At 38.6% G+C, this 72,089-nt stretch overlaps 1 long non-coding RNA gene across 1 annotated transcript; it reads left to right on the top strand.

Annotated features, from left to right (window-relative positions):
• Positions 1–28,379: 28,379 nt before the first annotated feature.
• LOC135971658 (uncharacterized) lies at positions 28,380–61,027 on the top strand. The gene is made up of 5 exons (XR_010587907.1): positions 28,380–28,455; positions 28,812–28,872; positions 39,336–39,476; positions 58,543–58,907; positions 60,823–61,027. It is a non-coding gene; the product is annotated as an uncharacterized lncRNA (long non-coding RNA).
• Positions 61,028–72,089: the final 11,062 nt, after the last annotated feature.

Raw genomic sequence — 72,089 nt, 5'->3', positions numbered from 1 at the left:
CTCTTCACTCTTTACCCCAGGCATATGGGTCTTTGGGTAATTTTAGGAGGAGCTTAACCCTTTTCCTTCATCAGAACCTTGATGTCTCCAATTATTCACTTTTGTTGAACCTTATTTGCATATGCCACATTGTAATGGGTTGGTATTTGTGTGATTATGTTGTTAAAGTCTCTCTTCACTATGGAATATAAGCTTCACAAGGCAAGGAACTGCATATTTCTGGCTCGTTGTTGTATTTCTAACATAGCACAGTGCAATGTAAGCATTGAGATATGAGAATGAATAAAGAAAAAATGGGATGATTAAACAGATTAATAAAAAACGAGTATGTAGGGTCTAGCTAATTCTTTTCTCTAGACATAAATACACAATAGACAGATAGATCATAATTTTATATATTATGATAATATGTAAAGCCATGTGATGGCAGACATACTCCACAGTTTTCTTGTGTTTCTGCCTGTCTTCTAAGAAAAAGGTATTGAAACCTTTGTTCTGGACTATCTTTGCACAGATGTTTATACAGCCTTAGAAGACAGAAGTAGTGTCTCCCTCTAGGGTAGAGGGCATATTTGTTTTCTCACCAGGATAATAAATGTAGTATCTTCCTCTGAGAAAAGGTTGGGGAAGTTTGCCAGCAGCACTCTTACACAATTGAGGGTTTTCCAAATTCAGGGGTTCTCAGCTGTGACAAAAATCTACTGTCTGCACAGCATCTACCTGGGCTACTTTTCATTGCATTTATGGGATATAGTGGACAAGAAGAACCAATCTGAACATGAAACTCATGATACTTGCTGTGCCAGGAGAAATAAAGTCCTTTGTCTCTGACACAAGAGTTTTGTATCTCCTGCCAGCATCTACGAAACTATGGTAGGCTAACTTGTCAGCTTTCAATTAGGGTAAAATCACAGATCATTAACAATTTTTGACATTAGGTGCTTTAACAATTGGCAGGGTTGGGAGAATAGTGGAGGCTGTTATCTTCCTATGAAAAAATGGGAAATCTAGAAAAGACAATATCCCAATTTGTTGTGAATTGGAAATCCTCCTTGAAAGGTAATTTTGGGGTGACCCAAAAAATAAATGAGACATCTTGGTTCCAGAGATGTATATCATAAAATAGAGTTAATAAACCTGTGATTCTTGAAGCACTTGCAAAAGAAATGCCTGCATTTAGCAAAAGAAACTAACATCAGAGTGAACAGGCTACCTACAGAATGGGAGAAAATTTTTGCAATCTATCCATCTGACAAAGGGCTAATATCTAGAATCTACAAAGAACTCAAACAAATGTACAAGAAAAAAACAACCCCATCAAAAAGTGGGCAAAGGATAAGAACAGACACTTCTCAAAAGAAGACATTCATGCAGCCAACAGACACATGAAAAAATGCTCATCATCACTGGCCATCAGAGAAATGCAAATCAAAACCACAGCGAGATGCCATCTCACACCAGTTAGAATGGTGATCATTAAAAAGTCAGGAAACAACAGGTGCTGGAGAGGATGTGGAGAAATAGGAACGCTTTTACACTGTTGGTGGGACTGTAAACTGGTTCAACCATTGTGGAAGACAGTGTGGCAATCCTCAAGGATCTAGAACTAGAAATACCATTCGACCCAGCCATCCCATTACTTGGCATATACCCAAAGGATTATAAATCATGCTGCTATAAAGATACATGCTCACGTATGTTTATTGCAGCACTATTAAAAATGGCAAAGACTTAGAATGTCCATCAATGATAGACTGGATTAAGACCAAAATGTCCATCAATGATAGACTGGATTAAGAAAATGTGGCACATATACACCATGGGATACTACACAGCCATAAAAAAGGATGAGTTCATGTCCTTTGTAGGGACATGGATGAAGCTGGAAACCATCATTCTCAGCAAACTATCGCAGGGATAAAAAAAACAAACACCGCATGTTCTCACTTATAGGTGCCAATTGAACAATGAGAACACTGGGACACAGGAAGGGGAACATCACACACCAGGGCCTGTCGAGGTGTGGGGGGAGAGGGGAGGGATAGCATTAGGAGATATACCTAATGTAAATGACGAGTTAATGGGTGCAGCACACCAACATGGCACATGTATACATATGTAACAAACCCGCACATTGTGCCCATGTACCCTAGAACTTAAAGTATAATTAAAAAATAAATAAATAAATGCCTGTGTTTAAAATGAAGACCCCTATGCCAAATACCAAATCTATTAAATCCAAACTATACTCATAGGATGGTATTTCTAGTTGACAAATCAAGTTTGCACTGATTTTTTTAAATTTTTCCCTGACATTCTTAAAACCATGACCATGCATCTTCCCTGAGACCAAAAAAAAAAAAAATTTGTAATGTATCTATTGTACAAATGTCACTATGTTAGAGTTGGGCCAAAATAGGAAGCATATAGAACCTGTTCAACACCAAGATCAGAAACCGTGAGCTCCTAAATACATTCTAGCCATGCCCCCATCTTATTCTCATTTCATTCTCAATATTTGCAATTATCCCATTCATTGTCTCCAATTCTGTATATTACTATTATATAAACATTATAGATAGATGATGGGTGGGTCAACAGATGAAAGCTAGCTAGCTAACTAGATAGATAGATAGATAGATAGATAGATAGATAGATAGATAGATAAACGTAGATCCAAAAGCAAGATAAACGAGATATACTAAAAATCTCCATTTTGAACAGGACAAGTATTTAAGAATTTTAAAGTTTTACAGTAGCAGAAAATGAATTGTTGGAGTAGTCTTCTGCTTAAATTCATTGGTGGAAAATTAAATGAGATTCCCAGCAAATAAAAAGCTCAGTATCTAATAGTCTTTCTTCGTTCACAGTATGGTCTGCATTTTCTGCTTCCTTTACTTCACAAATAAGCTCCAAACCTTGTGGTGTCCTAGTATGACAAGCACTGCTTGTTCAATGCCAGGAATGAAATATCTAATTACTGATGGAAACTCACCTGTGAGCACAACCCAGCAAGAGCCGCTAGTGGAGCTCATTTAGAGACTCCTAATGGTTTTGATTCAAAGAACTCCCTGAAAACTGAACTGATTACATCGGAATTTCTGGCTGCAACGGTCAAAGTAATATCTACAGGATATGACAGGAATTATGATAAATATCGAAAGCTCTGTAAGTCAAAGAGTAAAATCACTTTTCTACCTGAGAGTTCTGTTCCATATAAAATGCAGAATATATCAACAGTGAAAAGGTAATCTTTTCACAGTGGATGTAATGAAGATATACAACACACAACTTGGCTAAAGAAAAGAAAAAGAATCCCTTCTGCATGAAGATTTTCTCTTCAATTTAGTTGGAAATGTGAATATGATACTAAATAATTCACTGAATTATTAAATGTCTACCAGATTACCTTGGAAAAAAATTGACTAGCCTTCACTATATATGTAAATCTTTTGTTGAAAACTTTCTCCTTTCAAATCAATGTCTTCCAGATACCAGGTAGGTCTTTGAAAATGACCTGAGGTTTGGTGTTATGACAAAAATAAGAAAAGTCTGAGAAACTGTCATAGCCAAGAAGAGCCCAATGAGACACAATAACTAAATGTAATGTGATCTCCCAGATGGGATCCTGGAACAGAAAAAGAACATTAGGTAAAAACTAAGAAAATATGAATAAAGCATGGACTTTAGTTAATACAAATAGATTAATATTGGTTCATTAATAGTAACAAATGTACCATACTATAAGATGTTAATAGAAACTGGAAGTAGAGTATATAGGAACTACCTGTACCATTTTTGCAATTTTCATGTAAATATAAATCGATGATAAAATATAAAGTTTATTTTTGAAGTTTTTTTTAAATGAGCCCATAAACTATTTTCTGAGAAACAAATTAAAGCTACAAATATCTGAAGCAGACTTGACAGTAAGCCAGTAGTGATTATCTGATTATATCCGTGTAGGTTAATTATAAAACAGCTATATTTCAACAGAACTAAACATAATCTAAAGCAAGACATAATGTTATATATAACAAACCCACCAAAGAACAACGGCACAAGATTAGAAAATCTTCCATGCCTAAATGACTAGCATCTTCCTAAATGTCCACTTTTCTAGGACATGTTTTCAAAATGAAAACCATTATTGTACTGTTCCTGGGAAATATAAGCAGGAAACTAACCTTAAAGGGCAGTAAGAATAAAGTATGCAGAGATAATAAGGCATGAATTCAGGATAAAAAGTTACCTTCTCTTTTAAAATTTTCTTCTATAAATGGAACCTGCAAATTATTTTCCAGGGTATAAAGTATCTCACTATTACAGAGACTTAATTGCAAATTCTTCTGACCCAGGACAAATTAAATTTCAACTTAAATCTAAATGACTGGTAAGGAGTATTTTGCTTCCACAGCTGGGCGATGACCTTTCATGAAAACATGGATTGAAATGAGAAAGTGAGAGAAATAGGACGAGATGGTCATATTCATACCATAATTCAGCAGTTCAGCTGTATTTGAGCTAAATATAGGCTCAAGAGCTATACTGGGAACCAAAATACCAATTATAACATAATTTTAGCATAAAATATGTTTTGATTTTCAAACACTAAACTATAAACAACTGACTTTGGAACTCAGACCTTGTATAAAATGTCTGCTGATATATATTCATACTGTTAGAGAATAGGCAGATAGCCAGAAATGAGCAGGCAAGGGAGCCCCCTAGGAAAAGAGGTCCTGAAGATGCTGCCCACTGATAGTCAGGGCTGCCACTGACACTCAGCAAAAAGGACGATGGCTACATTGGCTACATCTGGCCTCGTGGTTGGGATCCTCTAGCCCTGAAGGGGACTTAGACCATGCCTTAGCCAGAGACAGGTATGCTAGGGATTTTCCCCACTGACAAACATGCCCATTCCTCTAAAAACTCACCCTAAAGTAGCCTTTTGCTCATTATAATAGTAAAAAAACACATCTCTGGGAGATTTAAAATGCTAATAACACATGCAATGTGTGTACTAACATGTACAACCATGGAGCCTGTGTATCCAAAAAGACCTCCCAAAACATGCTTGCAATTAACATCCACTCACGCCCCTTCATAAATAATCATGTAAGATTCTCCTAAAGAGTGTCCCTCAGCATTAGCTCCTGGTTCATTCTTTTGTGCATTGCACTCTGTTTTGACTTTCAGAGTGTTCTGTCTTTTTAAATAATGGTGATACTGCTGCTACTACTATTTTTCCAGCTGGACCAGCCAAGAGCTGTTTTCCATTCCTCTCTAGAAATGTACCTGTAGTCCTTCAGTAAATTCTGCTACAATGTGTCTCTTGACTGAATTCTTTCTTCCAAGTTAGACAAGAACCAAGGATGCTCCCACCTCCTGGTAACAATACCAGGAATTTTACATGTTGCTGTGGTTGACTAGAGCTATGCCTATCCTCATCTCCACAGAAGGCCTATTAAAGTACTGATGCTATTTGTCCTAAGGAAAAAGTTAAGAAGATGAACTAAACTCTGGTTGCAGGGTTGTTCTATATTCAAACTAGGGAAGAGCTAATTTCCAGCCAAAAAGGAGACTGCAGAATTGGATATGAACATCTTTATATTGGTCTATTATGCACTTATTAAGATGGCTATAGAAAAATGTGTAATATCAGAGAAATTTTTTATGATATGCTATGGAGGTCAAAAAATTGTTCTCAGTTCATTCCCCATCATTCTCTGCTCTGTTCCATCTCAGAGGGAGCCATATTTCCTTGTCCTGTGGCTTCCAATAGTTGCAATGACAGGCACAAGCAGAAAGCTGAGCACAGGTACAGCCAACAATGTCAATACTGAATCCAGACTGCCTGGGATCCCTTTTTTATGGATTTTGTGTGTATCTCAGCTGCTTTCATGTGATTTCATTTCAAGGGAATGCCTCCAGTTATTTTCCAGAAAACTGTTTGCAAGTTCCCAGAGCCCACTTTTCCTAGCAAAGAACTGGAAATGCCCAGGAATTTAATTCCAAGAGTGGGGCAGTCACTCTTAACCAATGAATAAGATAACTGGAAGTAAGAAAACATTTGCTTCAGGGTCAAAGAATTGAGATACAGCTTACACTTCGGATGGTCCCTGCAGGATTCAGTGACAGCCATCCTCTAAGGTACTTTGCCTGGATTTTGTCTTTTGCCCCTCTCTTATCCTACTCCTTACACTCCACTATGGGTTCCCCCAGAAACACTTCTGTGATAATTCTTTCCATACAAATTCTTGCCCAAATAAAACTCATTATAAACCAGTAGAAGAAAGGGAGACACTAACGGATGTTTTCCCTGTCCCTCTGCCTCAGTGCTGTCCCCAGCAAAGGCTGCATCTTCTCCTTGGCTCCAATTTCCATCAGGTAGCCTTCAATGGGATTATTCAATGCAAGTACACTCAAGTCTTTTACATTACAGTTAAGATGTTAGGCCGGGCGCGGTGGCTCAAGCCTGTAATCCCAGCACTTTGGGAGGCCGAGGCGGGCGGATCACGAGGTCAGGAGATCGAGACCATCCTGGCTAACACGGTGAAACCCCGTCTCTACTAAAAATACAAAAAACTAGCCGGGCGCGGTGGCGGGCGCCTGTAGTCCCAGCTACTCGGGAGGCTGAGGCAGGAGAATGGCGTAAACCCGGGAGGCGGAGCTTGCAGTGAGCTCAGATCTGGCCACTGCACTCCAGCCTGGGCGACAGAGCAAGACTCCGTCTCAAAAAAAAAAAAAAAAAAAAAGATGTTGTGTGGAAGAATGGGACTGCAGGATTTGGGATGGGTGTCTCAGATAAAGCTGAAAAATCTTAAACCACCAAAAACCTCTTGCTATTTTAGGGCAAAAATGGAGATTTGCACGTACATTATTCCCTCATCTTATTATATAGCCCAAGAAGCAGCCAGTCTAACAGAATAGGAGATGGTCTATCGAAAATTTACTGGGGTTGGTGTGCTATTTTCCAAAACGTGGTATGTTTTAAAACAGAGGCAAATATAAGGTGTTATTTTCTCCCATTGCCAATACACACAGACCTGAAATCAATGGATAGAAATAGAAGTGGCTCTTTCACTATTACACATAATATTCCATCATTGGAATCTTGCAGCCCTGTGTTCTGATGCTTTATAGATCTTAGTTCCCAACTGGCAACTGGTCATTTGGGGCTCCTCATACCAATGATTCAACTGGCAGAAGAGGAGTTACTACACCAGTTTTGATGGTTTACCCAATTTATCAAAGGAAAATTGCATTGTTGCTACACAATAGGGACTGGGAAGACTATGTCAGAATCCACTAGGAAACATCGTAGTATTTCCATATCCAGCAGTAAAAGTTAATGGAAGATTATAGCAACCAAATCAAGGCAGGACCACTAAAGACCCAATATTTCAGGAAGAGTTAGAGCTCTCCACCAAAAGAGAACCCAGTTAAGGTATACCTGAGTGTAAGAGAACAGGGAGCAGATGGTGGAAGAAGAAATTGAAAAATACCAACTATGGCCTCATGACCATTACATAAATGAAGACTGTATCAGCTATGCATATTTTTATTATTACTATGCCTCCATTTCTTAACAAAATACCCATTTTCCCCTTTTATCTATGCTCTACTATTTTGTTGGAGGAGTACTAGTGGGTTCTAATTTTATAAACTTAGTTTTCAGAGATGAGCCTGAGAAGTGACGTGCTAGCAGCCCTCGCTCTCTCTCGGCGCCTCCTCAGCCTCGGCCTCTGCTCTGGCCACTCTGGAGGAGCCTTTCAGCATGCCGCTGAGCTGTGGGGGCCCCTCTCTGGGGCTGGCCAAGGCCTGAGCGGCTCTCTCTGCTGGCGGGGAGGTGTTGGGGGAGAGGCACAGACCGGAGCCGGGGCTGCCAGTGGCACTGGTTCCAGGTGGGCACAGGCTCAGCGGGCCGGCACTGGGCGCGACCTGCAGGGGAACTGCTGGGCTTGATTGGGGGATGAGCTCCCTCTGGGCTGCCAAAACGCCCGGGCTAGGTGCTGCAAAGTGCTGCGGCTAGTGCCATTGAGAGGTGAAACCGGCTGGGCCTCTGGGTAGGGTGGGGACCTGAAGAACTTTTCTGTCTAGCTAAAGGTTTGTAAACACACCAATCAGCACTCTGTCTACCTAATTTGGCGGAGGCTTGGGGAACTTTTGTGTCTATCTAAAGGATTATGAATGCACCAGTCAGCATTCTGTGTCTAGCTAAAGCTTTGTAAACGCACCAATCAGCACTCTGTCAAAATGGACCAATCAGCGCTCTGTAAAATGGACCAATCAGCTCTCTGTAAAATGGACCAATCAGTAGGATGTGGGTGGGGCCAGATAAGGGAATAAAAACATGCCACCAGCACCAGCAGCAGCTACCCTAGGCAGCCCCAGCAATGTGCTTGGGTCCTCTTCAACTCTGTAGAAGCTTTGTTCTTTAGCTGCTAGCAATAAATGTTGCTGCTGCTCACTCTTTGGGTCCGAACCACTTTTAAGAGTTGTAATACTCACTGCGAAGGTCTGCAGCTTTACTCCTGAGGCCAGTGAGACCGCGAACCCACCAGAAGGAATGAACAACTCCAGACATGCTGCCTTTATGAGCTGTAACACTCAACTGGGAAGGTCTGCAGCTTCACTCCTGAAGCCAATGAGACCACGAACCCACCGGAAGGAATGAACAACTCCAGACACACTGCTTTTAAGAGCTGTAATGCTCACCGCTAGCATCCGTGGCTTCACTCCTGAAGTCAGGGAGACCACGAACCCACCAGAAGGAAGAAACTCTGGACACATCTGAACATCTGAAGGAACAAACTCCAGACACACCATCTTTCAGAACTGTAACACTCACTGCAAGGGTCCACAGCTTCATTCTTGAAGTCAGCAAGACCAAGATCCCAGCAATTTGGGATACAACCCCACCATAAGTAGGTATCCACAGTTAATGAAAGAGGCTATATATCACCTGGATAAACTGTCCTTGGATAATAGTTAGTTTTTGCCTCTGCTTTGAAGGAAAGGAAGAAATTTTTTTTTCTATGTAAGTGACTGCTGTCTTCTCTTAGAAATATTAAGTTGCTTGGGCATTAAACATGGGTAGAAGGATGAAAATGGGGGCCAAGTAACAAAAGGATAGGCTATAAACAACCATTCTACTGTTGACTTTTAAATCTATTTCTTCTCTTCTCCACCCTGGTATGTATTACAGCCAAATACATTTCCATGGTCCAAACTACATAACAAGCAGAAGGCCAAAGGATAGGAAAAGTGAGGAAACTTGGGTTTGTTCCTTATTTTATTTATTTATTTATTTATTTATTTATTATGTATTTAATTTATTTACTTATTTATTTAATTTATTTATTTATTTATTTTTGGAGATGGAGTCTCACTCTGTTGCCAGGCTGGAATGCAATGGCGCGATCTCAGCTCACTGCAACCTTTCTCTCCCGAGTTCAAGTTATTCTCCTGCCTCAGCCTCTTGAGTAGCTGGGACTACAGGCGCCCGCCACCATGCCCAGCTAATTTTTGTATTTTAGTAGAGATGGGGTTTCACCATGTTGGCCAGGATGCCCTTGATCTCTTGACCTTGTGATCCGCCCACCTCTGTCTCCCAAAGTGCTGGGATTACAGGTGTGAGCCACAGCGCCCAGCCTATGTTTTTTTTTCTTTTCCTGCTGCAGGTGCACCCCCAGAAGCAAATGTATCTTCTCTGTGGCTCCAGCTTCCACTGAATGTCACCATTATCCCAGCTCTACTTTGCAGCCCCTCTGTGGATCTAATTCTCACTGGATGACCCTGGCGTCTATGTTATGTTAACTCCGCTTCTTTGTATTTCTTAAGGTCTATGACAGTAGCAAGAAGCATTTTCCTACTGTTGATAATTTCTGGGTTCCCTCATCATTCTGTTTAGCTTCTCAACTCTTGAATCAGCAGTGTAATACATTTCCTTTATTTTACACTTCTATTTAAAATATTGCTGTGGCTTGATTGTCCCCACCAAAACTCATGTTGAAATTTAGTTGTCATTGTAACTGTGTTGAGAGGTGGAACCTTTAAAAGGAGATGAGATCACAAGAGCTCAGAACTCATGAATGAATTAATGGCATTATCAAGAGAGTGTGTTAGTATCAGGAGAGCAGTCTCCTGATAAAACGATGAGCTCAGTCTGGTTTTTTTCCTCTCTATGCCTTGTGTACACATTTCCTTGCCATGTGATACCTTCACCAATGATGCAGCAAGAAAACTCTCACCAGATGCTAGTTCCATGTTCTTGGACTTCCCAGCCTCCAGAACCATGAGCCAAATAAACTTCTGCTCTTTATAAATTACCTAGTCTGTTGTATTCTGGGTAATTTCTATAGCAGCAGAAAGTGGACCAAGATAAACAAGTACACTGGTTTCTATTTGCTCCTAATACCATTCTTAAGTGTACAATATAGAATACCACATAGTATATACAATATGATCTCACTTTATTAAAGAAAATACACAAAAATTGTTTTGGAAAGATATACTTGTATATTATTAACAATGGTCAGGGAAGTCAGGTATATATACATATACATATATATACACACACGTATATATATATACGCACACATATATGTGTGTGTGTGTGTATTTGAGACAGGGTTTCACTCTTGCCCAGGCTGGAGTGCAGTGGCACGACCACGGCTCACGAGAGCCTCAACCTCCCTGGGCTCAGGTGATACTCCCACCTCTGCTTCTACAAGTTTGACTGTTTTAGATACTTTATATAAGTGGAATCATATAGTATTTGTCTCCTGTAACTGGTTTACTTCACTTAGCAAAACATCCTCCTGATTCATCCATATTATCACAAATGGCAGGATTTCCTTCTTTTAAAAGGCCAATAATATTCTATTGTATGAGTATGCCACAATTTTTTCTCAACTCATCTATCTGTGAACACTGAGGGGTGGTGGTTTAGTTGGACTTACTAATGCCAGTTGTTCTGACAACCCCTAAATCTCAGTGGTTTAACACAATGAAATTTCATTGCTGGATCACCTCACAGTCCAATCAGATGTTTGGCAGATCAGTAGTGGTTTAGGGCTTCTTACTTCTTCTGTCTGTGGTTCTAGCATCTATCCGTTGGTATTTCTTTGGAGTTATCTGTTGGATCCCCTTCATTCAACCAGCTAACAAGTGAATTGGGAAGGTATAAACAATGGCATAAAATAATTAGGGGCCAGGTCTCCCAAGTGCTTGAATCATCCACAAGTGTTCTAAGTATGTCCAGTATATTTTTCAGGTTTGTTTTGTCTACACATAACAGAAATCCAAGTACACTAGCATTAACAAATCGAGGTTAATTTTTCCCACATACAACAACAAAAATAAGCAAAAATGAGACATCTAACACTAACACAACTATACCAAGTTGCCAACAGGAACCCAGGATTCTATATCTTTTCACTTTACCATCCTTACCATGTATCTTTCTTCTTTATACTTGCAAAATGGTGCTATACTACTAAAGATTAGCATATTAGATCAAGTTCCAGGAAGGAAGGGAGAGGAGAAAGGGTTAATAGCATGTGCCACCTGTCCATCTTTTTTTATTCAAGAAAAAAATAGCTTTCCCAGAAACCATACCTAGAATGTTTTCTCTTATTTTTCATTGGCAAGACTGCATGTGCAGGGAAATTAATGCAATGAGTATTTAACTAGCTGCATTGCCATGGTGAACAAAGATGAGCTCCTGTAGCTAAAGCAGAAGAGAGGAAGGACGTTGGGCAGCCACTATGAGCTTGTGCCTCGTGTAGATGTGCCAGTCCTCCAGAGCTTTAGTTGAGATCTCTAGTACACTGATTTTTTTTCTCTGCCTCCTTTAAGACCTGTAACTGTGCAGCCCAACCAATCAAAATAAACATCCTCATTTTCTTTAGTATCCATAAGTCGAAGGAGTTGAATATTTCAGATTTGCTCCCTCACACAAGCTATAACTCTAATTTCCTGTTTGAGTCAGACAAGAGTTTGACTCAAGATACAATAATATAGGATGGGATCCCTTTATAGCATAGGCTTGGCGCCTTTTCAACTGAGGCATTTTCTGCCATACTCTAAGTTTATTCATATTTCTTGACCTGGGAATGTGATTCAAATGACTGTTTGTATAACTCTGGTTTGCAAAAACAGAAATCACACATGTAATTGGAGAGGCCTCTGGACACACAGTTAGTGCTTACTATCAACTTTGCCCAGGATCAGGGAGAGGCTTAGAACACTATTTTGCATTCGATAATGTGGTTTTAGTTCACGTACCGAAGACACATCTTTAAAATAGTTTCTGCTATGTGTAAGATTGATACTAGGTAATTGGGAAGACATGAAGATATATTAGACACAAAGCCATCTTCAAACATTTGACAAATTAATAGAGGGTAGATAACATGTATTACAATACCCATAATACAAATTAGATTATGATGAGCATAATGTATATAAAAAAATTATTTCCTTTGTGGGTATGTAGAAAGATGACTATGACATCTACCTGGGTAAAATTTTGATAGGTAAATATAGGGAAGAGGAAGTTCAAATGGAGAGAAAATATAAGCATGTAAACGTTGCAAAAAAAAAAAAGGGTGAAGTCTATGTTCATAAAATCTAGAAAATGCTTGAAAAATGAAGTTAACAACATGGGTTGAGACCAAGTTATGGGACCAGGAATTAAATAAGTCCACCTGTCCTGAGTTGTAAAACTGACAAGAAGCTTTTTGTTTAAAAAAAGTTACATCTTAAAGGGTCAAGGGAAGAATTTGCAATAACAAGATTTCCGAAGGTCCAATTAAAGGAGGTGAGAGGCTTAGAGTCAGGAATAAGCTTGTCTAGAGTCTATTCAAGCTGAAGGAAATGTTAAGTCTGTCTTGGTGGTGTCTAAAAATATAACCCGGGGTCTACACGGGTCATAGTTGTTTCAGGCAGTATGGAGGGGAAACATAATATTGAAGTAAAACACAGTTAACAAATCTTGTGCCGGGCGCGGTGGCTCACGCCTGTAATCCCAGCACTTTGGGAGGCCGAGGCGGGCGGATCACAAGGTCAGGAGATCGAGACCACAGTGAAACCCCGTCTCTACTAAAAATACAAAAAATTAGCCGGGCGCGGTTGTGGGCGCCTGTAGTCCCAGCTACTCGGGAGGCTGAGGCAGGAGAATGGCGTGAACCCGGGAGGCGGAGCTTGCAGTGAGCCGAGATCGCGCCACTGCACTCCAGCCTGGGCGACAGAGCGAGACTCCGTCTCAAAAAAAAAAAAAAAAAAAAAAAACAAATCTTGTATCTTCTTAATATTAGTATTTAGGGAGGTGAATATTTTAAATTAAATATATAACAGGTTTTATAACAATGGATTTATTTTAAAATTCAAAAGCATCTCTGTTCTCAAAATTTATTAAATCAGTGCACATTTCTAACTGCATGCCAAACAGCCTACAGTGCTAGGAGTACAGCAACAGCACCAAGACCAGAATCTTGCCTCGTTTCTCCTAAAGCAGATAATGTTATGCTTGCTTGGCATTGTTGCCAGCACGGCTGTAGCTTGCTGTCACTCATCTCTAAAAAATTAATGGCATTACTATAGAAAGTGTTGCCCTCCTACTAGTGTAATCCTGACTTACTTGTGTCACTAATGCGAAGGTGGGAAGTTGAAGATTATTTTCATAATTGCTGCCTACTCTGATGGAAACATACAGTGAACTGCTTTTTTTCAGGTGTCAATGAAAATACCATCTTGCACATATCATTTGAATGATTCATAAATCACAATGAAAGTTTGCCCTTGCTCAAAAGCAAAGAAAAAAATTTATGGGGGACTTAGGTAGAAATGGGTTTAAAAACAGCTTCTCAAACAAAAATGTTGGATAACAAAAAGCGATGGTTAGAGACGCTAACTTCAAAATAACTCAGCTTTTCTTCAAAATTACTTGATTCTTTCAGAGTACATCTGAAATTTTCTGTTAATTTTTTTGCTTCTCTCAACTCTATGGATGGGAGGCATAATAAAATTTGGTGTAGATGGTATTTCCAAAATATATTTATGTAAATGTCACTTGGATAAAAATCCTGTATTCCAAGGGCAAGAAAATCAATCCCCAACCTCACTGAATATTTGATCTATAATTACCTTCCAAAATTAGGTACTGGAAGGACATAATAGGTCTAATTCCACTGAAGTATTTTTAATAGCATATTTAAATCATCCTTGATTCCTCCTACACTTATTAACAATTTTCTCAGATAATTTTATGAATGATAATGACAATCTTCAGGGATTACTTAAAAGGAGCTTTCAAAACCATGCATCAGGAAGACAAAAAAAACACTCCACTGCTTTTTACAGTGAGTTTCTCTCTAGTGAGTGGAAAATAAGAATCAAACGTTTGAATTTCAGTGTTTCATGAAAATAAAATATCCTATTATGCCAAATTATTTAGGAATTCAAAATAAAGTCCAAAATATCTTCAGGTTATGGTTTAGTGCCATCTAAAAAATATATGGGGCCAATTTTCAGATAGAAGCCATACATTTTCTTATTTTTCTTTCAAAACTAAATAACAGCAAGAAAAAGGTAATAGGAACAACACAAAAATAGGTGAAAGTAAGCAAGCAGAGAGGTCAGTGAGTACTAAGCTGGCTTTGCAAGAATGTTTCTGCTGAACTTGGAGCCCTTCGACTTCTGCTTTGAAGTCTGCATAAGTCAAGGACAGAAGCACAGCCTAGAGCAAGTGCTAAGTAAGGAATCTCATAAGAAATTATACTTCATAAAACTGAAATCTCACTGGGTTTCACCCTCAGTGTAAGGATTTTAAAAAGAAATAAATACTCAGTCACAAGAATATAATAGTCTCAACCTTGGCACTGGAAACTGGAAAGAAAAGAGTTCCCTTGAGAACTCATAACCGCAATCCAGACCTCATACTAGTGTGCAAGCCAAACCATGCAGTCTGTGCAATCCATACAAGTTTAATTGAGAATTCAAAGTGTTTCTGCGTTGGTAGTGACCTAAGGGAACTGGCAGAAGCAAGCACAAATTATCTCTGGAGACCTCAAAAATATTCCCATAGGTGAAATTCAAAGAAATACCAACACGTCAAGTCAAAAGTCACAAAACATACAAAGAAACAACACTATAGGTGAGGGCAATCAAAAATAATAAATGTTAGGATCTGACATGCAAAGAATTTGAGATTTTTGAAATTATCAAAATACTAATATTTCTCACAGAATATTAAAGAACTATTAAAACATGTATACAGAAATAAAAGGGATCACTGAAAACCTGAGTAAGAAAACTCTAAAGAATTGCAAGACATATATGAAAATAGAATTTCTAAAAATGAAAATATATAATTAAAATGTAAAACTCAATGGATACATCTAACAGCACACTATACACAGAGAAAAAATTATTATCTAAAAGATGAAGCCTAAATATTATTCACAGCCTAGCAGGAAAGACAAAGAAATTAACATATTAGTATTTGTTTAAAGAGAAATTAAGGAAATAAAAAAGATTGAGAAGATCTAGCAATAATCTAATGGAAGTTCCAGAAAAATAAAATAATACGGGAAATTTAGAAGAATATTGAAACAGATGTCTGAGAATATTCTAGAAGTTTTGAAAGTCTCCAAATATCAGAAGCCCAGCAATATTAAGCATGATATAGGGGAAAAAAATACAGATACAGATATAATCTCTACAGTTAGATACATTATTCATTTTGGAAAACGACAGGACACCATATTTCAAGAAACCTTAAAATCAGTCAAGGAGATAAGATCAATCATCTTGACTATTTTACAGTAATGAAAGCTAGAAGCAAGATATGTTCCATGTGCTAGAAAACGAAAACAAAGAAACTGCCAGTCTAAAATTTTATAACCAGTGACAAAACACTTCAATACTGAAGGTGAAATAAGTACATTTTGAGAAAATAAAAACTGAAAAGAGTTTGCCTTTGTAAACCTGAGTGTGTTAGTTAGGGTTCTCCAGAGAATAGAACCAGTAGGATGTCTGTACACACACAGAAACAGAGTGAGAGAGACAAGAGAAAGAGAGAGAGAAAGAGAGAGAAAGAGATTAATTGATTATGGATATTGGCTCATGCACTTAATGAAGGATAAGAAGTCTCACAATCTGCTGTCTGCAAGCTGGAGAACCAGAAAAGCCAGGGGTGTAATTCAGTCTGAGTCCAAAGGCCTGAGAACAAGGGAGAGGGAAGGAGGCTGTGGGGAAGAGATGAGTCTTCAAGTCCAAAGGCCCAAGAACCAGGAGCTTCAATGTCTGAGAGGTGGAGAAGATGGATGTCCCAGCTCAAACAGAGAGAGCTAATTGACCCTTTCCTCATTTATGTTCTGTTCAGACCCTCAATAGATTGAAGGATGCTCCTCTACATTGATGAGTGCAGATTTTTACTCGGTCTACTGATACAAATGCTAATCTCTTCTGGAAATACCCTCACAGACACACCCAGAAATAATGTTTTACCAGTTATCTGGGCATCCCTTAGCACAATCGAGTTAACATAAAAAATTCACCACCACACTGTAATAAAAGAAATTCTAAAGAATGCATACTACAGAAATAAGCCTTCTACAGTTTTTATATAGAATTTAAGTATACCAAAAAAGAATATAATTGAGATGGAGATACTTTAACTTATAATGTTTTATGGACTTTGTGTTTTCCTGAAGGAAGTTGAAGGTTTTGATTAATAATAGGATTTTATAAGTTAGAAATTTATGTTTTAATTTATACAGAAATAATAAAATAATAGAAACAGGCCAGGCATGGTGACTGATGCCTGTAATTCAGCACTTTGGGAGGCTGAGGTACATGGATCACCTAGGGTGAAGAGTTCGAGACTAGCCTGGTCAACATGGTGAAACCCTGTCTCTACTAAAAAAAATACCAAAAATTAGCCTGGCGTGGTGGTAGGCGCCTGTAATCCCAGCTACTCAGGAGACTGAGGCAGGAGAATAGCTTGGACCAGGGAGTTGGAGGTTGCAGTGAGCCAAGATCGTACCATTGCACTCCAGCCTGGGCAAGAAGAGTAAAATTCTGTCTCAATAATAATAATAATAGAAACAAATTATATAAATTCTAAACTAGTAGCAAGAGAAACTGAGTTGGCTAAAAGAAAATAATCTACGAAAGGGAATAAAAGAATACAAAGCCCAGGAAACATATTTTGGAGAAAAGTGTATAAAGTTATAAATGCATATATAAGCTAAATATGAATAATACACTAAAATTTGAACATATACAAATTTAGAATAAAGTGAATGATAGTACAAATAAGATGGTAGACTTAAATCCAAATATATTATTATATTAAACATCAACAGACTAAATGCAGCAAAGACAAAAAGTATAAAAATGGGTATAAAAGAATTATATGTGCATTGTGTGTGTATGCACAAACATACATATTAATATATATTTATATACACACATATGTAATTAAACTATGAGGAAACAGAACATTTCAAAGTTAAAAGATAGAAAAAGATAAGTACTAACAAAAATCCTTAGTGAGATAAAGATAGTGACAAAAGTTTTAAATCACCAGGATTTACAACAATCTTATGTTTATATGTATGGAATAAAATGATCTCAAAACATATAAAGCAAAATTGAAAGAACTACAAGAAAAATAGAAAATTCCAGCACCATAATAATGAAAAAATGTGTCATGATCTTTCTCACTGATTGCTCACTACAAAAAAGAAAAGATGCTCAAAGTCATTAGTAATCAATGAAAAACAAGATATAGCTATAGCAAGATATAACTACATGTCTGCCAGCTTGGCAGAAATTTGTAAACTGAACAATAGGCCATGAAGCAATAGGAACGCTCATCCACTTGCAACTGCTCAGAAAAAAAGTTTGGTATGTGCATTCCTTTGAACTAACAATTACACTCCTGGAAACAGACTTTAGAGAAACTTCTTGCACATGTGTATCAGAAGAAAGTTGTGTTCATGAATGTTTATTTTTGCATTTTCAAAACCCAAAAGTGCAAACAACAGAAAGTATAAACTATGGTATATTTCTACAAAGGAAAATTGTAAAGTAACAAAAACAAATGAAAATAAACACAGCAATCACCAGAAAATGAGGAAATCTCAGAAATATAATGTTGAATAAAAGATTCAAATCACAGAAGAGCATAAGAACTGTGATTCTATTTAAATAAAATTAAAAACAGGCAAAATCAAAGAATATATTTGAGAGAAAGAGAGAGAGTGAGTGTGTGTGTGTGTGTGTGTGTGTGTGTGTGTGTGTTGCAATACAGTACAGTGGCTTGCATTGGGCCAACTAAGTTGACTAAGATAATTCAGAAAAATCAGGACATCTGGATGTGACAGCCCACACATTCAGGACTACTAGAACCCAACTTGCAGAACATTTTCCAGTATTCCAAAATTTTCCCAAGTCAATATAGGCAATGAGGAATCAGAAAGAAATTTGAAGTTAAAAGGAATCAAAGCTCAAAGCTCTGAAAGATAAATAGTAAGGCTATAGCCTGAGAAACAAAAGCTGTACAAAGCCCACAGTATTCATCATATTCTCTCCCTCAAGTCCTCCAATTACTCCTCATAATTAAATACTAATTCCTTAGCATTCTGAATTCAACCCACTTTAGCTAAACAAAACAGGCCACTTTACTCTCCAGCTTCACATTTTCTTCATTCTTCATTTTTGTTACTATTATTCCCTCTCTCTAAAATCCTTTTTGCGTATCTCATCATGTCAAATCCCTGCTCAATAGGGAAAAACTGAAGGCCTTTCCTCTAAGATACTGAAACATGACAAGAATGTCCATTGTTACCACTGTTATTGAACATAGTACTGAATGTCTGGCTAAGGCAATTAGACAAGGAAAAAAAAAAAAAAAGAAGAGCATCCAAACTAGAAAGGAAGAACTCAAATAAGCCTTGTTTGCAGATGGTATGATCTTATATTTGCAAAAACCTAAAGCCTTCACAAAAAAAACTATTAGAACTGATAAATACACTCAGTAAAGTTGCAGGATATGAAATCCACATATGAAAATCAGTAGCATTTCTATATGCTAACAGTGAATAATATGAAAAAGAAAGAAAAAAGTAAGCCCATTTACAATAGCCACAAATAAAATTAAATACTTAACCAAAGAAGCAAAAGGTCTCTATAATGAAAACCATAAAACACTGCTGAAAGAAATTGAAGAGGACACCAAAAAAATGGGAAGATATTTCATGTTCATTAACTATAAGGATCAATATTGTTAAAATGCTCACACTGCCCAAAGCAATCTACAGATTCAATGCAATCTCTATCAAAATAGCAATGACCTTCTTCACAGAGATAGAAAAAACTATCCTAAAATGTATATGGAACCACAAAAGAACTCAGAATAGCTAAAGCAATCCTAAGCAAAAAGGACAAAATGAGAGGAATCACATTACCTGGCTTTAAATTAAACTATAGAGCTATAGTAACCAAAACAGCATGGTTCTGGCATAAAAACAAGTGTATGAACCAATGGAACAGAATAGAAAACCCACAAATGAATCTACTTACCTACAGTAAACTCATTTTTGACAACAGTACCATGAGATACACTACACAAAAGATAGTCTTTTCAATACACAGTGTTGGGAAAACTGAATATCCATATGCAGAAGAATGAAACTAGACCCCTATCTCTCATCATGTACAAAAATAAAATTAAAACAGATTAAAGATTTAAATCTGAGACCTCAAACTATTTAACTACTACAAAAAAGTTTCGAGGAAACTCTCCAGGACATTGGTCTGGGCAAAATTTTCTTGAGTTATACCCCGCAAGCATAGGCAACCAAAGCAAAAATGGACAAATGGAATCATATCAAGTTAAAAATCTTCTGCCCAGCAAGAGAAACAATCAACAGTGAAGAGACAACCCACAGAATAAGAGAAAATATTTGAAAACTACTCATCTGACAAGGGATTAATAACCAGAATGTATAAGGAGCTCAAACAACTCTACAGGAGAAAAATCTATAAATCCAATCTAAAATGGGCAAAAGATTTGAATAAACATTTCTCAAAAGAAGACATACAGGACTGGGTGTCGTGGCTCATGCCTGTAATCCCAGCACTTTGGGAGCCAAGGCTAGTGGATCACTTGAGTCCAGGGGTTTGAGACCAGCCTGGGCAACGTGGTGAAACTCCATCTCTACAAATAAACACAAAACAAATTAGCTGGGTGTGGTGGCATGTGCCTGTAGTCCAAGATACTTGGGGGGCTGAGGTGGGAGGATTGCTTGAGGCCAGGAGATCAAAGCTGCAGCAAGTCAAGATCATGCCACTGCACTCCAGCCTGGGCAACAGAGCAAGAGGCTGACTCAAAAAGAAAAAGACATACAAATGGCAAACAGGCATATGAAAGGAGCTCAACATCATTGATCATCAGAGAAATGCAAATCAAAACTATAATGAGATATCATCTCACCCCAGTCAAAATGATTTATATCCAAAAGATAAGCAATAACAAATGCTGGCGAGGATATGGAAAGGGAACCCTTGTACACTGTTGGTGGGAATGTAAATTAGTACAACCACTATGGAGAACAGTGTGCAACTCAGGCAAAAAAACTAGAAATATAGCTATCATATGACCCAGGAATCCCACTGCTAATACCCAAAGTAATGGAGATCAGTATATCAAAGAGATATCTGCATTCCCGTACTTGTTACAGCACTGTTCACAACAGCTAAGATTTGGAAGCAACTTAAGTGTCCATCAACAGAGGAATGGAAAAAGAAAATGTGTTATATATACAGAATGGAATACTGTTCAGTCATAATAAAGAATGAGATCCTGTCATTTGCAACAACATGGATTTTATCATGTTGGAACTGGAAATTATCATGTTAAGTGAAATATGTCAGGCACAGAAAGCCAAACATTGAGTGTTTCTCACTTATTTGTGGGATCTAAAAATTAAAGCAATTGAACTCCTGGAGACAGAGAGTAGAAGGACGGATACCAGAGACTGGGAGGGGTAGTGGGGAAGTTAGGGGGAGGTGGAGGGGAAGTGAGATGCTTAATGGCTACAAAAAAAATAGTACGGGGAATAAATAAGACGTAGTATTTGGTAGCACAACAGAGTGACTATAGTCAATCATAATTTAATCGTACACTTTAAAATAACTAAGAGTATAATTGAATTGTTTGTAATACAAAGGATAGATACTTGAGGGGATGGTTACTCCATTTCCCATGCTGTGATTGTTATGCATTGCATTCCTGTATCAAAACCTCTCATGTACCCCATAGTAGATGTGTATACCCCTATTACGTACCCACAAAAATTAAAATTAAAAAATGTGGATTGAGGTCACCAAGGGACAGAGTGATGGCATTTTTCTCAGGAAAAGTGCCTAGCCTTCAATACCTGTTTCTATTAATAGTTATCAGATATTTAGGCAAATGACGCTATTAAATGTACAAAAGCCAGCTTCTTTCACAACTCTGAATACACTGCTTAGACGTGAAAGCTGCAAAAGAATGCAGACTGAAAATAAGTGGCCATCTTTTAATGTTTCTCCACTGCTTTACGTACAGGAGTCAACAGTTTTATTATTAGGATAATTGCACTGGCTGAACTATCAAGAATGAAATGGAATTGCTGAACCTTAACCCAAGGACTACCATATTGCTTTGAAACCCCAATTTTACTTCATCAGAAATCCCATTGATGAGGGAGTATGAGTGTAGCACAGTTGTGCTATCTGTAAACTTTAGTCTCCCACCTTCTGTTTCTGAGGTGACCAAGGAGTTGCCTATAAACTCTACAGTCTACCTCTCCCATGTTTGGCCTGCTCAGTGAATGGAACAAATCTCATGGGGGCAGGAGAAGTTAGAGGACAAATACCAACCTGTGGAGTATCCGGGGAGTAAAAGGTATAAACTTAGTGTTCTGCAGTATATTATCTGGCAACAGCTGTCAGCTATCTCCAAACAATAAAAGTTAATTATATTCTATTCATCTCTTCCCCTGGTCATAGTCATCATTCTAGCCCACATCAGCATACAGAGTTATTTAACATATTAAATAACATTACAGCATTACAGGACTAGTTATTTTCATGTCCCAGTTGATCCAAGCACTGTTTGGATATTGGCTGCAAGTCTGTTGGTTGCAACAAAATTCTCTTTGGAAAATCTCATGCAGCAGGGGTATGTAGAAGATTCATTATATCACTACACTTAATGAAACTTGTTTTTGGATATAAAATTTCCCCAAGAATTATATTCAAATATATTACTTTCATTTATGTCATTCACTTTCTCCAAAAGCAGCTCAAAAATAAATTATTTAACTCAAATTATTTTACCCAGCCTTGATTAAACTCAGAGATCATATGTTTCAGTAGCAACTAGTGGAAATTTTAAGTAAAGAGCTGTTGAAGTAGGGTTTTTGAGAAAGTAAAGCAGATGATTACAAATTATCTTTGTTGAAATGAAAAATAAGGGCAATGTTAGTGGTATTTGCATATTAGTTGCCTCAAAATTTCAGTGAAAGTTGTTTTTTTAAGATCTTATAATCATAGTTGATTTTTTCCTAAATCTGTTTACCCAAGTGAAAAAAATGAAATGTTTCTTTTAACAACTACAGGAGTCATTAATTTATAAACTTGAGACTAAATGTTTATTATCAGAAACAATATTTGTTAAAAGAACTTACTGTTTCTTTAAACAATGTTTGTCTTGGGAAGTTGGCTTTTCTCACTAACCTTAAGATAATTAACCTACTATCTATGATCTCACTGATCTGGCTCTAATTTATTTAATCAGTGTAAAAGAACAGAAAGATACTCCTATGATTAAAAATATACATAAGAGAAATCAACTCCCAGAGTGATGATGTGAGAAGTGTAGACCCTCTTGCCACTCAGTCAACCATTCAACTGCTGAAAATGATATAAAAAAAACTCTAGAAATTGTCTTAAGGCAAATAGCAAATGGAAAACATTTAGTCCAGAAAATCTACTAAATCTCACTAAGGACATCAACAGCCTGGGGCAACTGAGCCATGAATTTGCTCACATACCATCACTTCCCCCAGGCCCCAGATCAATATGATGGAAGCTCTACTGCAGAAATGTGCAGCTGAGACCAAAATTCTTCTCTACCTAGCTGCCAGCCAGAGACACATAGAACTAACAGACATCTATAGAACACTCACTCAATAAAAGCAGAATACATATTCTTCTCTAGTGCACATGGAACATTTTCCAGGAGAGCCCACATGCCAGGCCATAAGCAACATGGGTATTAACCACAGGAAAAGGTCAAGAGAATTGAAAAGAAAGCAAATTCTGACTTTACTAAACCCCTGAACCAACCAACCCCAGCAGCCACCCACTTACAGACTTATTGTTATGAGATGAAAATAAATGTATTTTTATTAATCTGCTGTTAGTAAGAATTTCTATTTCTTGTTGAAAGCTGAAAGTATTCATAACAAATTCTATCGCTATGCCAGAAAGAGGAGAAGATGGTGCTTAGAATTTTGACAGGAGACTCTGGGGCTTTTTACAAAAGAATATGTTTTTTTCTTCCCCACATACACCATTCTATTAGGACCATGTTAGAAGTCACTTGCACTATGACTAGCTACAATCTCACTTAATACTATGCACAGCCTGACAATAGAGCAGCCCAGTCATTCACCCTTATTGCTCAGGCTCTCAGTGTGCATGTATAATGATGTCTAATCCTTCCTGTTTTTTTCAAGGCTCTCAACTTGCAGTTTAAAGCCTTTAATAATGATCTGAAAATCACTTTTCATTTAATTTGGTCAACAAACTGAAAAAAAATTACAGTCAATACCAGAAAGTGGTAAACGTCTTTCCTAGTCTCTTCCCATAAACTCTTGTAGTGGATCTCAAAGTGTAGTCCCCAAGCCAGCTGCATCAACATCATCTGAGAACTTTTTAGAAATGCAAATTCTCAGGCCCCCACAGACCTTCTGAACCACTTGCTCAGAGTTTGAGAGCCTCTGCCCTACAGCGCACAGCCATATCAGGTGATGCACTCTCTCCTCCTACTCTTAGGCTTTTCTTTCTTACCACCTTCTTCTAGTATCTAGTATCTTCTAGTATCTATTTTTAACACCTCTCTTCTGTCAGTGTTAAAAGCCTGCAGATAATATCCAAATCCATCATCTGATCTCATTAATTATCAGGATGACTGCTGACCCCACAATAAGGCTCATGGGAGATTCTCTACTTACATATCATAATACATAACCCAAAAGCCCATGCTCCAAATATTTAACCACAGCCTGTCAAAATGAGGAGGAAAGTAGAGTAAAAGGTCCTATATGTCTGTCCCCATCCCAAGTAAAGACATTGAACCTCTTTCTTCATTTAATACACCCTTAATCATGGGCCCTTCCTCTCATTTTTCCTTCCTTCTCCCTCTATCTCTTCACCTAGTACTCAGTCAACTCACTTCATGTTCAAAATAGCTCTCACTGTCAACTCTACCTCATTTCAAACTCCAATTATTATCTTTACTCTGTCTAAACTTCACACTGTCTATTTTCATTTCTTTTAACTAGGAGAGTGAAAGCTGAGCATCGATGATCTGTGTTTATATATCCTAGAGATTCATCCTAATTATCTTGTGTTAAAGACAATGTATTATTGTTTCATTCATTTTTAATCAGCCCTCTCTGCAGTGAAAGAATGTCCTTTTTGAAGAAGTGATCTCAGTGTGAACCACCCCCAACCCTGGTTACCCTTTACTAACATCTAATTTATGTACATATTCACAAGGTTGTTTTTATATGCTTCTCACTGTGTATCCCCTAGCAGATTTTTTAACAGATATTTCTCATGTATTTTCCTGAGTACTTGAAGACTTTTGAAAATCTGACTTTGGTTATATGTTCATTAAAATGTCATGCAGCACTATCCTTCCAACTAGAGACACAAAAAGTAATGAAAGACAAACCAAAGCCCAGAGACTCCTCAGCCTGGGTGTACAGTAGAGTTCACCCCAATTACAATAAAGTATCCCTCATTTAAGCATCTAAAAAACAATTTTAAAAAGTACTATAGAACAGACATCTCTCCTCAGGAGTGTCAGCTGTTTGAAAAAAAAAATTGAAGGGTATAATGGAAGTAATGCCTACATGTGTCTCTATTCTATGAACAAAACTATTCTGCTGACCTGTGTATTCTTCTTTTTCCCTTGCCACTGATATTTCTCTAGTTTTATTTTATTTTGCTCTTTGAAGCCATCACAAATCCTTCTTGGAAAAACATCATAAAATCAATGATTTATTTTAAAAAGAGTTTCAGTAGCATATTTGTTACTTTTAGTAATATTAAAGTGACAATAATAAAATATACAGTGCTTTTAACTTTTCTATGCATTTCATTAACATTTTTCTATGGATTCTTACACTAAATCTAAGAGCAGGAATTTTTAAATTTTAACAATAAGAAATGAAAATTTAGAGATGTAAGTCTCTCACAGTCATTCATTTAGATATTATTAACAATAACAAAAACAGCAGCAGCAGCTCATTACATTTGCAGATTGCTAACTAGGACTTAAACTAAGGACCACCAATTCCAATTCCTATACTATTTCTCTAGTCATAACATACCTCTCCAGTACCTATGAGAAAAAGTAACTAAATTACTTAGAATTATCAGAAAGGAGAAACGATTAAAGCCCAAGCCAGTGTTACACATCATCAATCACTAGCATACACTTGAATATTTACATAGTTCCTTAATTCTCTATTTAAGAAAGTCTAACAAAGACAGAAGTTAACAAAAAAAAGAGCCTAAATAACAAAAGAAATTCTAAGCAAAAAGAACAAAGCCAGAGGCATCACATTGTCCAAATTTAAACTATACTATAAGGCTACAGTAATCAAAACAGCATGGTGTTGGTTTAAAAAAAAAAAAAAAAAGACAGACACATAGACCAATAAAACAAAATAGAAAGCCCAAAATAAAGCCACACCCACAACCATTTGATCTTTCACAAAGATGCAGAAAGGACATCATATTCCATAAATTGTGCTGAGATAGGTGGTTAACCATATGCAGAAAAAATGAAATTAGACACTTGTCTTTCACCAGATACAAAAATTAACTAAAGATGGATTAAAGATTTAAATGTAAGACCTCAAACTATAAGAATCCCAGAAAAAAAAAAATCCTAGGAAACACCCTCTGGACGTTGGCCTTGGGAAATAATTTATGACTTAAGTCTTTGAAAGCAATTATAACAAAAACAAAATTTGGTAAGTGGGACCTAATTAAACTAAAGAGCTTTTGAACAGCAAAAGAAACTATCAACAGGGTAAAAGAAAACCTACAGAATGAGAGAGTAACTTAAACAATGGAAAAAATCAAATAACCCCATTTTTTAAAATGGGCAAAAGACATGCACAGACACTTCTCAAAAGAAGGCATACATATTAGCCAACAAACATGGAAAAATACTCAGCATCACTAATCATCAGATAAATGGAAGTCAAAACCACAATGAGATACCATCTCACACTAGTCAGAATGGCTATAATTCAAAAGTCAAAAAATAACAGGTGCTGGGACAAAGGGAACACTGAAACACTGCTGGTAGGAATGTAAATTTGTTCAGCCACAGTTTGAAGACTTCTCAAAGAATTTAAAGTAGAACTGCCATTTAACCCAGCAAACAAATTACTGGGTATATATTCAAAATAAAATGAGTCATTCTACCAAAAAGTTACATACACTTGGATGTTCATTGCAGTACTATTCACAATAGCAAGGATATGGAATCAACCTAGGTGTCCATCAATGGTGGACTGGATAAAGAAAAGGAGGCACACATACGTCACAGAATACCATGCAGCCATAAAAAAAAAGAGTGAAATCATGTCCTCTGCAGCAACATGGATGCAGCTGAAAGCCATTATCCTAAGTGAATTATCACAGGAATAGAAAACCAAATCCCACATGTTTTCACTTATAAGTAGGAGCTAAACATTGGGTATTCGTGGACATAAAGATGGCAACAAAAGAAACTGGAGGCTGCTAAAGGAGAGGGAAGGAGACAGACAAGAGTTGAATAACTATTGTGTGCTCACTACTTGGTTACACCCCAAACCTCAGCATCACACAATATACCCAGGTAACATATACCCCTTGAATCTAAAATAAATATCTCTTTTAAAGAGAGATTGAGGTTCAGTGGTAGGACAAAATAATGGAAAAATCTGTGGCTAAACATCCACCTAGTAAGTAGAGCCAAGACTAATTACTAGTATTATCACATGCTGGGAATGTACCATTACTTCCATTTGAACCTATTCTTTTCTGTCTTCCTCTCTAACGTATAAACTTGGAGTAGGTCACTGAGTTCTATGAACCTTGGTGGTGCTGCCTGTAAACTAACATTATTGGACTAGATGATCTCTAAGCTCCCATTCTAATGGGCCTTGTTTCTATAAATAAGAAGTGGGCAGGTTCTTTTAACAATTCTTGAAAAGTAGCAATTGAGAAAGCAATGCTCAGCCATCATCAAGTTGGGCTTGATCAACCTTAGCTAATGATTACCACACTTTGTGTGCAGCAAAATCATCTATAGTATGCTTAGGATTCAGGCTGCATATGTGGCGAATACAGCAGAGTTATGTTTATAAGAATTACTTCAATCTCAGTGTTTTCAGTTCTCAATTGAGGAGCAAAAGGTCTCAGCCTTTTTATGTAAGGCCTTCTGCCTCCAAATAGTTGAAAAAGTTCCAGAAGTACCCACATGTACAATTTAAATGGCCCCTAACCCTCACCAGCATTGGACCGGTGATAAAAATCACTTTTTCAGAGTCTCCAAGGGAGGGATCAGTAAGGGAAGAGTTCACCAAACACCATGAGAGCAACTCCTTATAGCTCAGGTCTGGGATCTTCTAGTGATGCTGGTCTCGGGCCTCTGCCTCCCTACAGGTGCTCATTTGGGATCATTGACCATTAGCCCTGGAATGTGTGTGGCTTATCATTCTGTCTAGTTAGTAGAGAAATGCTTTCCCTTTTCCTGTACAATTTTGTAAGATTATCTCAGAGTAAAGCTGTTTTGAACTCAGACAACAGTGGAGTTTTTCTGTTTGTTTTTCCCACCCCGCATGAGCACTTATGCAGTTACGTTTATCTTCCTTGAGCACCTAGAGCTCATTGGTGGTGGAGGGAGTCTTACAGCATAGGTGGCCTCTCAGAGTCTCAGCAAGGTCACTCTTTTCCATATGTAATAATGAGCCGTTGTTCTATTCATCATTACCTCATAGAGCCCTTTCTTTGTCTCAGTTCTCATTTACTTACTCTTTTTTTTCTCCTTTTCCTTTTCCTATACCTTCCTTTGGTCCTTATAAGTATCCAAATTGTCCTGCAAGTATGAATTTTACAATAATGTCCTCAATTTGGTATACCAAGACTGATCTTAGTAGTTTCCTTGCACTAGGCACGTTCAGCTTAAAAACAAAAGGGGCCACCTCTTTTCAATAGAAAGAGATAATGTCCAAAAGCCTGAGGATAACAGTTAAACCCATTGAAAATCAATAAAAAGCCCTTTAAAGGCTACCATTTTCTTTAATGACATTTTTTCTTAGTGCTGGATGTCCCCTACCATCAGGCAATCAGTAATAGGATTGCAACTCTTACAGGGAAGGTGGAGGGACTGAGGAAAAAAGAGGAATTGAATTTATGTGTCTTTTCCTTAGCACAGCCTCAGATTTCTTTTTCAGAAAATAACTTCTGAACATACAGCATGAGGAAGCAGTGCTTCCCAACCAGTACATTTGAGTGGTGAGTACTCAACCCAGAGGTCTCAGAAACCTACTAGATTCCCAACTCTGCCACAATTTTGCACCAAAGGGCACCCTCACTTCACTTCTTTGTGGGTGTAAAATGAAGAGAAAGATACCTGCCCATCAGAAGCCAGCACCATGCTCCAGGCATAGGGCTTCAAGAAAACACAGAAGATTCAAAAATGAGGATTGTCATCTCAGAGAAGTTTATGAAATTATTAAAATTTGCAAAAACAATTTTAATCCTATCCGGGGTCAGCATGACAAAGCATTCTCCCCCCAGTCAAGCAGCAAGCGAGGGAAAGGAAGAGCTGCTCACCTTCCATCTGAGGGACTAGGCCAGGGACAGTTTTATCGAACGTGAATCTAGGCATTGCACCTCCATACATGACCATCAATTTTTACAACTTTCTTTTCTTCATTTACTCTGGTTTCACCTTTCACATGGGACTCCTCTGACCTTCAACTCTCTCCCAACTCATGTCTTATCAGGCTGGCTGTGACATCTGATAACTGACATCATCTGGCCCTATGACTTCTCTCTCTCATGAATAGGCAGTCAAGGTCTGGCATATCCTGACTTCTGTAATCAATTGTTGTGATGAAAAAATTCATTTGAACAAACATAGAAGTGTCAGAAACATTTTTAGGAAGGCAGGACCCTGGAAACAGAGTAGGAAGTGATGACAACATGCCAATTCAAAAATAATGTAAGTTATTCTACAAATAAAACCTAGTCAACATGAAAAATGACTCAACTGTTTCTCCCAACAATGACTATAGAAAATATATTTTTAAAAAAAAAAAAAAAAAAGATGTTGAAAAACATAAATATTTGGGTAATTACCCATTGCCATTACTCCACACAGTGTCTGGATTTTCAACTTTACCTTCCAATCAGATGAAAGATTCTTGAACTGGTATGTGAGCTCTGCATCTTCTTTTTAGAAGAACTATTTAGACAATGCTCAACTTACAAAGAAATTGCCACTACCCTTGTGTGAAAGAAGGGCACACAGGAGAAGTAGTGGCAATTTCTTCAAAGTTTAGAGAAACTCTGCTAGTTGAGAGGAACTGCTCAAGTTTCTCTCAACTAGCAGACTTTCCTGGACTGCCTGAATCCCTGTCTGCTGTGAGAAGAGAATTTCAAAACGTGCTGGTGCTCTTGGAGAGCTCCTGGGTTCAGAAGTGAGGAAAGGGAAGAAGTTTCAAAACCTATGTGTATCAGTTAGAAATTTTTTTTTGCAGTTAAATAAAAAACTCTGGTAACAAAACATATTTCTTTCCTTAGCAAGAAATTCAAGAGGAGGACTGAGAGAAAGCCCCCGATTTAGCAGTTGGGAACCCAGAATCAGAACAGGTTCAGCGGACTTCAGTAGAATGGTCAGGGTAGAGACCATGTTGCAATGGGTTGTCTGGGAACAAGCAGTTTTTTTTTTTTAAGTGCAGAGATAAATGATATACTCTAGACCTTAAAAAACATAAAAGACACACAAATGGCCAACAAATATATGAAAAAAATGCTCAACATCACTAATCAACAGAGAAATGCAAATCAAAACCACAACGAGGTATGACTTCAGCCCCTATTATCAAAAAATAAAAAGTAATGAATGCTGGCAAGGATGCAGAGAAACGGGAACACTTGTGTGTGGTTGGTAGGACTGATACTAGCAAAGCCACTACAGAAGACAGTATGTGGTTCCTCAAAAAACTACAAAGAGGGCTACCACGTAATCCAGCAATCCCACTACCGGGGCATTTATCCAAAGGAAAGAAAATCAGTGTAACAAAGATACCTCTTTACTCTCATTTTTATTACAGCACTATGCACAACAGCCAAGACATGGAATCAACCTAGGGTCTAACAACAGATGGCTGGATAAAGAAGATGTGGTATATACACACAATGGAATACTATCAGCCATTAGAAAAAGAGGTTTAATTGGACTTAGAGTTCCACATGGCTGGGGAGGCCTCAGAATCATGGCAGGAGGCAAAAGGCACTTCTTACTTGGTGGCACAGCAAGAGAGAATAAGGGGGAAGCAAAAAGTGGAAACCCCTGATAAACCTATCAGATTTCATGAGACTTATTCGCCATCACGGGAATAGCACAGGAAAGACCAGCCCCCATGATTCAGTACCTCATCGTGGGTCCCTCCCAAAACATGGGAATTCTGGGTGATACAATTCAAATTGAGATTTGAATGGGAACATAGTCAAACCGTATCATGTATATATATGACATTTCATGGATGGAACTAGAGGACATTAAGTTAAGTGAAATAAGCCAGGAACAAAAAGTTAAACACCGCATGTTCTCATTCATATGTGGAAACTAAAGAAAAATTAACCTCATAGAAGTAAAAAGTAGAACAGAGGATACTAGAGGCTGAGAAGGGTAGGCGAAAAAAGGTTGGGGGGTAGGGAGAGATTTGTTAAAGGATACGAAATTATAGTTAGATAGGAGGACTAAGTTATAGCATTCTATAGCACTATAGATAACTATAGTTAATAACAATATAAAGGTTCAAATAGCTAGAAGGAGGATACTGAATGCTCCTAACACAAAGAAATGATAAATATTTGAAATGATGGATATGCTAATTACTCCAGTCTTATCATTACACATTGTATGTATTGTCATGTCACTATGTACCCCATAAATATGTATGATTATCCATTTAAAATATTTTTTAATTTAAAAAATGGGAAGAAAAAAACCTTAGCTTTAGAATTTGGCAGAGTCACAGAGACAATAAAAATTTCCCAAAAGGTATCTATAGATATTAAAAAACATTACAGGGCCGGGCGCGGTGGCTCAAGCCTGTAATCCCAGCACTTTGGGAGGCCGAGACGGGCGGATTACGAGGTCAGGAGATCGAGACCATCCTGGCTAACACGGTGAAACCCCGTCTCTACTAAGAAATGCAAAAAAAAACTAGCCAGGCGAGGTGGCGGGTGCCTGTAGTCCCAGCTACTCGGGAGGCTGAGGCCGGAGAATGGCGTGAACCCGGGAGGCGGAGCTTGCAGTGAGCTGAGATCCGGCCACTGCACTCCAGCCTGGGCTACAGAGCGAGACTCCGTCTCAAAAAAAAAAAAAAAAAAAAAAAAAAAATTACAGAAGATTAAAAAGGGAAAGGGTAGCTTTTATGGTAAAATAATTTAGGGATATACTGAGTAAGCAAAGGTAAGAAGATGTCTTTTCATTACTGCAGAACTTCTCAGCACCTTCAACAAGCTACTGTGAGTTCTCAGTATTCAAAAGGAAGTTAATAGTATACAAATGACTCAAGTTTATTTGACAAAATGATTATTTTTTTCCACCGAGTACCTCCCAGAACTAGTATTTAGAAGACAAGCTATGGAAAACACGGCTTAAAGAATAGAGGATAACATTGTATAAGCCAGGTAGAAACAAGAAGTTAAAAAGGCGAGATTAAAGCAGCATTAAGGGATACCTGATGGGAGAAGGGCTCAGAAAGAATAAGGGATGTGGCAAAAGTGAACAGATGGAGGCTAGAAGGGTGCTTCTTCCTCAGCTGTCTGAGAGGCATAAAGAGAGAGGGAGAGAAAAAGGTGTCAGCACATCTACACAAAGCAAAGGTAGTTGAGGAAATTCACAGGGCAAGACTATATTCTTTTCACAAAAGGAAAGGTTAGATGTGCATAAAGGACAAAGGTCAGGGCCGACTAAGGGAAAGAGAAACAAAGCCATCAGGGTCTGGGAAGGGGTACCAGGAACAAGGAATAAGTGAAGACAGGGAAATGGGACAATATCAGTTTCAAAAATATGCTTTTATTAAATGTCAAGATTGTAATTATGAATAAGCTTTGACCTAAAATTTTATTTTAATGGCATTTACTCCATATATGTGTGTGTGTGTGTATATATATACACATACTCGTATAATATATATATACATATGTATACATATATACTTGTATAAGTCTGTAGTTACATGCTCTAGGATGTTTATTAAAACATTGTTTATAGTAGCAGAAAATTTTTAAAAACATCTACATGTAAATTACTTAAGGATAGTTAACAAATTAGTCCACATTCTTAGAACAGTAGATAGGCAGACAATAAGAATATACTGACTTGGAAAGATGTCCACGATATTAAGTGAAGAAATCAACTTATAGAACAATATGTGTAACATGAACCCATGTGAAACCTGTGGGTGCAGGTGCGCATGCGCATGCACACATGTGTGCACACAAAAAATGGTGGTTGCATGTCTAAGTACATAGTTCTAGGCTATGGTTTTGGTGGAACTCAGGCTGGAAAAAAAAGGAGTAATTTTTATCTTTTACTTCATATCCTTCTGTTTGAACATTTTTACAGTAAGCACATACTGCATTTATAGTTTTTACAGTTTGTTCCTTCCTGGATCTACACTCTAGAGACCCTCCTCCTTCTCTTCTATAGCACGACTTTGCCTCCTAGCTCCAAAGAATCAAGGGCAGGCTGTACTCTCCTGCTGTGACTCAGGCCCTCCTAGACCTCAGGGCCTCATGAAAGACAGAGATCGCTTAGATTTACTGATAATTTCACTTTGTGACTTCACTTTGTGGCCAATCCTTTCTGGTTCTCTGATCTTCAGACCACAAAAATGTCATCCAGCTCTAAGTTTGATCCCAATTCTACACAGACTAGAAAGGGCATGCCAGGACAATGACAAAACATTAATTTTGGGGGCAAACAAACTTTGTTTCCAATAAATAACATAGAATTAATTCCTGGAACATACGTGTGTTTGTAAGTCCAGCCTGATCACATAATACTAAAAAATTAGTAAAAATACCGACTTAGAAATTATTTTTATAGAAACATGATTTTACCTGAACTTTCCTATTATTATTTCTTCTACGGACTCGAAATTCTACTCTCATTTTTATTTTATTTATTTTCAAGGAGAAATTATTGTCCGATGTTCACTTTACAGAAAATCCAGTCAAAATTTGCTTACAATAAGCCATGCAGATGTTTCTTATAACCACTAGGGGTCAGACTACTACATTAGTAGAAGTCAAACCGAACTTGAAACATGGTATCAATTGGTTGAGGATCAGGCTAACATTCTCCTGCATACAAACAGAAGACTGACCATTTAAATTAAACATTTTATAAAGGAGATAATGAGAAAGAATGCATTTGACAAGACAGGCTCAGAAAGTTGAAACTATCATATATGATAAATGTAATATAGTAAAGAAATTTCATCCTTAATAAAAATTTCAATTATTCACTTGCTCATTCTCATTGGCAAGATATTACTCCAATCTAAGTGGGCTCAGATCAGAGGATTAATCATTGAACTGGGCAAATGTTAAGAGAGCAGAAACAACTAAAATCATGAAACTGTCAGCAAAAAAGAAGAAATCCTCATTTATAAAGAATAAACCGCATGACTAGCAGAGGATTGAGATGAATGGCTGAAACATTTTTCCAATGGATTTCAGCCATGGTAACAATAAATCTGAGTCATCTCACAGCAATGAGTGTGTTCAGGAGTGTGGGCAGAGGGCAGCTCTGGACTGGGCCTTTGTTCCACTCCCTGTTTGTGCCACAAACAGGGCCCTGAACACACTCCTCTTCTCCTGGTCTCAAAATGTCTTGAGTAAGATTAATAAAGAATCTTCAGGCCTTAAAATTAAACAGATTTATCTAACAATATTGGTATATAAAAGTTAAGAAAGTGAGGGGAAAACTTTCAAGATTTAAGTTTTAACAAAAATTTTTTAAATGAGGGTATTGACTCTTAAGATACATTATTACAAGTTGTGTTTTATAAAAATGGAACAAACTGAGATCACAGACCATATCTACTGCCAGACAAAGTGATTAACAAAAAGTCAAAATGTATTTACATTTTTAATGATAGTGTTTTAAAGTAAATACTCTAAGTGTATATGTAAACATATGTGCGGGCTATTCCCTGGAATGATAAACAAATTAAAAAGTGGTTACCTGTTGGGGGTGGGGTAGAACTAAATGGATATGGATAGTGTGGCTATAAGAATATACGGTTCATTTCTTTATATATTGTTTTGATATTTTTGTGATTGTATTACATGATGCATTACATTTTTTAAATTTTGAATATATCCATTGCCTATTCAAATTTTTAAAAAATTACTTTTAAGCTTTATAAGGGCAAAAATGTGGGCCAATACAAAATTAAACACAACTGAATATGAAAACCCTCCGTGATTTGAATGGGGGTTAGAAATGACACAGGGATCTTTGTTGCTAATATAAGTTGGCAATATAACAGTGATACTATGTTTTAAATGGACTGCATCAAAATACCTCAACCAAATTGGCCACATCTTAATGGTTGTATCTAAAGATTTTGTTTGGCAGATTTTTCACCTGTGCCCCAAACCCTCACTGAACTGCTTATACCTCATATGACACTAAATCCGGAGAGGGAAGAAGTTCCCCCCTCCTCTTTTTTCTTTACATACACACATGCATGCACAGCATGCACACGCATGCGCACACTGGCATGTGTGTCAATGAATATTAATGTATGCAAAGAAACAATGGAGATGGTCACAGGCAAATTTATTCTGCAAATCACTAACCTAACTCATAGCCTTCTCAACATACAGGTCAAATGTGATTTCTATCAAAATTCCAGCAAGAGAATTTGTAGATGTAGACAAGATTATTGTAAAATGTATATGTAAAGGCAAAGGAACTCGAATAGATACAACCATTTTGATAAAGAATAAAGCAAGAATTATTCTACTCGATTTCAAAATATATCGCTACAGTAATCAAGGCTACCTGGCACTGGTGATAAAATAGACACATAAATCGATGGAACAGAATAGAGAACCCAAAATAGACCTAAACAAATATGTGCAGTTTATTTTTCACAAAGGTGCAAAAGCAATTCAATGGAGGAAAAATAACTTTTCAACAATGGTGCTGAAACAATTGGACATCCACAGGTCAAAAAGATGAACGTGGGCCTAAGCTTCAACATTAAGTTAAAATTAACTCAAAAAGTATTAGCCTGGGAAACATGGTGAAACCTCATCTCTAAAAAAAAAAAATACAAAAAAATTAACCAGGCGTTGTGGCATGTGCCTGTGATCCCAGCTACTCAAGAGGCTGAGGTGGGAGGGTGGCTTTAATGTAGGAAGTCAAGGCCGCACCCCAGCCTGGGTGACAGCGCAAGGCCCTGTCTGAAAAAAATAAAATAAAATAAAATAAAAACAAAAATAAATAAATAAAGTATTAAAGATTTAAGTGAAATTTTAAAAGTATAAAACTTTTAGAAAAAAGTAATAAGAGAAAGTCTTCAGAATCTAAGACTAAATAAAGAATTTTTAGATTTGACACCAAAATCATGATCCATAAAAGAAAAGATTGATAAATTGGATTTCATCAAAATTTCAAACTTTTGCTCTATGAAAGATTCTATTGAAAGGATGAAGAGATAAGCTTCAGAATAGGAGAAAATATTTGCAAAAATGTATCTGGCAAAGGACTAGTATCTACAATATATAAACTATTCTAAAAACTTAACAAAGAAAAACCAATTAGAAAATGAACAAAAGACATAAACAGACATACTAATAAATATGGTATACAGGTGGCAAATAAGTACATTATAAGACATTTCACATCATTAACTGGCAGGGAAATGTAAATTAAAACTACAATGAGATATCATTACACATCTATTAGAATGGCTAAAATAAGAAATTGTGACAACACCAAATGCTGACAAGATTGTGTAGAAACTGGATCACTCATACATTGCTGGTGGGAATGTAAAATGCTACAGACACTCTGGAGATTATTTTGGCAGCTTCCTAAAAAACTAAATGTGCAACTGTCATACAATCCAGGAATTGCCCTCTCCAGCTTTTAGCTGGGGGGTCAGGGGTGTGGGAAAAAACTTCCATCTGTAAAAAAAACCTATACATAGATATTTTTAGCTACTTTACTTGTAATAGCTTAAAACTGAGTACAGCCCTGATGTCCTTCCATGAGTGAACAGTTATACAAAAATCTGGTATATCCATATGTGCAATACTACTCAGCAAGGAAAAGGATTGCGTGAACTATTGATACACACAACAACTTGAATGAATGTCTGGAGAATTATGATGAGCCCAAAAAGCCAGTCCCAAAAGGATAGGTACTGTATGAGCCCATTTATATAACATTCTTGAAATGACAAAATACTACAAATGGAGAACAGGTTGGTGATTGCCTGGGGCGAAGAATGAGGTTGGGAATTGGTGAGAAAGAAGGACGAATGCTACAAAAGAATGCTACAAGAATCTTTGTGATGAAAGTTCTCTGCATCTTGACTGTATCAATATCAATATCTTGGTTGTAATATTGTACTAAAGTTCTGTAAGATATTAGCATTGGAGGAAAGTAAGGGTATATGAGATTTCTCTGTATTATTTCTTAGAACTGTGGGTAAATCTACAATCATCTCAAAATGATGTTTGGTTTTATATATATATATATATACACTTGTGTGTGTGTTATTATAATTTTATACCTAAAGAAATATATATGTTTAGTTTACATAAAATATTTCTAAAATAATTAATAATATAAACTATGACCTTGAGTTGTTATGGAAATGAGGATCATAGTAGCTATGCATATTTTTTCCTTGTTGGATGTGCATGTGTGTGTGTGTATGTGTATGTGTACAAATTATTAAGTTATTGCCTACCAGTTCCAAAGCTACTCTTCTCTCTGCTTTATGTTTCTGGAATTGGGACTTCACAAATCACACTTCTGCTTTCCTAACTTAGGCTTTCTCTCTTAAGCTCCACCAACACAGGGAAACTAAAAGACAGAAGGAGAATAAAGGAACTTCCTCCTCCTCATTTGCTTCCTGTGGGCTTCTCTGTTCCATGTCCTTCTGGGCATCACACAGTAACAGGTCTTCTCCATCTAAGGGTATCAAGGCCTTCCAGTAGCAGCAACTGAATTCAATTTGCATGTTTTCCAATCCTTGCAAAACCAGTCACATTGAACTGGTGTCAGCAAACTTTTGCTATAAAGGACCACATAGTAAATATTTCAAGCTTTGCAGTCCATTTGTTCATATAGCAACTACTCAACCCTGCTGTTGTAGCAACAGCTGTAGATAATATTTAACTGAATATGCATGGCAAGTATAACTTTATTTTTGGACACTGAAATTTTAATCTTCTATGAATTTTATGTGTCACAAAATATTATTATCATTATAAATGAAATTGTGCCCCTCAAAAAGATATGTTTTACTAGTAACCTCCTATGTCTGTGATTATGACCTTATTTGGAAATGAGGTCTCTGCAGATAATCAAATTAAGGTGAGGTCATTAGGGTGGCCCTAATCCAATATGACTGGTATCCTTCCTTTTACTTTTCTTCTTTTTTTTTTTTTTTTCCTTTTTTAAGAAATGGGGTCTTGCTATGTTGCCCAGGCCAGTCTTGAACTCCTGGGCTCAAGTGTTCCTTCCTCCTCTATCTCCTAAAGTGCTGCAATTACAGGCATGAGCCTTCATGCCCAAGCAAGTGGTATCCATACAAGAGAAAAATGTTGCAAAGACATGGACACAGAAAGGAATTCGTTCTGTGAAGATGGAAGCCAAGATTGAAGCAATCAGCTACAAGCCAAGGACTGACTGCCACCTCCGGAAACTAGAAAAAGTCAAGGAAGGATTCTACCTAGAATCTCAGGGGAATCATCGCCCTGTTGCTAACTCTATTTTGGATTTCTAGTTCCCAGAACTGTACAAGAGTAAATTTCTGTTGTTTTAAGTCATGTAATTTGTGCTATTTTGTTACAGGTGGCCCTAGGAAACTAATACCCTTATTCTTTTATTTTTTTATTCAATGTTTTAAAAACATAAAAAACCATTCTTAACTCCCAGGTCATACAAAACAGGTAGAAGGCTGGATTGGGCCTATAGGCACCTGACCCCCACCTCAAAACATCAACATGTGCCAAGCAATGCCCATACCGTCTGTTTTAGACCCACACTACTACATTCTAAGAATTTCAGTCTCTTCCCTTTTCCTCCACCCTGAGGGAAAGGTAGATGCTTCTGTAATTGCTACTTATATTACGCTTCGCTATTCTCTCTTTCCTCTTCAGTTACCTAGCTAATAACTTTATACCTAGTTAACAATTATTTATGTTAAATTTGCTCTGTTAAAATAATTGCGTGTTTTTTTTCCTGGCTGGATCCTGACAGATATAATTTTCTTCTGAAAAGATTATTCAAGATTTTATATGAAGTACATTGACCTTTAAGGCTTTTGGGATGCCATGGTAATTATTAAGTTTGATTTTAGGTAATTAAGTTTGATTTTAGGTAATTGAGACAACTCTTTGCAGAGCTGAGATCCCTGACACAGAAATTGCATACTTTATTTGTCACAAACTTTAATTAATAATCATTCTTGCTTTAATAGATTCATTCCTCTGAGGACCCTCAAGTACTTCAGAAGAACTAAAAAATGAATACCGTGTTACACCAAAGAAGAAATAAAAGCTGCCAGTGTCTTCAGAAGTTAAACAGACACCTGTTCTTTGACCCAGCAAACCCATCCTAGGTACTTACCCAAGAGAAACAAAAACATGTATTTACAGAAAGACTTGTATAAAATGTTCAAAGCAGCCTTACTCATAACAGCCAAAATCTGAAATAACCTAAATGTCCATCAATAGGATGATGAATAAGTAAACTGAAATATAACCATATAATGAAATACTACTCCATCAATAAAAAGGAATGAACTTCTGATACACAAAACAAAGTAAATAAACTTTAGGAACATTATGTTGAATAAAAGAAAAGACACCAAAGAACATACGAAGTTCAAGAACAGGTAAAAATAATCTGTGATGATGGAAATCAGAAGAATGGTTGACTTAGGGTAAAAGAAGAATGTTGACTGGAAAAGGGCAGGAGGGAAGTTTTGGGGTGATAGAAATACATCCTAGTTGGGATAAGGATGAAAGAGGCTTATATATTTGTCAAAGCTCATTGACATGCACTTTATTTTTTTAGATGAGGTCTTACTCTGTCTCTCAGGCTGGAGTGCAGTGGCACGATCACTGCTCACTGCAGCCTCAACCTCCGGGGTTCAAGTGATCCTCACTTCAGCCTTCTCAATAGCTGGGACCACAGATGTGCACCACCATACCCGGCTAATTCCTTTATTGTTTGTGGAGATGGGATCTGCCTATGTTGCCTGGGCTAGTCTTGAACACCTGGGCTCAAGCAAACCTCCCACCTCAGCCTCCCAAAGTGCTGGGATTACAGGCGTCAGCCACTGTGCCCAGTTAATCTGCACTCTTAATAGATGCATTCCACTTTATGTAAATTTTACTTTAAAAGCATAAGAATAAGTAAAAGAAAAAAAAACTAAGGCATAGGTGAATCTCTAATTTTCAGACCTGAAATTCATAGCATAACCTTTGGAATTATAGACTAAGCCTTTAGAAGGCAAGCACTAAAACTATCTTCTTTGTTGTATATCGAATTTAACATGCTGTAACATATCTATTGATCCAATAGGTGTTAATATTAGAAGCATGAGCACGTTTCAAACATATAAAGTAGGTATCACTTCCAAATAAAATCTGCGTAAGTAGTTCAAGTTTGGCCTTCCCTTTTACCCTTCCTTTTTTTTTTTACAGTATAAAAGATTCTGAGGGATTTTTTTTTCCTCACCAGATTTTGATTCCCAGCAAGCATCACCAATATACAATAACTCATTGAAGGAAAATATTCTTCCTTTGGGAAAAAGACTAAAATTAAACACTTTTCATCTACCTAAAAATCATTACAATGGCATCAAAATGTGAATAATTTAATCTGCTCATAAAATATTACCTACCACTGACAGTGCTTGGCTGTATGTTCAGATTGACTCAATTTAAGAATTTCTAGACACAAAAAATTTCAAGTTGAAAAGTGATCACAACAGTCACCTTTTCAAGTCTAGTTCACAGACATTATGAGTAATTTTTTTGCAATGTCAAGCCATTTTGGCATAGCATTTGCCTTCCGTCATGAACGACTAAGTGTTCCTTTTCTTTGTTTACCTTACTTTTAATTAAACAAATAACATATTGTTGGGGGCTGGGCACAATGACTCACACCTGTAGTCCCAGCACTTTGGGAAGCCAAGATGGGCAGATAGCTTGAGATTAGGGGTTCAAGACCAACCTGACCAACACGGTGAAAATCCATCTCTACAAAAAAAAAATCCGAATAACAAAATAACATATTGTTGGGTGTGTGTGCATGTAACTTGAAACAACCCAAGTGCTTATTAATAAGAGAATTGATGAAATAATTATGGAAGCATGCAGCTTTTTTTTCTTAATGAGATACCTTTAAATGTGGTGGCATGAAAAATTTTTCTGGATATATTAAGTTGTTAAAAACGAAGTCACAGAAGGAGAGGCATAGTATGATCATATTATGTTCAAAAATCTGTAACTGTGTAAAATAATAAAATGTCTGTAAATATTATCAAACGAATAAAGAAAACATTTAGAAGGATCCATCTACACTGTTAAAGTAGTTAACTAGAAAGAAATGTTAAAAAGAAGGTGTACACAAAAGGATTTGCACTTGAATTTTATAAGCAGCGCATAAATCCAGTTTCTGGAACAATGCTTGATACAAAGTAGATAACAAATAGTTGTTGAATGAATTAATATATTACTCAAGGAATCAATGGCTTCTATAACTTTAAAACAAAACAATTATATTAAAAAACACAAATAAGTAAAACAAATAGAAACCATCTAAAATCAGCTCCCCAAAGAACTGTTGTTTACATTTTGGCATATACATATAGCCCAGTGTTTTTATTTTTAATTTTCAAAAATTGTATATATTTATGGTGTGCAACATGATGTTTCAATATATGCACACATTGTAGAATGGCTAAATCAAGCTAATTAACATATCTATTACCTTACATACTTTTCTTTTGTGTATGTGACGAGAGATCTAAAATCTACTCTAAGCAATTTTCAGCAATGTTAATAAGTATACAACATATTATTAACTATACTCATCATGTTGTTCAATAGATCCCTTGAACTTATGACTCCCATTGAAATGAAATTTTGAATTCTTTGTATCCAATATTTTTCTTTTTAATACACAATATTAAAGCACCAGACCAGGCATGTAGCACAAGCCTATAATCTTAGCACTTTGGGAGGCAAAGACAGGTGCACCTCTTGAGGTCAGGAGTTCGAGACCAGTCTAGCCAACATGGTGAAACCCCCTCTCTACAAAAAATACAAAAATTAGCCAGGCGTGGTGGCGCACACTTGCAGTCCCAGCTACTCAGAAGGCTGAGGTGGGAGGATAACCTTGAAAGAGAGAGACCCTCTCATATTGTTATATATTGTTTTATACTCAGTACCTGTTTTAAGAAAAAAATAAGGAAGTAAAACCAAAGACAGGCAGCCCGGCGCCAGGCCCGAAACCAGGACTGGGCCTGCCTGACCTAAACCCAGTAATTAAAAATCAATTCATAACTTAGAAATCGATGTTATTCATAGATTCTAGACATTGTATAGAAGAACATGTGAAACTCCCCGCCCTGTTCTGTTTCACTCTGACCACCGGTGCATGCAGCCCCTGTTACATACCCCCTGCTGGAGCAAATCAATCATGACGCTTTCACGTGAAATCTTTAGCGTTGTGAGCCCTTAAAAGGCACAGAAATTGTGCACTCAGGGAGCTCAGATTTTAAGGCAGTAGCTTGCCGATGCTCCCAGTTGAATAAAGTCCTTCCTTCTAAAACTCAGTGTCTGAGAGGTTTTGTCTGCGGCTCGTCCTGCTACAACCAGAGCCCAGGAGGTAGAGGTTACAGTAAGCTGTGATCATGCCACTGCACTTCAGACTAGGCAACAGAGTGAGACCTGTCTCCAAAAACAAAACAAAAAAAGATAAAACAATGTACAATATTTTGTAAATTGTCGCTTTCCCCAATCAAAAATATACCAGGGTATCTTTCTTTTCTTTTCTTTCTTTCTTTCTTTTTTTTTTTTTTTTTTTTTTTTTTTTTTGAGACAGAGTCGCACTCTGTTGCCCAGGCTGGAATGCAGTGATACGATCTCAGCTCACTGTAACCTCCGCCTCCCAGGTTCAAGCGATTCTCCTGCCTCAGCTTCCCAAGTAGCTGGAATTACAGGCATGTGCCACCACACCCAGCTAATTGTTGTATTTTTAGTAGAGACAGGGTTTCACAATGTTGGCCAGGTTGGTCTTGAACTCCTGAGTGCCAGAGATCTGCCTGCCTCGTCCTCCCAAAGACTGGGATTACAGGCGTGAGCCACTGCGCCCAGCCACCAAGGTATGTTTCAATGCCAATAAATACATGCCTCAATAATTTTTAATGTCTTCATTTTATTTTAGCATTCTTTTTTTATTCTAACAGAACTATTCTTCTTAATTTAAATGTCAATAATGTTCATTCAGTCAGTCAGTCAGTAGCTCAATCAATAAATAGTTTTAAAGACCATGCAATATTTCAGGCAGGTACTCAGGCAAGCATAAGAATACAACAGTTAATGAGGGGAAAAAAGGCACCTGTCTTCCTAGCAACTGGAGTCTATGAGGTGAGATAAACATTATACGAATAAATAGAAAGATAAATACATGGTTTTAAAATATAATAAGAAACCTTTTTAAAAATTTTGGAGACAGGATCTCACTCTGTCACTCAGGCTAAAGTGCAATGGCAAGATCACAGCTCACTATAGCCTCTATCTCCTGGGCTCAAGTGATCCTCCCACATTAGCCTCCCAAGTAGCTGGGACTACAGGTGTGCACCACTGTGCTCAGCTAATTAAAAAAAAAAATTTTTAGTAGATATGAGGTCTCGCTATGTTGCCTAGGCTAGTCTTGAACTCCTGAACTCAAGCCATCCTCCTGCTTCAGCCTCCTAAAGTGCTGGGATTACAAGTGTGAGCCACAGCACCCAGTCAAGAAATTTTCTTAGAAGATGCTATTCATAATAGAAAAAAATACGTTTAGAAGATGTAATTCAATAATTTCCCTTTGTGAGTGTCCAATTTAAGCTGAACTTGCAGGATGGGTGTTGAATGTGGCCAGGCAAACAGAGCAGAGAGCACTGCAGACAGTGAGAACAGAATCAGAGAAGAGCGCGCCACTGTGGAACAGAGAGAAAGCAGAACTGAAGAAACTTCTGGAGGAAGGGTGTGGCACTAGACTAGCTTGCAGGGTAGAACTTTGAATTCTATTCTAAGTGCAGAAGGGAGCCACCAAAGAGGGGTTTTGTTTTTGTTTTTGTCCCCTCCCCATCCCATGTATAAATGTGCAAGGTTTTTCTTTCTTGAGTTCACTGACCACTAAGAACAGAATGGATTGCAGGAGCAAGAATGAAAATACACAGATGACGAATAAAATGAGGGTTTCCAGGCTTGGGAAAGTATGAAGGAGTAAGAACAGCTGTCCACGAATAGAAAGTGTTGCAGAATGATTTGGCAAAGAAAGATGATGGGGAAGCAGTTGGAAAGTGTCTTTCTGTAACAATTCAATGCACACAGTATTTTACATATAATTTCAGGGTCCTTGTAGAACCCCTGAGTAGAAGACCACAGCTTTAAGACTGGTCACCATCCTTATCAAGAGAAAAGTGGGATTTGAGATGGGTTTAATAATTCTCTTGCCCTTACTGCCCTACTTGCCTTCCTTCCTTGCCCTTGAGAAGGCACCAAGACCTCAGGAGCCATGGTAAGGTTACTCTTAAAATATTAAAACTAATTTACATTGCCAGTGTACCTTCATACTCATTTAAAAATAGAAGACTGCCCAGAAGGAATGTGCTGGGAACAGAAAGAAACCAACTTAGTGCTATACTCTTACCACAAATCATTTAGAATAACATTTACAAACTGGCCAGTAGGTGATGAAATACCTTCCCAAATTTCTCTGCTTGTCTTTCCCTGTTTGGTCATTTATAGTGGCGCTTCTACATTGCTAAAAATAGGTTCTCAAATATGCCAAAAATAATTGAGTCTGCTGTCCTCAATCTCCAAGGGATAGGAGGCTGATATTAAACTGAAAGTAATCATTCTGAATAGAGAGATGTTTTGTTGTTTGGGGCTTGTTGGTATGGATTCTTCACCAGTGTTTGTTGTTGTTGTTTTTAATACACTTTAAGTTCTGGGATGCATGTGCAGAATGTGCAGGTTTGCTACATAGGTATACATGAGCCATGGTGGTTTGCTGCACCCATCAACCCATGATCTACATCAGGTATTTCTCCTAATGCTATCCCTCCCCTTGCCCCCCATCCCCCAACAGGCCCAGTGTGTGATGTTCCTCTCCCTATGCCCATGTGTTCTCATTGTTCAACTCCCACTTATGAATGCTTGGTTTTCTGTTCCTGTGTTAGTCTGCTGAGAATGATGGCTTCCAGCTTCATCCATGTCTCTGCAAAGGATATGAACTCATCCTTTTTTATGACTGCATAGCATTCCAGGTGTGTATGTGCCACATTTTGTTTATCCAGTCTAATATTGATGGGTATTTGGGTTGGTTCCAAATCTTTGCTATTGTGAACAGTGCTGCAAAAAACATACATGTGCATGTGTCTTTATAGTAGAATGATTTATAATCCTTTGGGTATATACCCAGTAATGGGATTGCTGGATCAAACGGTATTTCTGGTTCTAGATCCTTGAGGAATCACCACACTGTCTTCCACAGTGGTTGAACCAGTTTACAGTCCCACCAACAGTATAAAAGTGTTCCTATTTCTCCACATCCTCTCCAGCACCTGTTGTTTCCTGACTTTTTAATGATTGCCATTCTAACTGGTGTGAGATGGTATCTCGTTGTGGTTTTGATTTGCATTTCTCTGATGGCCAGTGATGATGAGCATTTTTTCATGTGTCTGTTGGCTGCATAAATGTCTTCTTTTGAGAAGTGTCTGTTCATATCCTTCACATGCTTTTTGATGGGGTTGTTTTTTTCTTGTACATTTGTTTGAGTTCTTTGTGGATTCTGGATATTAGCCCTTTATCAGATGGATAGATTGCACAAATTTTCTCCTATTCTGTAGTTTGCCTGTTCACACTGATGATAGTTTCTTTTTCTGTGCAGAAGCTCTTTAGTTTAATTTGATCCCATTTGTCTATTTTGGCTTTTGTCGCCATTGCTTTTGGTGTTTTAGTCATGACGTCTTTGCCCATGCCTATGTCCTGAATGGTATTGCCTAGGTTTTCTCCTAGGGTTTTTATGGTGTTAGGTCTTATGTTTAAGTCTTTAATCCACCTTGAGTTAATTTTTGTATAAGGTGTAAGGAAGGGGTCCAGTTTCAGTTTTCTGCATATGGCTAGCCAGTTTTCGCAGGACAATTTATTAAATAAAGAATCCTTTCCCCATTGTTTGTTTTTGTCAGGTTTGTCAAAGATCAGATGGTTGTAGATGTGTGTCATTATTTCTGAGGCCTCTGTTCTGTTCCATTGGTCTATATATCTGTTTGGGTAACAGTACCATGCTGTTTTGGTTACTGTAGCCTGGTAGTGTAGTTTGAAGTCAGGTAGCATAAAGCCTCCAGCTTTGCTCCTTTTGCTTAGGATTATCTTGGCTATGCAGGCTGTTTTTGGTTCCATATGAACTTTAGTTTTTTCTTCTGCGAAGAAAGTCGTTGGTAGCTTGATGAGGATAGCATTGAATCTATAAATTACTTTGGGCAATATGGCTATTTTCACGATATTGATTCTTCCTATCTATGAGCAGGAAATGTTTTTGCATTTGTTTGTGTCCTCTCTTTGGTCTTTTCATGTAGTCCCATATTCCTTGGGGACTTTATTCTCTCCTTTGCATTCTTTTTTCTCTAATCTTGTCCTCACACTTTATTTCATTAAGTTGATATTCAATCTCTAATATCCTTTCTTCCACTTGATCAATTTGGCTATTAATACTTGTGTATGCTTCACAAAGTTCTCGTGCTGTGCTTTTCAGCTCCATCAGGTCATTTATGTTCTTCTCTAAACTGGTTATTCTAGCTAGCAATCCCTCTAACCTTTTTCAAGGTTCTTAGTTTCCTTGCATGGGGCTAGAACATGCTCTTTTAGCTCAGAGGAGTTTGTTATTACCCACCTTCTGAAGCCTACTTCTGTCAATTCATCAAACTCATTCTCCATCCAGTTTTGTTCCCTTGCTGGCAAGGAGCTGTGATCTTTTGGAGAACAGGCATTCTGGCTTTTGGAATCTTCAGCGTTTTTGTGCTTGTTTTTCCTCATCTTCGTGGATTTATCTACCTTTGGTCTTTGCTGTTGGTGACCTTCGGATGGAAATTTTGCGTGGTCATCCTTTTTGTTGATGTTGATGCTATTGCTTTCTGTTTGTTAGTTTTCCTTCTAACAGTCAGGTCCCTCTTCTTCAGGTCTTCTGGAGTTTGCTGGGGATCCACTCCAGACCCTGTTTGCCTAGGTATCACCAGTAGAGACTATAGAAGACCAAAGATTGCTACCTGCTCTTTCCTCTGGAAGCTTCTTCCCAGAAGGGCACCCACCAGATGCCAGCCAGAGCTCTCCTGTATGAGGTGTCTGTCGACTCCTGCTGGAAGGTGTCTCCCTGTCAGGAGTCACGGGGCTCAGGGACCCACTTGAAGAGACAGCCTGTCCCTTAGCAGAGCTCAAGCGCTGTGCTGTGAGATACTCTGCTCTCTTCAGAGCCGGCAGGCAGGAACATTTAAGTCTGCTGCAGCTGTGCCCACAGTTGCCCCTTCCCCCAGGTGCTCTGTCCCAGGGAGATGGGAGTTTTATCTATAAGCCCCTAACTGGGGCTGCTGCCTTTCTTTCAGAGATGTCCTGCCCGGAGAGGAGGAATCTAGAGTGGCAGCCTGGCTCCAGCGGCTTTGTGGCGCTGTGGTGTGCTCCACCCTGTCCAAATTTCCAGGCAGCTTTGTTTAAACTGTGAGGGGAAAACCGCCTACTCAAACCTCAGCAATGGCGGGTGCCCCTCCCCCGACCAAGCTCCAGCATCCCAGATCCTCCAGACTGCCCTGCTGGCAGCAAGAATTTCGAGCCAGTGGATCTTAGCTTGCTGGACTCTGTGTGGGTGTGATCCACTGAGCAAGACCACTTGGCTCCCTGGCTTCAGCTCCCCTTCCAGGGGAGTGAATGGTTCTGTCTTGCTGGCGTTTCAGGTACCACTGGGGTACCAAAAAATAAAAAATAAATAAAAATTTAAAAATAAAATAAAATAAACAACCTCCTGCAGCTAGCTTGGTGTCTGCCCAAAAGGCAGCCCAGTTTTGTGCTTGAAACCCAGGTCCCTGGTGGCGTAGGCACCCGAGGGAATCTCCTGGTCTGTGGGTTGCAAAGACCATGGGAAAAGTGTAGTATCTAGACTGGAATGCACTGTTCCTCATGGCATAGTCCCTCATGGCTTTCCTTGGCTATGGGAGGGAATTCCCTGACCCCTTGCACTTCCCGGGTGAGGCGATGCCCCTCCCTGCTTCTGCTTGCCCTTCGTGGGCTGCACCCAGTGTCAATCCAGTCCCAGTGAGATGAACCTGGTACCTCAGTAGGAAATGCAGAAATCACCCTCCTTCTGCATTGATCTCACTGGGAGCTGCAGACTGGAGCTGTTCCTATTTGGCCATCTTGTCTGGGAATCCCTGATTCAACCAAGTGTTTTTAACTTAAAACAAAAATGTAGTCATTTCTCTGCCCTGATAAGGTACTGTACCATATGTTTTCACAGTGTTCTGTAAATATCAAGAATATGACATGTCCTTTGCCTTTAGGTATAAGGGAAATACCAAGATAGTTTCCAGCCTGTAACTTTCCACTGGGAGGGCTAAAGGAAAGAGTCATACCGCAAATCTAAGGGTCTCTTCATTGAAGATTCCATAGCGCCTCTCTGACTTCTCCATGCCATAGGGTCCTCCCCTCCTCTGAGCTCATTCGCTGGTCACAGGCTCCTTATAGTATTAGGTATCTTGTTGTAAGATACGTCTTGCCTTTACAAGACCCTGGAGGCACTATCTCTTGCTTTTATCTGTGCTTCCCATGAAATTTGTACAGTGCTTACTCCCTGTAAGCACTCAGCCAATGCCGATTCATACAGCATAAAAGTTCCTAAAACTTGGTAGGGGATAGAGTCTTTTTTTTCTTTTTCTTTTTTAAGGCATCCAGAAAAACAAGATCTTCTAGACTTTAGAACAATTCATATGCCTATCAGATCATCCTCTGAGATTCACATTCTTGTGAATGTGGTACAATCTTTAATGTTTTTTTAGGAATCCTCTGGCTCTGGGTTAGTCTAGGCAATAGAAAATGAAGACTCTAACCCCAAGGAGGGCAAGCTCCTGGGAAGTAACATGAATACCTCATCTCACCACCCCTGCCTTGGGAGTCAACACAAATTTGTCTTTAAGAAAAACAGACATCCTAAAGAACTCCAGGGCCAATGGAGGACCCTGACCTTCCTCAGAAGCTGACACAGAAGGCCAAACCTTGCTCACTCTCAATCTAATTTCCCTAAGCTCACTTTTAACCTGTCAGGTCACCACAACCCAAATCGCCAGCATTCCCACAAGAACAGGTCCAGGTCAGGACAGCTGTATTAATTGTATTAATAGTATGATACCAACAATAAAGGAAATGAGAAGCCCATCTCCCGATCATGAATGCAGCCCTGCACTGACCAAACCCAATGGAGCAGTCAAGGAGCCACAATTTAAGATAATGACATATTAAACTGAGGCAAGAGGTGAGAGACTAAAAACTGCATTTTGAGGAATCATTAAAGGAAAATGAGGGTGCTTGACCAAGAAAAGAGAAAGCCTGGTAGCTGCATTGTAGAATTTGAAGGAAGAAAGTATATGAAAGATGTTGACCATTCCAAAGCCAGCCAGTTGGCAGAATTAGGAGCAGTGAGTGAAGCATATACAAGGCAGCTGTCTTAGTTAGTCTAGGTTCCTTAGAAAACAGACTCTAAGGCAAAGCTTAGGCATTACTGCTTTATTTGGGGGTAAAATGTCAGAAAAAAGGGATGTGTGGCAGCAAAGGAGGGAGAACAAGAAAAAAATAGTATGTTATAAGGGTGTACACAGCTTCCCAAGAAACACTGCTGGTCACAAATCTCTGCAGAAGCAGGGCAGGCACTGCACTATGCAGCAGTCAGCAGGAAGAAGAAGAGCCAGTCATTTATCTCCCAGATCCTTCCTGACTCTTCACTCTCCACATGGCACAAATATCCCTACACTCCTTTTTGTTTTGTTTTGTTTTGAGACAGTCTCACTCTGTCACCCAGGCTGGAATGCAGTGGTATGATCTCAGCTCACTGCAACCTCCGCCTCCTGGGCTCAAGGGATTCTCATGTCTCAGTCTCCCCAGTAGCTGAGACTCCAGGCATGTGCCACCATGCCCAGCTAATTTTTGAATTTTTAGTAAAGATGGGGTTTCACCATGCTGGCCAGGGCTGGTCTCGAACTCCCGACCTCAAGCGATCCACCCTCCTCAGCCTCCCAAAGTGAAATACCCCTACACTTCTTAGTAACCTTCTCCTACTCCTTCAAGGGGCACTGAGAGAACCAGAGTCTCAGTGGTGCAGCAGGATCTGATCTGGCCCAAGCCCTGGAGTTGCCACAGCTCCTACCACAGAGAATGTGACCAAAGCTGTGCCAAAGCCCAGCCCTCACACCCAGGAAAGTCAGAAACTACTGAGTGTAAGGAGATGAGGTGGCCACAATGGCAGTGGCAGCCAAAGCTTTATAACTGCAGGAATGGCCAGAAGCTGGGCTAACAGCAGAGGCTGTGGGGATCGGTTCATAGACCACATCAGTACCTCAGGTTTTAGTAACATGTCAGTTTCTAACATTTGATACGATCTAACGATAGAATTAGCCAGTGCTTTTCAAACATTACAGGTATATGAGTACCCAATACCCAGGAATCTTGTCAAGTGAAGATTCAGATTCAGCAAGTCTGGGATAGGGTCTCAGATTGGGCATTTCCTACTAACTCTCCAGGGATGCCTCGCTGCTGCTCCCAGGCTACACTCTGAATATGAAGTGAATGTTCTGCTTCACAAAGTGGTGAGTTTTACTTCCCTAGGTGTGTTTTAGCAGATCCTGAATTGATTGATCTTCTGTCACAAAAAGTCAGGTATTTTGCAGAAAAAGTCGCCTGCCTGGGATAAAAGGTTGAACTAAATGACTACTATAGAACTTTCCAAATCTAAAATTTTGATTTATTTACCAAAACCTAATGAGCACTAAACCAATAATGAACGATACATTAGTTTAAAAATGAGAAATGCCTAGCTTTGATTTTTTTCATTGCTCACTTTTCAGTGACGCCTTATCAAACCCAAAGCACAATTAGCCAAGATCCTGACTGAAATTTAGAGCTTTACCTAATGACGACTGACCAGAAATTGATGTAATTCAGTCAGTAACTAACATGAGCGATGTTTTTCTCATCATCTCCCTTTCAAAATCCTTCCTCATCCACAAGAAACTCAAGGAGCAAATGCAGAGATGTTAAAAGGTATAGACAGGACATCTAGGATTATTAGAGACTGTATCCTGCAGACTCTTATCGAGCCTGAGTTAAGTGTAAAGTGAAAATTCAATCCTTTCACTTCATTCCCTGATGAATGAAAACCAAAAGAAAATCTCAATCCAGAACCTTAGGAATGTGAGTTTATAGACAGCTGAGTTTGCTAACGAGACAAAAGCTAACCTTTAGAACTAGATATATTTTTTCCTTTTTATCTAATGATTTTATTTCAATTATCACTTAGAACTGTCGTACAAATTTGAATTTGCCACTTCTCTTTACTTTTCAATTAATTTATCAGTTTTCATATTCCCTATCATCAAGAGGCACATATAGGCTTTTTATTTTTTTTTATTTTTTTTATTATTATTATACTTTAAGTTCTAGGGTACATGTGCATAACGTGCAGGTTTGTTACATATGTATACTTGTGCCATGTTGCTGTGCTGCACCCATCAACTCGTCAGCACCCATCAACTCGTCATTTACATCAGGTATAACTCCCAATGCAATCCCTCCCTCCTCCCCCCTCCCCATGATAGGCCCCGGTGTGTGATGTTCCCCTTCCCCAGTCCAAGTGATCTCATTGTTCAGTTCCCACCTATAAGTGAGAACATGTGGTGTTTGGTTTTCTGTTCTTGTGATAGTTTGCTAAGAATGATGGTTTCCAGTTGCATCCATGTCCCTACAAAGGACACAAACTCATCCTTTTTTATGGCTGCATAGTATTCCATGGTGTATATGTGCCACATTTTCTTAATCCAGTCTGTCACTGATGAACATTTGGGTTGATTCCAAGTCTTTGCTATTGTGAATAGTGCCGCAATAAACATACATGTGCATGTGTCTTTATAGCAGCATGATTTATAATCCTTTGGGTATATACCCAGTAATGGGATGGCTGGGTCATATGGTACCATTCAGGACATAGGCATGGGCAAAGACTTCATGTCTAAAACACCAAAAGCAACGGCAGCAAAAGCCAAAATTGACAAATGGGATCTCATTAAACTAAAGAGCTTCTGCACAGCAAAAGAAACTACCATCAGAGTGAACAGGCAACCTACAGAATGGGAGAAAATTTTTGCAATCTACTCATCTGACAAAGGGCTAATATCCAGAACCTACAAAGAACTCAAACAAATTTACAAGAAAAAAACAAACAACCCCATCAAAAAGTGGGCAAAAGATATGAACAGACATTTCTCAAAAGAAGACATTCATACTGCCAACAGACACATGAAAAAATGCTCATCATCACTGGCCATCAGAGAAATGCAAATCAAAACCACAATGAGATACCATCTCACACCAGTTAGAATGGCGATCATTAAAAAGTCAGGAAACAACAGGTGCTGGAGATGATGTGGAGAAATAGGAACACTTTTACACTGTTGGTGGGATTGTAAACTAGTTCAACCATTATGGAAAACAGTATGGCGATTCCTCAAGGATCTAGAACTAGATGTACCATATCGGCTTTTTAAAGCCTTCTCCACATATACACTGGCTTTGTCCCCGGATGCTGAAGCCCTCACACTCCGAGGAGAGAGCAAGCTGCTTAATTTTCAAGGCTGGGCTGGGAGAACGGGCATACAATTCTACGGAGTTATAACTGCCACTGCTCCTCTCTGCCACACGGTGGCACTGTTGAAGACTGGCTCTACCCAGTGATGCGCGTCCGCTGCTACAGAGCCTCTGCCCGCCTAAACCCAGGTAGAAATTTCCGTGGCTCCCAGAGCAAGGACTGCCCTATCTCCCAGGGTTGAGCTCAGCCACGCAGTTGCAGCTCTTCCTTCCTTGCACTCTCGTGCCGCTTACGCCCGCTTCCCCAAATGCTGCCCAGCCCCGAGGGATGCTGTTCAGGACTCTTGCCAACATTCACTGCTTCTCAGATCCAGAATCCTTTTCTCTCTTCCCTCCCTCAGAATAGGGTACATAGTTAGATTTTAAACCTTCAAAACACAAAAGGTCTTATTACAGCCCTCTTTCCTGTACAACCTACACCAACCTTTCCTAGGAAAGCTATCCTCAGTGACTCCTAGGTGCCCTTACCCAGCCCCAGCCTCCTATTCACTTTCCTGACTTCTTAGACAAGATACACTGAAAACAATTGAACTTTTTGTTAACAAAAAGTGTTAACAAAAAAGTCTCACAGCCATCATTATGAACATCACAGTTTGGTTTGGTTTGGTTTGGCGTGGTATTTTTTTAAGGTAAGTATACACGTGTCTTTTGTATTAGAAAAATTATGGATTCAGAGACATGATTTGACGATCCTATTGCAGAGCTAATATTTTGGGGAGATCCTTGATTTCTAACCCATCTCTGGCTGGAAAGCACATGCTCTTTGCAGTTCACCATGTGGTCCCCCCACCTCCCTGCCTCACTGCCTCCCTACCCAGGACTCTCTGACATATGCCATCACTTCTCCTCCAATCTTACTCACTTCTTTTTTACATGCATATCTTTATGCTCCAGCTAAATTTAACTATGACCATTTCTCCAAAAACGAGCTATACTTTCCCATCTCTGTGCCTTTGCTCATGTTGTTCCTATTTTCCTAAATTGCCCTTTATTTTATCCCTGCCTTTTGAAAGCTTAACCATCCTTTGAGGCCCACCCACACACTAAATCCTTCTCCAGGTTTTTTATAATCCCTCTGACTGAATGTGATCTCTTCCTCCTTTGTATCTCCAAAGCAATTTATGCATTATCTCTTTTAAAGTAATTTCATTCCTACATTGCAAACATTTGAGATGTTGACTTCAGTGAACATAGCATTTTATTTTTTTTCCTACAGCATTGAGAATAGCATCTTATACTTAGTAAGCATTTAGTAAATACATGTTGAATGGAATTTCATTGCCAAAAGCATCCTTGAACCTTTAGTAAAATTCTGCTAATCTAAGCTGGGTCCCTTTTAGCATACTCTAATCGCTTGAGGATTAAATTCAAAAGAGGAAATATAAAATAGGAAGAAAAGGAGGATATTGAAGTTTTGTATAGGTTGCAAAAGTCCCAAATGGTTCTGAGAGCTAGGAATTTCTACTGATACATTCAGTGACCTCACGGCATAGAAGAAAATCATCCATGTTTGCAGTTGAGAAAGACAAAGGGGGAATTGGGGGAGGTAAAAATGGGGGTGTCATTTCATAGAGCTGATCACTCTCTCTTCTCTTGGTTCCCATCATGGCACTCTCACTTTGCTTTCCTGACATCCAACTGATCCCGATTCCCTCTCCTCAATCTCTTGATGCTGGAGTACCCCAGGACTTAGTTCCACCTCTTCTATTGTTCTCCATCTCTCTCCTTCTTCCTAAGAGGTTAACTTTGCCACATGAGCACCTTACAATCCACTAGAAAATGACTGATAAGGAACACAGGTGGGGACTGGTCTTAAACATCATAACATATTTCCAGCTTCTGACATTGGCACAGGACTTGTAGGCTGTGAGTGACAGGTGGCAGTGAGTGTATAAAATCAGAACTTTGGTTCACCTAGGCGTTTCTTTGGATATGTGATGATTTATAAGACTGGTAAATAAAATCAAGTGCATGTTTGAGAACTAGCCGTACCCAGTGATGTGTATCTGCTGCTGCAAAGAGCTTTTGCTGGTCTAGACCCATGTAAAGATTTCTTTTACCTGGAAAGAAAAGGATAAGTAGAAATGATACTGAACCAATGTCTTTCCTTTTGCTTTCCTTGATGGTAATCAGAAAACTCTGCGGACATTAGACCTCATAAGGCAAGTCGCTGTGTGCTTACACTTGCCAAATGTTTTGTTCTTTGGAGCCTTTTTAAGAATGGAAGAAAATAAAAAATGCAAGAGCCTTTTATGATCATTTATTGTACCGCTGCTAATTTGAAACCTGCCACTCATAACATGGGGAATGATGATTACTATACATATAGTACTATATACATAGAAATATATAGTAACATATATATTACCATATACATTTATATAGTATATATAATTATATTGTAATATATAGTATATATTGTTTTATATATAATATACTATATATTCCTATTTTCCTAAATTGCCCCTTATTTTATCCCTGCCTTTTGAAAGCTTAACCATCCTTTGGGATATATAATATATAATATACATTTATACACACATTTATACATTTATTAATTTACCATATACATTTATATATAGTGTATATTGTTTTATACATAATATATATTATCTATTATATTTTACAACATACATAATATAGTATATTATATGTAAAACAATATATACTACATATAAATAGATATAGTAATATATGTTACTATATTTTCCTATATATAAAGCAATCATCATTCTCCATGTTATGAGTGGCAGGCTTCAAATTAACAGTGGCACAATAAATGATCATAAAAGGCTCTTGCATTTTTTATTTTCTTCCATTCTTAAAAAGGCTCCAAAGAACAAAATATTTGGGACATGTAAGCATACAATGACTTGCCTTACGAGGTCTAATGTCTATGGAGTTTTCTGACTTTATATATATATATGTGCGTGTATATATATATGACTATATATTTATATATATAGTACTATATATAGTAATCATCATTTAATCATGATTCCACAATGAGAGAGAGAGAGAGTCTTGCTCTGTTGGCCAGGCTGGAGTGCAGTGGCACAATCACAGCCAACACAGTCTCACCTGTACCTCCTGGACTCAAGCGATTCTCCCATCTCAGTCTCTCGAGAAGCTGGAACTACAGGTGCATGCCACCACACTCGGTTAATTTTTTAAAATTTTTTGTAGAGATAGGGTCTCCCTATATTGTCCAGGCTGGTCTCTAACTCCAGAACTCAAGCAATTCTCCCACCTTGGCCTCCCAAAGTGCTGGGATTACAAGCATGAACCACAGCATCCAGCCTTATATACTCTCCTACCATGGAAGTTAGTAGCTTTGTCTCTGGTAAAAAGTCTTTCCCCTAGGATACATACATGCTGGTGTGTGTATGTGTGTGTGTATTTGTGAGTATATAAGTCTATGTGTATGTGTAAGTGTCTATGTATGCATGTCTATATGTATTCATGTGTATATATGAGTGTGTGTGATGTGTGTGAAATTCTCTCCTTACCCAGTTCTACACACTGATGCTCTGACTGAATCAAATTGCATTCTCCAGAGGTAGCTGCTGAACTTCCTGATTTTCTTCTATATAAAATACCAAAACAACTTCCAAATAAATGGGTTGTTAAGTACCCTTCACTACTTTGGAGGGCTGTGCCTGATTTTCTTGCCACTGTGGGAATTTTACCAATAGTATTGAATAGAAGTCAAGTGTTTAAAAAATAAACAAAACTTACTTTCTAAAAACAACTTCACTTAAATCACTTTAGAAACTATCTTTAGAACCTGATACCTATAAAGAAAACATTTTTATTTAAATCTTCATAGGCGAATATGAGTCATCCAATTCGTAAACTCTTTCCTCTTATAAGGAAACTTTGGTTAGTTCAGAACTTCTACTTCCTTGATAAATTGCCCTAACATGTCCTATATCTGCAGAATCTAAAATAGCTAGGTTTAGAAAGGAGGAATCTAAGCCACATTATCATGGCCAGTGGTCCCCAAACATTTTTAATTACATACCTCATCAATAAAACATTTTAGCATTTGACCATATTCATGTATATTTATTTGTAAATTATATACATGTACTACTGTGTAGACAATCATATTACCTATATAGCAAAGTGGACATAAAATAATTTTAGGATCCAAATTAAAATAAATGTCGCTATTTTAAATTTTTTATTTTTTAATGGCACAAAAAATCCTTTATTCTTCTCTTAGAAATTTTATTATTGATGGTAGTATTTTCATTGACAGCAGTGAATTGAATATATTTCATTTTTTGTAAAGTCTTTGTTTGTCTTCACGTTCTGAAAGCATGGTTTCAAATGTCTTTCTAGTCATAATGGCTTCATACTATCATTAATTAGTAACTCAAGGCATAACGTACAATGACTAAGGCACATTGCTAATGAGACTGGATGTGAATCTCTATTAGTTTGTTAGGGCCACTTTAATAAAGAGCTAAGACTGAGTGACTTAAACAACAGAAACTTCTTTTCTCACTGTTCTAGAGGCGGGAAGTCCAAGATCAATCGAAGTGTTGGCATTGGCTTATTGTGAGCTGTTCCTGTGGGGGAAGGATGTGTTCCAGGTCTCTCTTCTTCGCTTGTGTATGTTTTTCGTCTGCCTGGGTCTTCCCATGTTCTTCCCTCTATTCATAGCTCTGTGTCCAAATTTCCTCTGTTATAAGGACACCAGTCATATTGGTAGAGCCCACCCTAATGATCTCATTTTAACTTAATTACCTCTGTAAAAACCTTATCTCTAGAAAAGGTCACATTCTGAGATACTGGAGGGTTAGAATTTCAAAATATGAATTGGGTGGGGTAGAGACACAATTCAGCTCATAAGAAAATCCATATTTCAAATAGTTTTGTTTATAATGTTGAAGTGATGGGTCAATTTCTTGTCAGATGTGATCACCTCTGTCACGGACTTTGCATTACTATCTGATATTACCTTTATCACATGATTTCAATACAGAAATCATTTAAGACCCTTGCCCATTTCCCATGCTTATATATGTAAACTGTAAACCCTCTTAAGATACTGAAAGAAAAGGATGAATGACAGCACTTGACCATCTGAAATCTAGACCATCTGAGGGCACAACCAATTTCTTCATTGCATAAAGTTCTGATTCATCCTTTTTTATATTAATTCTAATATATGATAACTAATTTTATATTTAAATACTACATTTTATATTAGTTCTGATAGTTTATGCATACTATATATGTACTTAGTTATAATATATTCTTCCAGTGTGGCAATGGATTGTCTTGTGGGTGTGATCATCCTGTGTTGGAGACCTCTGATCCAGACCACACTTTCTAAAAACTACCTGCACATTTTCAAATTCAGACTGAAAAAGTTATTTATAAGAAGGGCCTGTGGCTGTGATGTAGGCTGTGAAATCTTGTTGCAGTCAAACCAAATCAAAAGGGCCCACAGACTTATGATACTCACTTTCTCTTTTCATTGCCTCCAATACATAGGTATTTAATTGTTCCCTGAGGTTTAAGGCAGTGGACTGAGAATAATACACGCTCCAGCTTTCATTAGTTCAATGGCTGTTGATGTTCAAGTCATATTGTTTGGGGCATTTGTTGAAAATGTCGTTCAGAAGATATCAACACTTTCTGAGTCATGGTTTGATTGAATTCATAGAATTATGTGATAGAAACCACATTCTTCACAAAAGTCACAAGGCTATAATGACGACAAGAGTTGAAAATGAAAGATGCCAAATATTCTGATCAATTCAATAAGGCAAAAAGACAAGCTAATTCACTCAGTGCTCCAGGCATTCAACTTCATAGAAGGAATGGAAATATTACATGTTTCCTAAAGAACTACAGAGGTAAAATCTCCTTTGTTTATAATGTATTTGGCCAAGTGTATTCTAGTTCTGGGGGCCTAAATAGGCCATCAAAAGAGCAACATTGCAGAGGCCAAATTATATATTCAGAGGAAATTAACAGCCTGCCAAAAGGAAAGGAGACCTACCAAAAAGAACAAGACGGAACACCCTGTTGAGGTGGCTCTAAAATTCTCAGAACTGGTCCTGCAACCATAATGCATAAATAGCAACAAAAGCCAATTAAATGGAGAATGTTTGATGTTTTTCATCCTCCAAGTACATTCTAAACTGGCACGAAACAATTACTTTCTACAGTTCTGGGTAGAAAGGAAATAGCTCGGGTGAGCATTACGACGGTATCTAATCATGGTACAGCAAAAGTAGAACAAGTCTGGAGCCTTGGTCCTCTGTGACCTAGGGATACTTACCTCACATCCTGCCCCACCTCACTGATCTTAATTCCCAAACACACCATGCTTCTGGGTGTTTCTATGACTTGTAATGGTAGTTAGAAGGAAGCTAAGATCATATCTCTGCTCTATGTAGCTTAAACTGTCCTACTCAAGTCACTTTGAGTACCGCCTCTATTTCATTGCATATATTTCTACAGTTGTCCATCTTATTACACCATGATGTTCTTATTTAAACACTAATCTCCCTTACTAGACTACAAGTTCATTAAGATCAGGGATCGTGTCTAATCTTTGTATTTCCAGTGCCAACACAGATACTGACATTTAATAAGTACTCAGTAAGTGTTTGGGGGACATAAAAATATAACAACCTGTTCTACTGTTGAAAATATTCAAAGTCCGTAGTGTTGTCATACACATGGTCTTACGGACCCCTCACAATAAATTCATTATCAATATTCTTGTTTTAAAGGTGGGAAAATCGTGATCGGAGAAGATAAATGATTTGCTGAAGGTTACAGAGCTTTTAGGAGCAGAAGCAGGACTTCCACCTAGTTTCTGATGCCTAGATTAGTTAATATTTTTTCACCACCCTACAGCAAATTCATGCCTTCTTCTGAGAGAGAAAGAAGGAGGCACTCATGCCCAATAGTAAGGGAACCAGAGGCAATATTCTAGGTCTGTATGTTAGAGTCAGGACCTGTGAGTTGCTTTCTTATACTGATAGAATACCTGGAAGGTTAGCCCACTATTCTGTACAATGAGTTAATGGATAAATGAATGAACAAGCTGCCAGACTTCAAGACACAGACAGCAATTTTCATCCAACAATACAGCTCATCACTGGCTTCAGGTAAGGGCCTCAAATGTCCAGATGAGGCCTAAAGACTTTGAGGCTGATTCTGAGAGAAAGTACATGTGGGGTAAATCAGTTCTCATTACAATTGAGACCTTTGTCCCATAAAAGAGGCACTGCATTAGATTAGTTCAGCTTATGGTTAACTTTTTCTAGAAACTGCAAAGAAGCTAGGCATGTGTCCCTGTCTGCCCAGTGATCATTCCTATGCACTTCCCTTGGGATTCTGAACAGATTTTCTAGAGTAGGGGTACTGAGTTCTCAAAAAGAGAGGCTTTGGAAACAGATGGACTTGGGATGAAATCCTGGTTCCTCCCTCACTGCCTGTGTGGTGCTGGACAAGTTATTTAACCTCCGTGTGCCCCAGAGTCCTCGTTGGTAGAGTTGGGTTGATGCTAGCGTCTATGTCATAGGTTTCTGTGAGAATTAAATGGGGCTGAATCAGATGATAATTCAACTGAGGTTTCTTGATTTGGAGCCCTAGGACCTCTGAGGGTCCTCAGATTTTTCTCAAAATTCAAAAGGTCTGTAAGAATGCAACCTTGTGTTTTCATTTTCATAAAATAAATATTAATGCAACACAGCTGTGTCATCTGGATGAACATGAGATTCTAATAGCTGCCTATGTATTTGTGTTCACAATCAGGTGTACACCAAACTGAGGGCAAATACTGTTACCACTTATTGTGCAAGACTTTTGAGGTAATTTATACATAGAAAAGTGATGGAAAAACTGAATCATTATATGGCTCATGACAGTGTTGAAAATTCAAACATGCAAGCACCTGTACCTTTGCTAAGTGCCAGGCATATGTTGCTGATAAAGACGCAGTAAACACTCTTTTGTTAAATTATACTTATTATTTTCCAGTGTGGGGAGTGTGCATTCTAAATTGACCAATCTTCAGTAGTTTAAAATGACTTTATAATTAAAATAGCAAAATAATAACAATTACAATTTAAATGATTATTAGCAATAATTAAGATTGTCATGAGTAAAAATAATTATACCAACTCATCTTTCTATTAATATACCTATCATTGACAATTTAAGTTCAACCAATACCTGCTTTTTAAACTGTCTTGAATTTGAATTATATTGGTTGTCATTTTGTTTATATATACATACACGTATCTACATCTATATATAGTTTTGTGGGTTTTTTTGAGACAGAGTCTCACTCTGTCACCCAGGTGGGAGTGCAGTGGCACAACATCGGCCCACTGCAACCTCCTCCTCCTGGGCTCAAGCCAACCTCCCACCTCAGCCTCCAGAGGAGCTGGGACTATAGGCATATGCCACCATGCCCAGCTAATCTTTTGATTTTTTGTAAAGATAAGGTCTCACTATGTTTCCCAAGCTTGTCTCAAACTTCTAAGTTCAAGGGATCCACCTACCTCGGCTTCCCAAAGTACTAGGCGTAAGCCACCATGCCCAGTTTATATTTAATTTGCAAATTTGTTTTAGTTTTTATGATTGTATAGCACACATGTAGTTTTATATTTTTACATATTTCAGAAATTTTATAATAAAAAGTAATAAAGGTAATGTTGAAGATCTGCAAGAATGTATTTTCTTTAAAAGAGATTTGTATATACCCTAGATTACTCAAATTCAGACATTAAACCAGATTATCTCTTTCAAGTTGAAAACCCTCTGATGAAGAAGCTAATAAGTGCAGGATACAGACAGAAGGTATAGGAACCAATGGGTGTCCTCAGATCATTATGAGACTTTTCATTATAATCATTAAACTTTTTTTGAGACACCCAGGCTGGAGTGCAGTGGCATGATCTCAGCTCACTCCTCGACCTCCTGGGCTCAAGCAATCCTCTCACCTCAGCCTCCTGAGTAGCTGGGACTACAGGTATGCACCACCACACTCAGCTAATTTTGTTTTGTTTTTGATGGTGGTGGTCGTGGTGTTGGTGGTGGTGGTAGAGACAAGGATTGAGAGTGAGTTGCCTGGGTTGGTCTCAAACTCACGGGCTCAAATGATCCTCCCACCTCAGTCTCCCAAAGTGCTGGGATTACAGGCATAAGTCACCACATTCAGCCCAAAATATTTTTTCTGTCTGCTTTCCTACAAGGAGAAAGTGAAGACGGCAGAGATATTCTAGTTGATCAAGAATGAAATGCTACCATGCAAATTCAAAACTATAAAGGGAAGCATCTCACACTTTGTATGGTTGTATCTCATCACTCAGAGGTGAGTAGACAGGGAAAGAGCTAGTAGTTACCATCTAGTCAAATAAGGACTGTCTTGTCCTTGGAGGATTCATTACAAAACTGCTCTTAACATTTGTGAGCTACAAAGTCCACACATCTGAGTGGATTAACCCAGCAGTTTTGTTGTAGGAGCCCAGCTGGAAAGTGTTTCTAAGCGACTGATAGCAGCTCCTGTTTTCTTCAAGCCTAAACAATGATAAAGGCATTTCTTTTTAAAGTTCCGGGGAGGGTGGGAAGGGTACGGCTTTTTAAACCTGTAGTGTCATTCCTAGGTTAGCATCCTCTTTGCCTCTATTGATGAGTGGCACCTCTCCCTTTCATTTAAATTCACTAGTTTGGTGATTATGTGGTTCCAGAGGAGAAGGCAGAAGTGATAGTGCAGCAGAGTTCCCACTCCTGTAACCCATGTGCCAAGTTACAATCTGATAGATTCATGTAATAGGTTTCTAAATTGTGGAGTCAGACACAAAAGGTCATCAGCAGATGGTGAAACTGGTTGGGCCAAGCTAAGGGAATAAGGCACCCTGAAGGGCACACTGCCTTGGACTGGCGCAACATCACACGTGCTTTCTTCCTTCTTTTAGTCCTAACGTGAATGGATCTTCTCAAGTACATGAAGTACTAGAGACCAGAGGAGGACATCTAACCCCAGACAGCAAAAATACAGGATGTGCACAGATGCTTGGTGGGAGAGATAAGACCAATAACCATGACAGTGACTCACTACAGCAATCTGTGCCTCTTTCGCAAACATTTGAACTCAAGGTTTAGATTGAGTGAGTTAATTGTAGATATAACTAGAAGTATAAAGACACAAAAAGACAATAATGACAGCTTGATATTGTGAACAGTTACTGGGTCCTGAGCAATGATTTAAACATGTTACACCCATTATCTCATTTGATCCTACAACAAGTCTATGAGATAGGTAGCATTAGTATTCCCATTTTTCAAGATCTGGAAACTGAAGCCAAGAGAGATTAGGTAAAGTGCCTGATAGTACACATAATAAGCCAGAATTCTAACTCAAGTAATCTCATTCCAGGACTCCAACTAAGCCACTATGCTGGGAGCAGAGATGGGGAAGAATTGCTGAGTCATGATAAGAGAAGGCACTACAGGAAGAAACAGTGAACTCCTACAGCTGGACAAGCAATGAGTCAGCCTGGGTGGTCACTCCAGATGCTCCCAGACACATCCCAGTTTCTGGGATGCCTTGCTGTGAGTGGTTTGTCACATATGTCCTAGTTGTGTAACTGTTCCTGGGTTACTATGAAGCCTAGTCTCATTTCCACAAGTATTCTTGTAATAAACCTTCTCCATTGCTTTGGATAAACCGTGGATAAACTCTCTTGCCTCCCAAAAGCCTAACCCTGGAGTAAACTGGAAATGATTCTCCAGCAGTGGTTCTCAAACTTTAGTGTACATCAGAATCCCCTGGAGGTTTGTTAAACCAGATTGCTGGGCTCCACCCCTAGAGTTAGTGATTCACTAGGTCTGGGAGGGGCCCAAAAATGTCCATTTCTAACAAGATCCCTGGTGATGCTGATGCCACAGATGCAGGAACCATATTTTGAAAGTGACTAATTTAGAGCCTCACTAACCCCAACATGGAGATGCCCAGAAACAGTGGCCTCAACTGGGAGCTTGTTAGAAATGCAGGGTCTCAGCACCCACACAGGCCTACTGAACCACACTCTGCATTTTAAAACCCCTAGGTGCTTTGTGTTCATGTAAAGTTAAAGAAGCACTGCTAGAAATATCAGGAAGACACACACACAGGCTAATTTAGCAGGTTGGGAGTATGGCCTGGGCATGGGGACTTCCCGGATCTCTCTATGTGATTCTAATGTGCAGCCAAGGTTGTGAACTGCTAACCTTTTGGTGACATACGGGCATTTTCTTTTTCCCCACATGAATGTACAGGATATGTACTGCTCAAGGAAAAAAAAGTGGTCACTATATGTATTAAACTGACAGAAGAGGAAAAATGGAAATAACATATGTCTTAGATCTCCATTTTGGCGAAGACAGGCTTCAGCTATAAGGAATCAAAGAATCAAATGAGACCAACGAAGTGAAATCATTTCTGAACCCGGTAAATATCACTGCAGCACTGATCTGCTGACCCAGCAGAGGAATCAGAAAGAACAATCTACTCATTCTAAATGAGTATTTACTCTCAATATGATGTGTTTCACTAGCCGCCTTTCCTCTAAAGCACTTTTTTTCCCTTGCACTTTTTTTTTCTAAGTATGTGTGTAGCTTTAGACAAATTATTCCAGTTCTCTGCACCTCAAGTTTATCAAATAAAAATCAAGAATAATCTCTAGCTCATAGTGTGTGGAGACTGAGTTGGATTCTCTATGAAGTGCCCAGCGCAGGCCTGGCCATCTAGTGAGAGCACAGTGTATGGTCTACGTGGGAGAACTCCTCAGTTCGGAACTTTAATGATTAGGTAGCTAATGATCTGTAATACCCTCCTTAGCACCTGTTAATCTCACTTTAATAAAGACAGTATGTCTGGCCTTTTACAGGAAGCCACAGATACTCCAGCTGGCAAGGTTGGAGGCAAGGCTGGATCTGGACCAAAGAGGCTGGTCAGCAAGTGCTTGGGAGCCAAGTACTGAAAACATTCATCAGAAATGTTTCCTGCAGCTTTAATGGCCTGTAGACTGGGCAGGAGGCAGCTCTTTCAATTTACTGAAGTCAGAAGTTCAGGATGGGAACCTGCTCAGAAAGGGTGGGGCACAGCATTTCAGGGGTTGTGGTCATCTCCAGGAGAGTGGAGTAGGTTGTGAAGAGGCGAGTATTTCTACAGAATCTCTAAAGCCATCATTTTGACATAGGAAATATGGAGGGGAAGGGATTGAGATGAAAAGTGAAACAACTCTTTCAAGTGTGTTTCCCCCACACTTCTCTCTTATCCTCCTCTGTCTGAGCTCTTCCATAGGTGGGTATTTTAAAAGATGCCTTTTCCAGCAGAAGTTTTGTAATACTTTAAAAACGCTCAGAGGCATTTTTCCAATTTGGAGTCAATATACTTTGTATACTGATGAGATACTGCAGTTAAGCAATTAGCTGTCTGCAACTAGTTAATTAAGAGATACTGCAGTACCTTGGCCTCAGGCATTAAGCAAGTCTAGCTGATAAGCTGGAAATTGGCAAATAAGAGGATTGACAAGACACAAGAGCATAATGCGACACTCAGGAATTTGTTTTTCCAGTGGGTAAATGAGTGAGTGCCACCTAAAGTTGTACAGGCGCGTCTTTTAGGAAGCCCAAATATTGTCAGGAAAGCAGAGACTTCCAACTGTTGGAAAATGTAGCAGTAAACAGAATTCTTCCTAAATTTCATTCTGTTTTTCCTTTTCCTGTCACCCCAGTCCTGAAATTACTGAATTCAAGGGGAGAGTTAAGACTGAGAAACCCTCGAGGTTGCCACCTGGTAGGGTCACAACTAGCAGAGACCTTGTGTGGACTTTTAAAAGGCAGCTTTTCCTCTAGCCAGACTCTTGCCCTTGCTCCAGCATCCAGCTTGCTGAGTAGGACTGAACTGGACTCTACCTACACTCACCCTTTGGGAATTCATGCTCAACCTACACAACCGTAGGCAGGACCCCCACCTCTCACCCATCCAGATCAAAGGAAAACTAGACTTTGGAGAGTAAATTCTCTCGGAGAAGAGATCGGATCATTTCCCCCTACCTTGGAAGGAAAGGAACATTTCCAAGTGAAAGGTCTTGTCTGCTACTCACCTGTAACACAAGTCCCACAGTGCCTTAAGTGTTTGCGAATGTCTCCTCACACCCAGAAATGCCCCACTAAGGGACATCTGCATTTCTTGGAGCTGAGAATCACCTATTGGTGAGTGGAGTAGGAAATAGAGGAATAGTATCAGAATCTGGGCGGGCCTTCCACATGCCCACCTGAAGACCATGATGTGTGATCACGCCCCATAGGCGCATACCCTCTCCCACTCTCCCCTCCCATCGCTTGCAAATTATTATGTAATGAGAAAATGCTGAAAGAGTATACACATGTGAAGAGGATCAAAGCAGAAAACAAATTGGGAAATTACAGATTCCTCTTTAAGTCAAAGCACAAGACTATTTGAATTGTATCTCTGTCCCACACAGTGTTCTTCAATGCCATGCTCATTGTGAGCTGCACTGACTACCTGCATACGAATCGCTTGGATACATGTCAAAAATACACCCTAGGCTTACTAAATCTGAATTACTAGGAAGAGAACTAGAAATCTACATCTTTTAACAAAGTCTCCAGGTGACTTTTATGTATTCCTAAGTTTGTGAATGACTAATCTACCAGGACGGGTATCTTATACAGTCAATGTTTGTTTATCTATCAGAATCTGAGAGGGCTTTCCACACGCCCACCTGAAGACCATGTGTGACCACACCCCCATAGGAACGTGCCCTCTCCCATTCCCCAATCCCATCGCTTATGACTTCTTTCACATTTAGAGAGTGGGCAGTGAATCCTCAATGTCATTTACACAGGTATCTATTAGCCCTAACCTAGTATAATTCTACTTGTCTGTAAGCACAGAACAGCAATCTAACTTCCACTGGCCATAAATAATCATGAGCTTTTGCTAAGCTGTTTCCATTGAACTTATATGGGATCAATCATCCAGTTCTGAAACTGCCCTAAAACCAATCATATCTCAAATATGTGCCTGTTATCATGTATCCTCATTCACTCTGTTTCCAAATCTTGGGACAGTGCTGAGAAGAAGCTCTTTGCTGAAAGAGTGAAGGTGTAGTTGGGATGGAAGGAGAAACACATGAGTAGGTTAACTTGTCTCTGAACAAGGTAGTCCATTTCCTGGCCACATTCAGAACCTCCTTTTTAGTGCCCATAGAAGACTCCATGAAGTTAAAGGGTGCAAAGGGCACAAAGGGCTTTAGGACAGACCAGGAGAACAGCTTTAAAGTAGCCAGGGTGTATTCGTTTCCTATTGCTGCTATAGCAAATTGCCACAAGTTTGGTGGCTTAAAACCACACAGATTTATTATTTTATAGTCCTCTTGTAGTTAAAAATCTGGTACACGTCTCACTAGGCTAAAATCAAGGCACCCGCAAGGCCGCATGCATTCCTTTCTGTGGGGTCTAGGTAGGACATTTCCTTGCCTTTTCCAAGTTCTAGAGGCTGTTCTACACTTGTTGGCTTGTGACCTCCTTCCTCCATCTACAAAGCCACAACGGCAAGGCAAGTCCCTCTCATATTGCATCCCTTTGAGCTCCTCTTGTACCTCACTATTCCACAGGTAAGGACCCCTGTGACTATACTGGGCCCATCAAGATAATCAAGCATAATCTCCCCATTGTAAGGTCAGCTGATTGACAACCTTAATTCCCTCTGTAATTAACTTATTATTAATTCCATCTTAACTCCCCTTTGCATGTAAGCAACATATTCACAGGTTCCAGGTATGAGAACATGTACATCTTGAAGGGGAGGGTGATTATTCTGCCTACCACACAGGAGAACTCTGAACCCTAGTTAAGGATGAGAGCAGATGTCATAAACACCACATGTCAATTCCAAGATATGAGGTTAGGCTACAAATAGGAAAGTAAATCTAGTGATCAGAAGCATGAGGGATTGAAGCAAACCAAGTTGCAGAACAGGCAAGAGGTTAAAGTGGTTCAGGACTCACACAGAGAGTTATGCAGTAGAGTTGACGGCTTACTTTCACAGGATGCCAGTTGCATTGTGGCACCACTCAGGAGCTCGAAAGGACGTGTAGGTCCAGACAAAATTTCACTGATGCTATCTCATCTCTCAATTTCTTACCATTTTTCATAATTCTCCTGCTTACTTTTCTCTCTTCTGTTCAGCTCTCTGATCTCTTCCACATCTTCCTCCTAACCCTTACTTTTTCTTCAAAGATAAATGAAAGAAAATCAACTATATATAAAATTGGGGGGAAATTAATGTTTTTACAGTATTTTCTAAATTTCATTAGAAACATATACTACATGCTAGTGACATCTGCTTTGATTATAACATTCTAAGAGGCATTGCCTTGTATTCATCTTTGAAAAAAGTTGCAAAAGTTTTACATACATTTTAGCACCTATTACAAAGAATCTAACAGTGTCATAAACCCAGTAAACATTAAAATGTAAATTGATGGGGACAAAAAAGTATTTAAAAATTGTTTCAGGGGAGAAACAAGAGGTCAACCTGAGGTTCAGAGTTAAAGGAATTGCTGAGGAATAGATAATGCTACTAGGAACCCTGGCTGAAGTACGCTGGAACGCAGGAAAAATTGGATTCCTGTTCTACTAGCTGCAGTTCTGCCTGGAGCAGATTTTTTTTTCTTTTTCTTTTTTTAATGATACTTTAAGTTCTGGGGTACATGTGCAGAACATGCAGGTTTTGCTACATAGGTATACACATGTCATGGTGGCTTGCTGCACCCATCAACCCATCATGTACATTAGGTATTTCTCCAAATGCTACCCCTCCCCTTACCCCTCACCCCCTGACAGGCCCCAGTGTGTAATGTTCCCCTCCCCGTGTCCATGTGTTCTCATTTTTCAACTCCCACTTATGAGTGAGAACATGCAGTGTTTGGTTTTCTGTTCCTGTATTAGTTCGCTGAGAATGATGCTTTCCAGCTTCATCCATATCCCTGCAAAGGACATTAAGTCATTCTTTTTTATGGCTGCATAGTATTCCATGGTATATATGTACCACATTTTCTTTATCCAGTCTATCATTGATGGGCGTTTGGGTTGGTTCCAAGTCTTTGCTATTGTGAATAGTGCTACAATAAACATACATGTGCATGTGTCTTTATAGTAGAATGATTTATAATCCTTTGGGTATATACCCAGTAATGGGATTGCTGGGTCAAATGGTATTTCTAGTTCTAGATCCTTGAGGAATCGCCACACTGTCTTCCACAATGGTTGAACTAATTTTCACTCCCACCGACAGAGTAATAGCATTCCTATTTCTCCACATCCTCTCCAGCATCTGTTGTTTCCTGAGTTTTTAATGATCGCCGTTCTAACTGGCGTGAGATGGTATCTCGTTGTGGTTTTGATTTGCATTTCTCTAATGACCAGTGATGATGAGCCTTTTTTCATATGTTTGTTGGCTGCATAAATGTCTTCTTTTGAGAAGTACCTGTTCATATCCTCTGCCCACTTTTTGATGGGGTTGTTTGTTTTTTTCTCCTGGCACAGACTTTTTTGGATCTCCTAACTGGAGCAGATTTCAGCATGTGTCTGTATTTCTGTATTAGATGCTGGTACAGAATTATCCATGACCTTAAGTCATCATTCTCTGCCTCTGGCTCAGAAAGATTGTTATATTCTACTGACTGTTCACTTTTGCGTTGGGTTTATTTTAAATTATAACAATAATAAATGCTCAATTTATCTTCCCAAAATTCAAACCATGCAGAAATGCATGAAGAGGAAAAGTCACTGCTCTACTCCTTCCCCATTCCACCTTCTCTCCCCACAAAATAACCATTAAAGGGTATATATTCTTCCTGGCCTTTCTCTGTGTCACACAGAGGTATATGAGCATATAGGTATATCATTTTTGTTGTTCTCATTAACTTGCTTTTTGCACTCAATACATCCTGGATATCCATCCATGGAAGTATAATTAATTCAACCACCTTTTTAATTGGTTTCATAAAGAGAAAAATGCCCTGTGATTTGTTTAACTCCTCCCTTGTGGATGGATATTTACTTAGTTTCAGGATTTTTTTTTTAAGTATATAATGATTAATTTCACTTGCTTTTTCCTGATCAATTTCAACTGTATTTTGATGCTTCATTTGAAGGCTATTAGGCTCCTGTGAATCCTTTGGAAGGTTGCTGTGGTCATCAATATAGTGTCAGGCCACCTGGAGTTAATCTGGAACAAAGCAAACAGAGATTCTGGAAAATGGAGCAGAACCATCCTTCATTCTCCTCTGGGCTTCTCCCTATCTATCCATAGGCTTCCTCTTCCTTCTCTGTGAACTAACACAGAGGCTTGTGGGACTTAAATCAATAGTTCTCATGGGGCAAGTCATCAAGTTTGGGGAATATCTTAGTCTTCTTTAATCCTCAATTTATGGAAGAATATTGGGCAACAATCTCTGAGAATTCTCAAAATGGTATTTAAAAAGAGAATATGGATTTTAGAGTCAGATGAATCTAAATCCTCCACCTGTTAAATTAATTATCTTGATCAAAACACTAAACATTTCTGTTAAGGATGCTCCCAGGGTTGCTGCAAGAATTAAATGGAATATTAGATGCTCAATAAATTTAAGAGTTCCTTTCATCTTCTTGTCTCCTTCTGTGTAGCCCCCTTGAATACCTGGGTCTCTCCTTCAACTCCACAAGGCATCAGTGTCAGCCAATATAGTATTGTCCTCTCCTTGAATCATGGACTGGAGGCTGTTATTTGGCCTCGGTTCAGCCAGCTGATTTCTCTGAAGACTGGGTTTTTGTCCTTGCTCTTCTTTCACCTCATGTTTAGACAGGAAAGATTTTCTTGAAGGACACTACTCCACCTGATTGTCCCATCCTCTTTTCTCTAAAGCTTAAAAGCCTCTGGATTCCAAAGCCTACCTGACATTGGGTCAAAATTGCCAAGCTTGGATTTAGACTTGACCTTCTCTTATTCATCATTCCCTTCATCTCCCCCCACTCCATAATTCAGTCTCCATTTATGTTTCTGTGCCCCCATCCCCTCCGATCTGTCCCTCCTGTGCTGGTTCTACCATAGCTTTCCTTTGCTAGAACAATGAGGCATTGCCGTGTAGTCTATTAGGCTCCCGAAGTTCACCTTGACTGACTGTTTATCTTGGTTCTAGTAAATAATGCTGATGAAGTGAAGGAAGTAAAGTTGTCCAAGAGAAAGGTATGTTTCTGTCTCGTCTCTGTCCCTCTTTCTTGCCTATTAGTCACTCACGGTACAGGAAGCTCCCCTTTCTCCCAAATTGGGAAAATTTATCAATCTATGGAGATAAATCTCTGATGAAGTCAACTAAATCAATGAGCACACAATAGCCCATTATGGGAGCAATGGGCGGGAGTGGAAAACAAAAATAGCCACTAATATTCCACAGGTCTGAGATCTAGTTAAAACCTTATAGAAACTAATCAAAGCTTTCACCTTTTTATATTTGTATCTGGCTCTGTTATTATTAGAGTTATATCTAAGTGCTTTTCTGAAACATACGCAAATATGTTTGCCAGAATGGCAGAGGCATAGTGTCAAGCATTCTGCTTTCATTAACAAATCTATCAGAACTTGCCTCTTAGCTTTATCACTAAGACCATTAGTGTCTTTAAGTATTAAATAATCATAATAATAAAGAAGGAAAATGTTGTACATAATTTGCAGAGGTGCTATCTGTATTCACTAGGATATTATTTCAGCTGTTTAAACAGAGACCAAATCACAATAGCTGAAAACTAGATAAAAGGTTACTTCTCTCATTAAAGTTCAATCAGATAGGTTCAGCAGGTAGACACTCTGCTCCACAAGATCATCCAGGGATCAAAGCTCCTTCTGTCTTGTTTTGCCATTTCTTACAGTGTTGTTCTTGTCATGGTCTAAACCAGCTTACCCCACTGCCACATTCATCCATCAGCCTATGGGAAAAGGGAAAAAGGACCTGGAAGGCAAGCAG

The sequence above is a fragment of the Macaca fascicularis genome, chromosome 7 (assembly GCF_037993035.2).
Source record: "Macaca fascicularis isolate 582-1 chromosome 7, T2T-MFA8v1.1".
Lineage (NCBI taxonomy): Eukaryota > Metazoa > Chordata > Mammalia > Primates > Cercopithecidae > Macaca > Macaca fascicularis.
Note: the sequence above shows the minus strand (reverse complement) of the source record. Positions and strands in the feature narration are given on the sequence as shown.